This window comes from Lactuca saligna, chromosome 4 (assembly GCF_052625555.1).
Source record: "Lactuca saligna cultivar CGN05327 chromosome 4, ASM5262555v1, whole genome shotgun sequence".
In the NCBI taxonomy this organism is placed as follows: Eukaryota; Viridiplantae; Streptophyta; class Magnoliopsida; order Asterales; family Asteraceae; genus Lactuca; species Lactuca saligna.
In genome coordinates, this window is record NC_136420.1 from 84,239,677 (window position 1) to 84,311,765 (window position 72,089).

Consider the following 72,089-nt stretch of genomic DNA (forward strand, 5'->3'; position numbering starts at 1 on the left):
CAGGAAACCGGAGCAAGAGGACGCCGTAACTTGGGGTAAGTAAATGCAAGAAATAACAACATATTGTACTTTCATTTATTAGTGTATTATATAGATATAGCATCTTACTTTTATTTGTTTCTATTATTTATAGCATACATTACAATTACGATAAGTAGATTGGTAATTTTTGATAAAATAAAATGTAAATGTGTGTGTGACTGACAGCACAAAGACACGGAGTCAGAGGGTTGAAATGCTACTTCACCACATGCTGAGCGCGGAGCTCCATGAAGGATTACCGACTTCGGATCCATAAGTGTGTCAGGTAATTTACACATTTCTCCCTTTCCTCACTTCCACTTCCCCTTTTCCCTTGAGAGTTCAACTTCCATATATATAAGCAAGCATATCTTCTATATGTATATATTTAGAAAATAAATATATTAGATATTCATGTTGTTTGTGATATTTGATTACAGTTACAGATGGATGGAGATGACAGGAAGTTAGGATTTCCTTATATATATATTTTTACTTGAGAGGTGTGACAAGTTGTATTAGTGTGTATAATTATATTATATGAACGAACATATCAAATTACTTCGTGAAGTCAACAGCATCAGCATTCAGCAGACGCCCATCAGGATAGATGATTAATTATTTTTGGTTAAATTCATAGTATTTGACTATTAGTATGTGGATTGACTTTTAGTAAACTTGTAAAAATAAGCAAAATCCCCTGTCAGGTGTTGTATTTATTATAGTCAGTCATAATGTTTTAGCTAATAACTATATCTATTTTTATCTACGGAAAATTTTATGTTTTTTGTACGTGGGTAATCAGTTGTTTTTGGTTTCATTTTTTTTTTTCAATCTATGCTTAGGGTTGTAATTGACCCGAGTTGATCACACTGCCAAGCTCGAAACTCGATTCCAACTTAATCTCAAGCTCGATGAAGTAATTGACAGTTTCTAGCTCAGGTTGACTTGACTTGATTAACAACTAAGGAAATAAAACTACATTAAAATTTACAATAGAAATGTGATTAAGCTTGTGTGCTCGACTTGGTTCGACTCTATAATATATAAATATGAATTAAACAAAGGGTAAATGTGTAAATAACAATGCTCGATTAAGCTCACCAGTCGAGTATTCAAATGCTCAAGCACGACTCGATAATGTACTCAAGTAGCTCAAGCTCGACTCAACTTGAGCCAAGTTGGTTTCAAGTATCTCGTGAGTTAACTAGACTCGGTGCAACAAAACAAAACAAAGCGGATTTTATAGAAAATATATAACCAAGTTTCATGTTAGGACCAAAAGAAGCAAGCAATGACTATGTTTCTCACCCGTAGCTTGGTTTGTATAAATTGGAAAATGTTGAATATTGTTGTATAAGTTGGTAAACAAAAAAGGGTGAAACGTTGTTGCATTGTATTTATGGAATCAAAGATATTTTGGTCAACGTGGGTGGCTCCATGTTTCATCTAAAATATCCGTTTCCGTTGTTGCATACAATAGGAAAAACCTTTGAATTGTTGCACTAAGTAGTACTTGTAGCACGATTATAAAATTATGAGCATCTTGTTTTTGACGTACTCGGCTTGCGTAAATGAGCATCCTTATGTTCAACTTTGGGATTAGTTTTAAATGTTGATGATTGTGTAGGATCCCAATACACTTTTTCAGGCGTAGAAAATAGATGGGATTAGTTTTAAATGTTGATGATTATGTGGTGGGCAAATACTTTTATGACAAATCATATACTATTAGTTTTTTGAGTTGGTCCACGTATATTAGAGATATATAATATAATATATGATGGTTGAGTGGTCATTGGAATTAGGAAGCAAGCAAAGAAACAAAGGAGTAGTTATTGGGTTAAAAAACAGGAGATTTGAGAGACATATTTACTGTGTGTCATCATCTAGTAGTAGGGTTTAGAGATAGGCAGAGATATAAGTAAGTAAGTGTGATCTAAAAATGTAAAAAGTTATTTATATGAGATGACATCTCATTCCGAAAAGAGCAGCTAATATAATAATAATATTGTTTCCCCAGGAAAGAGTCTGAATCAAAGAGGAGGAGGTAGTGGTAGGTACTGGTCACAACCGGTGGCCCCATATCTAGTGAAATTCGAAACAAGACCATTCAACATTTTAGCAACCGCTGTCTTGAAGGACTTTGATCCTCCTTCACCTATCAAACCACCCCCACCCCCACCCCCACCCACCGGAACACCTTCCATATACCCTCTGCACGCCGACAAGATAGCATGTGCCCGCGTGCGGAAATGACCCGCAACAAGCTCCTCAAAGTGCTGCAAAAATAACCAACTTATTACATTCATGGAAATACCCTACCATATATATGTGCATATCATATGCATAGAATAGAATACCTTTGGGGGTCTTCTGAGTGTATACATCATTGTTTTCAGTGATAAAATGAAGATTTCTTCATTATAGGTCCTGGATTTCTTCTCTCCTTCAGCTCCGGTATACATGTTATCATACCCAGGCTCATTGAAAAAAGGGTTTGCATTCAGAATGAGTGCTTGTATAGACACCAACACCTGCAGCATTGTTGACTTTTTTGGCATCCACTTCTCGTTCCCTTTCCCAGTCCATGTGTTGAGGAGGCTCAGACACACTTTCCCACAATCATACAGGTTTGGATTCAGCCGCAGCCCACCAGAGTAGTAATAAACCATCTGTCAAACTCAAAACCATCACTTACTTACTTCATTCTCAGGGGAGGGGTATTTTCGTCTTTTTTTTTTTTTTATTTGCACCAACAACAAATGTACCTACCGGGGGTATGTCTGGATAGTTGGGAGGAAAATGAACATCAAAGACAAAGAGACCATCATGGTAGGGTGTGCCTGCGGGTCCTATCATCACAGCCCTTAAAAGATCCATCCTTGTTTCATATGCCCGAACAAATATACTATCTATATTAAAAAAAAAAAAAAAAAAAAAAAAAAAAAACTATACATTATTTACACTTATAACCAATGAGATTTTATGCATATAATAAAACATCACTATTTACAAAACAAATACAACTATAATAAAACCACTACACTCACCAGGTAAGTCTTTCTCTAGTATTTTCCATTCGTCCTGGATTTTCTTTGTCCAACTCTTGGGAGGCTACCACAAAGATCAACATCATTTCAAAAAAAAAAAAAAAAAAATCAAAATTATAAATGTTAATATTTGTGTATTATTTCCATTTCCATTATTATCAAAGTGTAAAGGATAAATGTAAAATTACACAGCTTGGGTACATAGTTACTATTTAAAGGTTTGCTTTATTTTACTGAAACAAGTTAAAAGCATTATTATTATTTTATTATAAACCCCCATAACTATTTAGTTAATCAAATAACAAACTTATACATGTTAATATTTGAATTAGTATTATAAAATTATAAATGATTAAGATAGGTATAATAAAAGTAAACAAAAATGCAAGTCATAGCAACGTATGTTCATCTATTTATGTATTATAGCATCCTACATCCAATTCTTTCTATTACAACATTGTAATTTCAACTTTTTTTTTCTTCTCAAGACAATGTACTTCGAAAAATCAAACCAATTATCGCATTCTACTTCAATTTTTTTCTCTTATTAGGACATTGTACATTGAAAAATCAACCAAAATATAGCAGTGAAAATTGCTTTGTATTTGGAATATATATAGCTATAATTGGGTAGAGTTTTCAAAGCACAATGCTATAATAAGAACAAATGAAGCTACACTGCTATAATATAATAAACAAAAAACAAAGTTGATAATGAATTGCAATTGCATTGATGGAGATTGATTACCTGTTGTCCTTGAAAGCCAGCAGAATTGAAGTGATGATCAGAGAAATCATTAACAATGTCAAACAATTTAAATTCTTCAAACTTTTTCATGGATTCCACTTCCACCACTTCTTCCTTCTTCTCCACAGATCCTGAAACAGCTTCTTGAACAACAGCTGAACTGCTACTAGCAACATCCTTACCTTTGCTGATGCTAATTTCTTGTATTTTTTGAGGATCCATGGCGGCTGTATAGCTCGCACCACCTGTCACACTTGTGCTAGGGGCAGGATCCTTCAACCAGGAGAAAGATGCTTCAACGCCAGGTGGCAAATCAACATTATCAAATTGAGCTTGCATGCTCAAATAATGAGCCTCTTCATCTTCTTCTTCCTCTTCTATGTTTTCAAACATATAATCCCCATCATCATCATAATCAAAGGCATCATCTTCTTCTTCTTCTTCTTCATCAACCATGTCATCTCCCTCATTGTCATCATCATGGTATGATGTGTCTGAATTGATGTTTCCTGAGCTTAGTGATACAGATGATCCACCTTCACTAGTAGGATTCAAGACTTCCTGTTAAAGAATAACAAAGTTTTATCTAGAATTTCCGAAATAACATAATTTAAACCCTTTTTTGTATATTACAGCATCATACTTTCACATCTTTCTGTTTATATTGTATTTCTTATTTAGTTTCTTGTTTCTTGTTATTTGTTAAGGTGTTGTATTTTGAAAAATCTACCCAATACCAGTGAAAATTGCTTTGTATATTTCAATGACATTGCTAGAATTGATTAGATTCTCAAAGTATAGTGTTGTAATAGGAATAAAAAGAAGTAGGGTGTTATTATAAACAAAATTAATGAAATAAAATGATGTCTTCCATTAAAAATAGGTTACATTGCAATTTTTCATTCCATCCTATAAAAGATTACAGAATCAAAAATCGGTTATATTACAATTTTTCATTCCATCCTATAATGGAATGAAAATTAATAGCCCATTCTGAGAATGAAACAGACATTTTTTTTCCAATAGAATGAAACATTCAAGTCCTTCCCAAATTCATCATACAAAGCACTACATTGAAGTTCAATCATACATTTTATCTTAGTTTGAACAAAAGAATATCGCTGTGATGATCAATAAAAGTATCAAATCCTTATGATTACACTACAGTTTACTCACAAAAGTAAACTGCAAAGAAACTGTAATAATAAGTAAATATAGGCTTATACTGAACAGATAGTGATGTATTACCTCCTAACTCTACGATCTATGATGTTTAAAAGCTTAAAACATTCATCTCCAATCTCTATGTTTCTTTATCATCTTACCTTGCTCACTACATAAAGCCCCAATGTATAACTACCAAAAGTTTCACCTTGTTCACATAATGCAATAGTAGTGCTCAACAGCCAAATGCCAAAGAAATAGGCTGATTTTCCCTAAGACTAATCTCTATACAGACATAACAGATGCCTCATACCTGTATTAAAAGGTATGATTTGACATTATACCCAAAGAAACCACGATCTTTTCTCTCTCTTTAACGGGTCTTCATTGTAGCAATTCAAAATAGAAAAGGGGAATAAAGAACCAAAAGCAATTCAAAATAGATCAAAATCTCAAAACTTTTTTCACAGATCCTAGTTACAGTCGGAAACAGATTCTATTCTCACATGAACATATTTGCATAAAATTTAAATTAAAAAATAATAATTGTCCCCTCAGGTTCATGATCCACCGCACACACACACACACAAAATAGAAAGAAACCTAAGCCAACGATTAGCGAGTAAGCGAGATGAACACAAAAAATTAAGGCAAACAAGATAAAATTCAACAAATCATGCAGATGAAACATGATCATCGAAGGGGAAAAACTTAGCCACGAACAATCGGTGCATGAATAAAAAATATAATAGAAACTAAAATTCAATTTAACGGAAACAATACCTCATCATGTTTAACTTTCTTCAGAATAGAAACATCAGAATCCAAACCCTCGATTGCAACTTCCATCTCCGCACTTAGTGATCAAATCGAATCAAAACCCTAGAATATGTAAATACCAAAACGAAACAAAACAAAAAACAGGCCAATTTTACGCAAAATTGAATTAGATCATATCAAACTCCAATTGTTGAGAGAAAGACAGAGAGAAAAACAGGGCAAAAGGATCAAAGACTTGTAGTTGGAGAGAGAAAGTAGAAGTGAAGTGTGTGTGTGCGCGCTTGATGGTTCTTCTATTCGCGCGTTCAAGGGGAAGACCACTAACTTACGCAGGAAGTGAAAGGATTGTGAAATTGTTAAGTAATTACTCAACTCTGTATGCTCGGTTACCATAAATTAATATTAATATTAATCCTAATTCTAATAAATAAGTAGAACTTTGCCACGTGTCAATCTATAAGACCTCCAAAATAGAGTTTTCCAGCTATTTTATTCATCTATATTTACGTAAATGCCATACAATCCAAATTCAATAATTCCGGAAAAATCTGCAAACAAATATGTTAATCAATCTTCAGATTCGAAAAACACGCATTAATTTTGAAAGTTTGTTTATTTTGATTGCAAATTAAATCCCTAAAAATCTGCAATATTTATCTTTTTCAAACGTAATCTTCTTAATTCTTATTCTTATTTATTCAAACGTAAATAGCATTCATACGGTTATTTTCTTTTTACCTTTCTGCTCCAGACTAATTCTGCTCCATAGTAATATTTGCAAACGTATTCTTCTTCATTCTTCTTGATTCTGCAATACTTCAAAAATTATAATATCATGTTAGTGTATTAAAATATCAGCATTACTAATATTTCTAACCTCTTAATTGTTTGATTTACCAGTTTCTATCATTTTTCATTTTATTAGTGATGTTCTTCTTCTTCCTTTTGCTAATTCTTCTTAATCATGTTCTTCTTCTACCTTTTCAGTTTAAAAGACGTAAATGTTAATGAAAATGATTACAAAATACGAAATTAGTAATAAAAATGAAAACTTTATTTTCTTTAAAAAAAACTGTTCTTCAAAGCTTTAACTATTAGAATATGTTTTTTTTTGTTTTGCTGTTTCATTTACTTTGATTTGCTGTTAATTTAAAAGGTTGCTAATTTTCGCCCCAATTCCAAAATCAAATAATAGATCCTTCGTATGATTCATTTAATAACCAACGCTTCTTTTACTTCAAAATGACCATATTGCCCCTAACTTGATAAGTATTTCATATATCGCAATTAACAATTAAGACAAATCAATCAATCAATCAATTTGTATAATAAAAATGCGAAATTCTTAGCTTTCTTCCCCAATTCGCATTCTACTGTAAAATTCACATTCTTCATTCACCCTCTTTCTTCGCATGTTCCAGTCATTTTTTTTTAGTTCATTCGCATTTGAGTTGTTTGTCTCACCAAATACGAAATGAATATTAACCATAATCACCTTCACATCTTTAACCCCAATCCATACAACCTCATATGCGAAACCCAATTTTGATTTGTATTACCAAATGCGAACATTTTTGCTTTTACACGTGAACTGCATTTGACTCCAATATGCGAACATCTTTAACCCCAATCCATACAACCTCAAAGCTTTAACTATTACAATATGTTTTTTTTTGTTTTGCTGTTTCATTTACTTTGATTTGCTGTTAATTTAATAACCAAGGCTTCTTTTACTTCAAAATGACCATATTGCCCCTAACTTGATAAGTATTTCATATATCGCAATTAACAATTAAGACAAATCAATCAATTTGTATAATAAAAATGCGAAATTCTTAGCTTTCTTCCCCAATTCGCATTCTACTGTAAAATTCACATTCTTCATTCACCCTCTTTCTTCGCATGTTCCAGTCATTTTTTTTTTTTTAGTTCATTCGCATTTGAGTTGTTTGTCTCACCAAATACGAAATGAATATTAACCATAATCACCTTCGCATCTTTAACCCCAATCCATACAACCTCATATGTGAAACCCAATTTTGATTTGTATTACCAAATGCGAACATTTTTGCTTTTACACGTGAATTGCATTTGACTCCAATATGCGAACATCTTTAACCCCAATCCATACAACCTCAAAGCTTTAACTATTACAATATGTTTTTTTTTTGTTTTGCTGTTTCATTTACTTTGATTTGCTGTTAATTTAAAAGGTTGCTAATTTTCCTTACAATTCTATAATGATTAAATTTATTGCAGAAAATGGAAATAGGAAATAAGGTTTACCTAAATAACATTGACCAGATAGATGAAAAATCGCATATCAAGGTTCGGGTGCTTAAAATTTGGAACTTTGTCAGAAATAATAAAGTTTGTTCCATTGAAATGATCATCATGGATGAGGAGGTATGTTGTATTTGATATATTTTTTATTCATCATTCAATATTAGACATATTTCATGAACATAATAATTTTTAATTTTTTTTTTAAACAGGGTACACAATACCAAGCTCGTGTCTTCAATCAGAATTTCTCCAGATTTCGTCATCTTTTAAAGGAAGATGAAAGTTATATAGTTATAAAACCCAATATGGCTGCTGTTACTAATGGTTTTAGTTATACAGGTCATAAACAGACCTTAACTTTGGATTGGAAAAGCATCCTAAAAAAATGTGATGATTTCTCGGGTCCGGTCAATGGATTTATGTTTGTTGACTTTAATTATATCATAGAACAAACATGCCCAAAAGATACATTCTTTGGTTAGTCATAAAATATTAATAAAATCATTTTTTATCATTTGTTTTTTTGGTTATACATTTTATTATTTAAATATTACGAATTTAATCCTAAACTTTTATTTTTTTGTGGTATCTGTTGTGTAGATGTTATTGGACATATCGTGTCATTTAGGCCTCTTGAAACTTCAAATCCAGTACCATCCAAGCATTATATAAAAGTCACTCTTAGCAACCTAGAGTGAGATTATATTGTATTATTTATTTATTATTTATTATCTTTAATTAATCACAAATTAATATTAATATACTATTTTATGGTTTATTTAGTTCTGTACATCTGAAGGTTACTATTTTTGGAAGTCAAGCATATCAAATTTCAGAATACCTAAAAAATAACCCGACTGTTAATTTTGTTGTTATCGTGATGCAGTTTTTGAAGCTAAACATTTGGAATGGTTTGTATTCAGTCTTTATATATAGATGTTTATAATTACTGTTTTTATATAAATTTTAATAATTGGATATACATTTTTTACAGGTCTTGATGAAGCTAAAAGTCATTTTGAAGTAACGAAATTGTTCATAAATTCTGACATTTATGAAATAAATGAGTTTAAAAATAAGTTAGTTTCCAATTGTTTTTTATTTTTTTATATTGTATTTTAACTTAAAAAAAACACAAAACCTAATATTCATGAATCTAAATTAAACATTACAGGTTGAAATGTCATGACAATTTCGGTATAACTGAAAAAAGCATAACTCCACTTCAAAGCTACTCTTCTTCATATACAGATGACTTTAAGGGCAATTTTCCATTAAAAACAATCTGTGAGATCACCGAACCAATTAAGGTATATTGCATTATTTTATATGTTTTACATTTTATTTTTGCATAATTTATTTTAATAATTTTTACATTTTATATGATACAGGAAATGAAGTTTTTATTAGTTGCTTCCATTGTTAATATAAGGCAGAATCTACCATGGTATTATGAAGCATGCAAAAAATGTGGAAAAAAAGTTATCCCTGTTCCCAAAACCAATCATTCGTATACCAACCCTGAGGGAATTTCCGAAACTATGGTTGTCGAGTGTACAAATGCACAATGCAAAAAATCTGAATTTCAGTTAGTTATAAAGTATAGACATATTTATTTCTATTAATTTTGACAATCTTAAAACAACACTAACAATGACATAATTATTTTTTGTTTTAGGTATATAATTCCAATTAACGTACAAGATTGTACTGGAACCATTGGATTGACTCTTTTTGATAGGGAAGCAAGGAGGTTGTTAAATATAAGTGCCTACGAGTTGAAAAAGATACATGATGCGGTATATTATTCATACCTTTAAAATCAGAAAACATTTACTTAATTTTTTTAATTTATTAAAATATATCTTACAGGCCGGAGACAGTGATGCCCTATTTCCAATGCAACTTAATGTGTTGAAAAACCGCAAGTTTGGTTTTGTTGTAGATATTACAGAATACAATGTCAACAACTATAATAACATCTACACAGTTCTTAGAGTTACAGAAGATATGTCCATTGTTTGTGAATTGGAAAGTAAAATAGAACTTATGGTATGTAATTTTTTATTGTTGAAAATTTACAATTCTTTAATGTTAAAGTACATAACGATTAACATATTTCCATTTTATTTTTTAGAGTAATCAATCTGTCGCCTTAAATAAAGTTGCTTTGGAATCCGATGATGTTGTACAGCCTGTTCAAAAGGTTTTTCATTTTATTTTATAAACTTTTAATTATATTAGTTATTTTTTTTAGGAATCAAACATTTTTTTTTAAAAAAATTAGGATGTGATCTCACAAACAGACGAAAGTTTTACACCCTCAACAGTTGATAAGTCAACCGCAACAAGTCCTTGCAAAATATCAGGTGATTTGAAGCGCAACCTCCAAGAAATTTATGATATTGATTCTGGATATGATTTAAGTTCAACTAAGGCTAAAAGAAAGTCAACCGCAGAGGAAACTCCACTCTTGATTCCAAAAATTGAAAAGTGAGTGTCTATCGGTTATAAGACACATTTAATATATTTTGATCATTTGTTTTGGTTATAAAGATATTTTAATTGCTTGGTATGATTTTTATTTTGGGGTATTTAGGATGTCAAATATTATTGGTTTTGAATATTTTTGGATACTTTTATTGTTTTAAATTGGACAAGTTAGTTGATTTTGGTTATAACTCAAATAAAATATATTGCCCCTAACTTGATAAGTATTTCATATATCGCAATTAACAATTAAGACAAATCAATCAATCAATCAATTTGTATAATAAAAATACGAAATTCTTAGCTTTCTTCCCCAATTCGCATTCTACTGTAAAATTCACATTCTTCATTCACCCTCTTTCTTCGCATGTTTCAGTCATTTTTTTTTAATTCATTCGCATTTGAGTTGTTTGTCTCACCAAATACGAAATGAATATTAACCATAATCACCTTCGTATCTTTAACCCCAATCCATACAACCTCATATGCGAAAACCCAATTTTGATTTGTATTACCAAATGCGAACATTTTTGCTTTTACACGTGAACTGCATTTGACTCCAATATTGAACAAATCACATTTCACAGTCCTTATTGACTTCTCATTTTTCTTCACGAATCGTCCCTCAATCAATAAACCAATTAACCCAATTGCTAATCCAAAATCAAAACTTATCTGTTTTATATGCGAACCCAACTGATTGGCTTTTCAAAATCAAATTCGCAACTCCAAATGGTTCGATTATTCGCCCCAATTCCAAAATCAAATAACAGATCCTTCGTATGATTCATTTAATAACCAAGGCTTCTTTTACTTCAAAATGACCATATTGCCCCTAACTTGATAAGTATTTCATATATCGCAATTAACAATTAAGACAAATCAATCAATCAATCAATTTGTATAATAAAAATGCGAAATTCTTAGCTTTCTTCCCCAATTCGCATTCTACTGTAAAATTCACATTCTTCATTCACCCTCTTTCTTCGCATGTTCTAGTCATTTTTTTTTAGTTCATTCGCATTTGAGTTGTTTGTCTCACCAAATACGAAATGAATATTAATCATAATCACCTTCGCATCTTTAACCCCAATCCATACAACCTCATATGCGAAACCCAATTTTGACTTGTATTACCAAATGCGAACATTTTTGCTTTTACACGTGAACTGCATTTGACTCCAATAATGAATACTAACCATAATCACCTTCGCATCTTTATGTTGATTATTTTAAACATGGAACATTTATGTCTATTATTTAGAATAACTATTATTTTTGTCACGATAAATATGTTATTTTTAATAAATAATCAATAACCAATTGTAAACAAAATTTATATCTTTGACCAAATGCGAACATTTTTGCTTTTACACGTGAACTGCATTTGACTCCAATATTGAACAAATCACATTTCACAGTCCTTCTTGACTTCGCATTTTTCTTCACGAATCGTCCCTCAATCAATAACCCAATTAACCCAATTGCTAATCGAAAATCAAAACTTATCTGTTTTCATATGCGAACCCAACTGATTGGCTTTTCAAAATCAAATTCGCAACTCCAAATCGTTCGATTATTCGCCCCAATTCCAAAATCAAATAACAGATCCTTCGTATGATTCATTTAATAACCAAGGCTTTTATTACTTCAAAATGACCATATTGCCCCTAACTTGATAAGTATTTCATATATCGCAATTAACAATTAAGACAAATCAATCATTCAATCAATTTGTATAATAAAAATGCGAAATTCTTACCTTTCTTCCCCAATTTGTATAATAAAAATGCGAAATTCTTACCTTTCTTCCCCAATTCGCATTCTACTGTAAAATTCACATTCTTCATTCACCCTCTTTCTTCGCATGTTCCAGTCATTTTTTTTTAGTTCATTCGCATTTGATTTGTTTGTCTCACCAAATACGAAATGAATATTAACCATAATCACCTTCGTATCTTTAACCCCAATCCATACAACCTCATATGCGAAAACCCAATTTTGATTTGTATTACCAAATGCGAACATTTTTGCTTTTACACGTGAACTGCATTTGACTCCAATATTGAACAAATCACATTTCACAGTCCTTCTTGACTTCGCATTTTTCTTCACGAATCGTCCCTCAATCAATAAACCAATTAACCCAATTGCTAATCCAAAATCAAAACTTATCTGTTTTATATGCGAACCCAACTGATTGGCTTTTCAAAATCAAATTCGCAACTCCAAATGGTTCGATTATTCGCCCCAATTCCAAAATCAAATAACAGATCCTTCGTATGATTCATTTAATAACCAAGGCTTCTTTTACTTCAAAATGACCATATTGCCCCTAACTTGATAAGTATTTCATATATCGCAATTAACAATTAAGACAAATCAATCAATCAATCAATTTGTATAATAAAAATGCGAAATTCTTAGCTTTCTTCCCCAATTCGCATTCTACTGTAAAATTCACATTCTTCATTCACCCTCTTTCTTCGCATGTTCCAGTCATTTTTTTTTAGTTCATTCGCATTTGAGTTGTTTGTCTCACCAAATACGAAATGAATATTAACCATAATCACCTTCGCATCTTTAACCCCAATCCATACAACCTCATATGCGAAACCCAATTTTGACTTGTATTACCAAATGCGAACATTTTTGCTTTTACACGTGAACTGCATTTGACTCCAATAATAAATATTAACCATAACCACCTTTGCATCTTTATGTTGATTATTTTAAACATGGAACATTTATGTCTATTATTTAGAATAACTATTATTTTTGTCACGATAAATATGTTATTTTTAATAAATAATCAATAACCAATTGTAAACAAAATTTATATCTTTGATTCTCTAAAATTAATTCATACATTTTTCTAATGGTTGCAGCATATTTACTTATCTTCTGTAAATAACCTATATTCAACCAACTATTTCCTAATATTTTATACTCCTTTTTTAGATGAAATTTGAATATTAAACTAATTTTTAGTTGTAATCTTTTAAATTCCAAAAAATCAGGAAGAAAATTATATCTAATAAAGATCCAACAACAATAAAATCATATAATCGTAATCTTTTTCCAATATTCAAGCATATAACTTTAACTCAAAACGTGAAATCCAAAATTTTGAAACACCTCATTCGTCTTCTTAATGTTCAATTGTTTCTGCGATTTTTTTTTCATTAAGCTTACATCAAACTGCTTCGTTAAAGTTGTAATCCTCATTCCAGTTCTACCTGCAAGATTTCCATATCCATATGTCAGGTTAGTATTATCAGTTTAGATCACTTTGTTTTCTCTATGAATTTATGGTTGAAATTTACATCAATAATCAATATGCTGGAATAGATGTTTTTCTAATTGTAAAAATATAATCTTGAATAGATACATAAGATCAATAACCAATTTATAATCATCACGATTATCGTGTATCACACAATTTTACCTTCATTGATTCCATGGAGATCTAGGGTTTTAACCCCTGATATCATCCGAACCCACGATTGGTTGAAATTGGGGAAACAGTAGATTTAAATCGAATAAACCCTAGGTTGGAAATGAGGATGATGAGTCATGATGCTAACATTTTAATAAACAAATTAATAAAGGTAACTTTTTAAATACATTTACTTTATTATCATTATTTATTTAATTCTAACTAACTTCAATTGTATTATATAAACATATTATGTACATAATTTCACATTTCATTTCCTAACCTATGTCTTCTTATGCAGAAAACAACAGTAACATGTACCACATGCAGGCCAAAGAGAAAAGAAGACAAAGAAAAATATATTTGGAAAATAAAAGATCAAAGAAAATAAAAACAATACCAAACGTTCCAAGTATATCATTACAACATCTCTTCAAAAAAACCATTAACTATAACCGTATTAGTATTTTATATTCCATCTTTTACTGTTATATAGTTGAATACATATATTTACAAGTTTTATAAGTTATTTCTATTTGCAGATCAATCAACCAACATTGTTCGTCAAACTCAAAATGTCAATTCATTTACAACACCTGCAAAGCATAACACAACCATACAATACTATCCTTCCTTTACAGATGTTAGAACTCCATTTTCTAACATTACAAATGTTATAAATCCGTTATCTAACATTACGAATGGTAATTATTTATGGTTTTTAAAATATAATATTATCCATTATGTAAATATTTATTTATTTAGTTAACTATTTTATTTTTATTTTATTCAGATAACATTGGTTTCGATAAATATATCACTTCCAAGTTAGCAAAGAAAAGACAGTACCATGTACTTTCAAATGATATGACATCAAAAAATGCATCTACAGTAACAACTTCTTCATCATCAATCAAGTTAAATCCAGGATGTCATAAATTAAAAACGAAGACAAGACATTTATCCCCTATCCCATTGATTGATTTGACAGAAGATGTAGAAAATATACATCAAGTGAACAATGAAAATCGTATAGTTGGTATCTCAAATGGTAATGAAAAAATAAAATCCATTTTACATTTCAGATACTATGTTCTATATAATTATAAAATTCATTGATATTTTATTCAACGCTTTTATTTTACAGAATATTTGGATCATGGTGATCAAGATGTTGTATGTCAAACATGTCGTGCAAAGTTATGGAGAAATGAATCCATTAGAGGTAAAGAAAATGGGAACACGGATTATTCATTATGTTGTGGTTACGGCAAAGTTCAACTTCCAGACTTAAAGAATGCACCCCCTACTTATGAAAGAATGTTTCGAAATATGGATTAAAAAAGCAAACACTTCATGAAAAACATTCGATGTTACAATTCAATGTTTTCTTTCACGTCGATGGGTGGTAAAATTGACTCTTCAATCAATAGAGGAAACGCTCCTTACATTTTCAGATTGGGTGGTCAAAATTATCATAGTATTGGAAGTCTTTTGCCAGCAAAAGGATCGGAACCAAAATTCTCTCAGTTATACATTTATGACACTGACAACGAAATTACAAATAGACAAAGATGTTTTCGGTATTTTCTCAAACTTCTTATTCATAATCTATTATTATATATATATATATATATATATATATATATATATATATATATATATATTATGTATATATTACTAATATTATGTATAAATTTATTTATTTTAGTGGTGACAAAGATCAATCAACATCAACTGATAGTGATATTGTTAAAGATATTAAGGTGATGTTGGATTCAAATAATGTCTTGGTTAGATCTTATAGAATGGTAAGAGATACTTTTCAAAAAAATCCAGAAGTTGATATGAAATTACGACTTATCGGGAGAAGGGAGCAAGATGGAAGAACATATAACCTACCGACTGCTTCTGAGGTTGCTGCTTTAATAATTGGTGACATTTCGGATTCAATCGAAAAGAGGGATATCGTCGTTCAAACAAAAAATGGTTGTCTACAACGTATCAGTGAATTGCATCCTTCGTACCTTCCTCTCCAATATCCATTGCTATTTCCATATGGGGATGATGGTTATAGTGTTGACATTCTTCATAGAGGTGTGTCATTTACGACCAATAGCAAGCGTGCGAAATGTACAATGAGAGAATATTTCGCTTATAGGATTCAAGACAGAGATCATTCGTTCTCTCTCATACTTAATTCAAGAAGGTTGTTTCAACAATTTCTGGTAGATGCCTATACTATGATGGAAACGGAGAGAATGTACTACATACGTAGGCAACAACATGTTCTTAGATGTGATTCTTATGAAAATTTACGTAACCAAAAAGCTCAAGGAATGACTGATATCTCGAATGTCGGCCAACGTGTCATATTACCTTCATCCTTTACCGGAGGTGCACGCTATATGCTGCAAAACTATTTGGATGCCATGTCACTATGTAAATGGTTTGGATATCCTGATTTCTTCATAACCTTTACGTGTAATCCCAAATGGCCTGAGATTAAAAGGTTTCTTAAGGATACTTCACTTCAACCAGAAGACAGACCTGATATACTATGTAGGTTGTTTAAGATCAAGCTTGATGCATCCATTAAAGACTTAAGGGAGAATCAAATTTTCGGCAAAGTTCAAGCATGTAATTAAAACTATATTTTTAATTTTTTTATAAAACATTGATCTTATTATTATATTTTAAATATGTTTTGATATCTAATCACATTCTCTTTTATTTTTTGTCAAATTCTTTTACAGATGTTTATACCATTGAATTTCAAAAAAGAGGTTTGCCGCATAGTCATATATGTCTATTCATGCATTCTGACAACAAGCTACCAACTGTTGAACTTATCGATCCAAAAATTTCAGCAGAGATACCAGACAGAATTGAAGATCCTGAATTGTATTCACTTGTAAATGAGTTTATGATTCATGGTCCATGTGGAGCTGAAAATATGAATTGTCCATGCATGGTGGATAAAAAGTGCTCTAAAAACTTTCCAAAACAATTCATTAATCATTCGTCTGTTGATCAGAATGGTTTTCCGTTATATAGGCGAAGAAACGATGGTCATTTTGTAGAAAAATCAGGTGTAAGGTTGGATAATAGAAATGTTGTTCCATACAACAAATATCTATTGAAAAGATATCAGGCACATATTAATATTGAATGGTGCAATCAGGGATCTTCTATAAAGTATTTGTTTAAATACATAAATAAGGGTCCTGATAGAGCTACAGTTGCTGTTGTACCAACCAACAATGAATGTGAAAATAATGATGCGGTCGATGAAATAGCTGAATATTACGATTGTAGATATTTATCAGCATGTGAAGCATCATGGCGAATTTTTAGATATGATGTTCATTGCAGATATCCTTCTGTTGTTAGACTACCTTTTCATCTTCCTAATCAACAACAGATTGTATATGGCGAAGATGATGATATTGATGATGTTCTTGACAAACCTTCTGTTGCCGCTTCAAAGTTCACAGCTTGGATGGAGTTTAATGCAATCGACAGTGAAGCACGAAAACTCACATATGTTGAATTCCCTACAAAGTTTGTTTGGATATTAAATGGTCGGTTTTGGAAGCGAAGGAAAGTAGGAAAAGCCATCGGTAGAATTCATTCAGTTTCACCTAAACTAGGTGAAGCATATTTCTTAAGGATTCTTTTAAATAAAGTAAAAGGACCAACATCATTTGATGAAATTCGCACGGTAAATGGAGAAACACATTCTTCTTTTAGAGATGCATGTTATGCACTCGGGCTATTAGATGATGACAAGGAATACATTGATGCAATTAAAGAAGCAAGTCATTCTGGATCTGGTTTTTATCTACGCTTTTTATTTGCTACATTGTTGATGTGTAATAGTATGTCTAAACCAGAGATCGTTTGGGAAAATACATGGGAATATTTGGCAGATGGAATTCTATATAGCCAACGACGAAGATTTAAGTCAGCAGGTATTACATTTTTTCTTATTTTTTTAAAATTAATTTATTTTTATTTTTCAACACCCATTAAATAATCAGTAATGAAATTATTAAATATCAACCACGTATTTTATTAATTATTTAATATTTTCGTGCAGAATTGTCTCTCGGAGTAGATGAACTTAAGAACTTAACTTTGTTCGAAATACAACAAATTTTACTTCGAAACAACTCTACTCTCAAAAACTTCAAAAACATGCCATACCCAGATGTTGAATCCGTTTCTTCTTCAAACAATCGACTTATCACCGAGGAACTAGATTACGACATTCCCGTGATAAAGAATGACTATGATCGTATGTTTCTTGCATTAACAAATGAGCAACGGAACATTTTCCTAAACATCAAGAGTGCTATTCAACAAAATAAAGGAGGTGTCTTCTTTGTTTACGGGTATGGTGGAACGGGTAAAACTTTTTTATGGAAAACAATATCTGCAGCAATTAGATCTGAAGGAAATATTGTATTAAATGTTGCTTCAAGTGGTATTGCTTCCTTATTATTGCCCGGTGGTAGAACAGCACACTCTCGATTTATAATTTCATTTGAGCTTACAGAGGATCTTTTTGTAACATAAATCCAGACGGTGAGTTGGCAAGCTTAATAAGGAAAACCTCTTTGATAATTTGGGATGAAGCACCTATGGTCCATAAGCATGCATTTGAAGCTTTAGATCGAACTTTGAAGGATTTATTAAGGTGCGTAAATTCAACCATCTCAAATATTCCATTTGGAGGCAAAGTTATTGTCTTTGGAGGAGATTTTAGACAAATTCTACCTGTTGTGCCGGGTGGCAGTAGACAGAACATTATAAATGCTTCTTTGAGTTCTTCATATTTATGGGAACATTGCAAAGTCCATAGATTAACAAAAAACATGAGGCTAACTGTTGGAAGGGATCAATCAGATATAGGAAAAATAAGAGATTTTGCAAATTGGTTGTTGGATATAGGAGAAGGAAAACTTGGTGGTCCGAACGACGGTGAAACGATTATCGATATTCCGGATGATATTCTCATTAATGATTCACATGATCCTATAGGTTCCTTAATTGAGTTTGTATATCCTTCAATTTTAGAGTACTATAGCGATATAAATTATTTCCAAGAAAGAGCGATACTTGCTCCAAAAAATGAAGTTGTCCAGGAAATAAACGACCGTTTACTGAAGAAGTTTCCAGGAGATCAAGTTGAATATTTAAGTTCAGACTGCATATGTGAATCCGAATTTCTCCATGATCAATTTGATGCAAATCTATACTCTCCTGATGTATTAAATGGACTCAAAGTATCCGGTTTACCAAATCATAAATTAGTTTTAAAAATTGGTGTTCCAGTAATGTTACTGAGAAATATTGATCAGAAAAACGGCTTATGTAATGGCACAAGACTACAGGTGTTATCATTGGGCAAACGTGTTATTGAGGCACGTATAATAACTGGAACTAATATTGGAAATCGGACTTTTATTCCAAGAATGTCTTTAACTCCATCAGAAAAAAAGATTCCCTTCAAATTCACAAGAAGACAATTTCCTTTGGCTGTATGTTTTGCAATGACTATTAACAAAAGTCAAGGACAATCGTTGTCAAAGGTTGGTCTGTTTCTGAAAGATTCAGTTTTTTCACATGGACAATTGTATGTTGCCTTATCTAGAGTTCAGAGTAGAGAGGGATTAAAATTATTAATTTTAGATAAAGATGGCAAACTCACAAATAAAACTTCCAATGTTGTTTATAAGGAAGTTTTTCGAAATTTGTAGCCAACTTTTTTGTAACGTCGTTTTATTCAATTTTAGGAAATCACACTTAATCCATCATATTACTGTATTTTGTTATAATTACGTATTGTTGTATTTTATGTTAATTTCATTACACACATTGGTATTGTATCATCTGCATATGTCCAATTAGAATGATGAATAAAAAAAAATAGTTTTCAAAAATCTTCATTCCTAATTAAATACTTCCTATTTAGTTAGTAATTAAATAATTACCAATAAAAAAATTTATTTAAATATTCAATATTACAATTTATAAGTTATCAGAATTATTGATATAATATTTTATTAAATAATTAATTTTTAAATTCAATTCAAAAACAGCACCCGTGGGTTCCACGGGTTTTAACCTAGTATTAATATAATAATAATAATGAAAAACAAAAAGATAACGACGTGTCGCTCACCCAGCTACGGAACACATAAAATAAAAGATATATGTACGGAATATTTTACATAAAAATCGAATAGGTAGTTATAAAATTTTCTTTTTTGATATATCATTTAAGTTTATTCAAATAAATATTTAAATACGATGACAACAATTCTAATTGATCCTTCGACCAAAATAGTCGGTTCTCCCCCATTAGGGTTCGAACTACCACCAAATGACGTTGCATACATACCACATCTCAAACCGGTCTTCCGGTTAATGATCAAACGAACACAAATTTATTCCGGATCTCAAATGGAAACCTTGAAAACGTCCCTTTTATAGCCACCTCTAATATCAGAATCCCATGTAGATGCAAAAACAATAATTATGTCCACTTATGACACCAATTCTTCATCTAGAAACAAATGAACTACCACACACCGCGCATAATTCCTGGAACACAATCCATCACGAGCATTATCCATAGATATAAGAAGCATCATTCTTTTAGTCAGAATACATCAGAGCATCAGAGACAACATAAGTTGCTCTTACTGATTCACTTCCCTTGGTTCCTGAAACAATCAACTAGCACCTGACCTAACTAATCTTAAGAAAGCAGACCCCTGATGTCATTTCAAAGCAACCACATCGCAAAAATTCTTTTATGCATTCTTACAGTGCTATACCCGTCGACAAGAAAACCATAATCTTTTAGACTCATGTGGGGACTACATCCTATCCCTGAAAATCACATGACCACTCTCTCTTTCCTCCGATCGCGAAAAGCTAGAAGTATATAACCACTATCGATGATAGTGACATCCCAATCCATCTGCCAACCACTTAATCTTCGGCTGCAATCCTCGATCCATTCATCACACTCGCTTCCTTCTTGAGTCCCACGACTTAACTGTCACTACTTGAGCAAGGCCCTCCAAACCTCGAAATCAACTAACTTCCACATTTTTGTACCATTGAAACCTAACAGGCATGGCCACTGAGGGCCGAACAATCCTCTGACCCATCCTTAACCTGTACGATTATACCCGATAAAGGCGGAAATACACCGCAACGAATAAGGGTGCCAAAACGTGCCACGTTCCTTAACCAGTTCCTTATAATCCCCCAAAATTTCCTCGAGTCGAGTATGGATCATGTGCTTCCAGTAGTACGGGCCCAATACTACCTTCCACACTTACCCATACTTTCCTCAAGAATCATCTCGGGTCCTCTAAGTAACAACTCAAGTCGCATCCATCCTATCCATTCTTATACACCCGTTCTCAAATAAATACCATTGTGTAACATCCCAACTCCCAGGTATAATATTTAATTAATTTGCATTCATGTTGTCAAAGCAACTCGACGAGTTGGAAGCCCCAACTCACCGAGTAGAGGATTCAATGGCCATGTGATTTTTAGAGTCTACTCGACGAGTTGGAGGACCCCAACTCAATGAGTAGGAGATTAGTGTGAAAACACTAATTTTCAGGGTTTGTATCCTATTTAAAGGACCTTAAGCCTTCATTTCCGCCTCCCTTATCACTTTAACACCCTGAGAGAAACCCTAAACGAGCCGATATCATCTGATATATATATAGAAAGAGAGAGAGAGAGAGAGAGAGAGAGAGAGAGAGAGAGACTAAAAGTGTGTGATTTGGTGCATTCTTGGAAGGAGATAGAAGAGTACAAGGCTTGGAACGAGAAGAAGCCTATGGATCCGGTGTTCTTTCAGTGCTAGCTGCTTTTTGGAGGTAAAAAGTATCACCTTGATCATTGTTTGGTTAGATCTCTTCTTTCGGGAATTTGTGGCCATTTCTATCTTCCTTTTTAGCCTTTGAGTTGTTGAGTTGGCCATGGAGTTGAGACTTCAGATCTGGATAGTGTGAGCGCCTAAAGATTTAAGCTTTATCAAGCTATTAGCCAGCTTTCATGCATAAAATCCTCTATAGAGCTTGTTTTGGCATTTTGAGCCCTAGATGCCAAGGATGGACGTAAAGCTTGCAGCTTTACGTGATATTTTAGTTTTAGAAGGCTACATCTAGAGTATGAGGCTTTATTTCTACTTAAAAATGTCTGAATGAGAGAATGGAATAATGGACTCGACGAGTGGATGAGCCAAATCGACGAGTTGGCTAGGGTTTTCCCCGATAGTCTGGATGTGTTACAACTCAGCGAGTTGGTGAGACAACTCGATGATTTGAGTTGGATTTTCCCAATACTTCAGAGAAAACGAAGGAACTCGATGAGTCGCATAGATGCACTCGACGAGTTGGGTCAACATTGACTGTTGACTCGAGCGTTGACTTTCGTTGACTTCTAGGGTTTGGTCAAGACATGAGTTAAGGAGACCATGGAGGGGTAAAATAGTATTTCACGCTTTCCGAGAACAAGGAAAGGGGTTAGCCTAACTTTTTAGATCCCTAGATGCCAAGCATGGACGTAAAGCTTGCAACTTTATGTGATATTTTAGCTTTAGAAGGCTACATCTAGAGTATGAGGCTTTATTTCTACTTAAAAATGTCTGAATGAGAGAATGGACTAAATGGACTCGATAAGTGGATGAGCCAAATCGACGAGTTGGCTAGGGTTTTCCCTGATAGTTTGGACGCGTTACAACTCAGCGAGTTGGTGAGACAACTCGATGAGTTGAGTTGGATTTTCCCAATACTTCAGAGAAAACGAAGGAACTCGATGAGTCGTATAGATGCACTTGACGAGTTGGGTCAACATGGACTGTTGAATCGAGCGTTGACTTCCGTTGACTTTTAGGGTTTGGTCAAGACATGAGTTAAGGAGACCATGGAGGGGTAAAATAGTCTTTCACCCTTTCCGAGAACAAGGAAAGGGGTAAGCCTAACTTTTTAGAGTTATGATTGTAAAGTGCAAATTAGAGATGATTATATTATATAGGTGAAGTCTAGAGTGTTCGTGGGGTACTATATCTACTTGCTTACTTACGAGGTGAGTCTTCTCACTATACTTATCTGAGCGGTAATACTGTGTGACTGCAGGGTCTTATTTGAGTTATTGACCGAAGGGTCCTATGTGCTTATACTAAGTTATGTGATATTATGCATGTTGTCTTTGTGATATATGCTATATTATTTTGTGCCTTGTTGAGTTAGGACCGGAGGGTTCAAATCGAGTTGTGAGACCGGAGGGTCTTTATTGAGATACAAGACTGGAGGTTCCAACCCAACCTGTGAGACCGGAGGGTCTTCACTGAGACACATGATCGGAGGGTCCACACTGAGCTGTGAGACTAGAGGGTCCTCATCGAGACGCATGACCAGAGGGTCCATACCAAGCTATAACCATGAGAGCCTTATTATTTGTGTATGTGGTATTTTGGTGAACTCACTAAGCTTCATGTTTAACGTGTTGTGTGATATGTGTTTCAGGTACCTCTCAGGATCACGGGAAGGCACCGACTTGATTGTATACACCTATTCGAGATTATGTTTGAGGATTCTGGGATATCATTAGTCATTTTGTTGATTTGTGTTTTTGACAACTGATCCATTTGTGGTTTTTTTTGAGACATGTGATATTAAGTTTTATGTGGTTTAAAAATGAAAATTTTGTTTGAAAATTAGAGTGTTACAAGTTGGTCATAGCCTTGGTTTGAGGGATTCAGATGTACTCTCGGGTATGTCTGGACTCAAAATGAGGATTTGAGAAAATTTTCTAAAAAGAAATGATTTTTCTAAAACGAGTAAGAGTTTTAAAGAGAAAACGAGATGGAGCAGTGTGCACAATCAGCCAGAGCCCGAACGGTGATTTCCCAAAATACCATTACTTGTTTATATTATGAGATACTTATGAGATATTAGAGCTGCATGCTAGAGGATAGGCTAGGTATTTCCAAAATTAGGGCTAGAGTTTCCTGATTCGTGATGCCTTAGCCTAGGGGATGCTATTGATTGATATTATTTGCTATTTGCTCTATGTATGTGTTGAGTAGGAGTACTTAGCAGGAACCTCTTAGATAAAGAGTCTTGAATAGAGAAGTAATCTAGGAGAGATACCAAGATGAGCATTTAAGTAGTCTACTGAGATAGTAGTTTATATCCGTGAGGGATAGAGTACTTGTGAATTAGGATCCTAGGAGGACTTGGGACGACTACATGATGGTGTGGAAGGTAGTATTAGTTATGTACTACTAAAGAACTGGATCTGTATGTGACCCAAGTAAGATTCTTAGGATGCTAATGAGAATGTAGGGGTGGGTAATCGTGTGTGTGTGTGTGTATTTGAGCTAGTCTCTGATGATTTTGTGTTTGTGTTTCAAAGACACTATGGTGATTACTCGTAACAACCTTAGGGGCAGTGGTACTAGTGATGAGGAGATCCACAGGATCATTCATGAGGAGGTGGCCGAAGCTATCAGAGAGGCCATACCAGAGATGTTTAGGTCTATTAAGACCACGATGATCGAGATGTTTGATGAGCGATACGTTGTTGTCACAGAGGTTGTTGTTGCCACAGCCACCGTGGCCATAGCTGTTGCTAGGCCATAGGGAGGTGACCCATTGTTGTTCCGGGAGTTCAAAAACACGAAGCCACCAGAGTTTGATGGGACACAGGACCCTATCGCTGCCATGAGATGGATCTACGACATTGAGGGGCTTTTTTATACGTGTTCATGTCTGGAGCATCTGAGAGACCGGTTTGCGATGAACTAGCTTCTCTTGGGATCGAAGGACTGGTGGAAGTTTGTGATGACTGATTTTACCCCTGCAAATCATGCTGCAGTGACTTGGGAGAGGTCCACCATGCTATTTAGAGATGAGTATTGTGACATCCCCATTTTCACGGCCAGAAAAGATCAATTTGTTTATGCTTTATTTTAAAAATCAGAGTATCCTTTTAAAGAATAGTGATGCATAATTTATTCCCAGAAAAATATGATAAATATGTTATCAAAGCATTTCCGAAGAAATGTATTTTGTTTATATTAAAACTTTGGGATGTCATTGTCAATACGAAAACATAAGCATAAACATACCTTACTTTCATTTACACTAGTGATATACATCCCTTTTAATCTTTCAGTATAATGTAGCTTCATATCGATACCTGTGATACAAATAAATTGAGTGGGTCAGGTTGGGAAACCTGGTGAGTACATAGGGTTTTCAACACACAATAATAAAGTTATTATTTTTTTTATCATCAAACAATTAACTCAATTACCCATCCCCGTTATCTTCTTTATTTCTTGATGATCTACCCTAAGAATCACCTATCACTCATTCCAAAGGATTCTTCCTAAGGAATAGGCACGAAGTCCATTGTCGCCAGGGTTTATACAGCATACACTAAATCCATAGTTTATAGGGTTCATTCAACGGGCGCTAAATCCATAGCTACAAAGGTTTATCTCATTTATTGACAGTATTATATTCGAGAGTCCACTCGCAATACATGTCAATGAGTTTTTAGAGTATACCGGGTGAGCATATCGTTCACAACACCTACAAGTTGCTAGCCTGCTAGTGTTCCACCGGACTGTCTAGAATAGTCCATGGTTGTCATCCATACTCTGCTAGATGACGGGGCCATCACTTGGGTCATCGCTTGGTACATCGCTTGGCTCATCACTTCTCAACATATTTTACCACTCATATATCATCGCTCATCATTTATCTCATCTTTAATCTACCCATCTTTTACCCATCATAATTATATGTATAAAATACATATACAATTTAAGACAAATAAAACATGTATATTTTTGTTCATCCAACGCAGATATCAAGAACACAGATAATATGCATACATAGCACCTAATTTATATTAAATAGTTCATATCTATGTGTAAGATGAAAGTAACTATGCACTTACTTGATAAGGTGGTGATTCGGATATTAATTTGCTTCTTAAAATAATCTTATTTGATGAAAACGGGAAGTTTGCTTGAAAACTGGGCTCTGCGCGGGAAAAGTTTCAAACCAAAAAACTATTTTTCTTGGAGCCTTCGGGTGCTCCGGGGATTTCTCGTAGTGCTAGGGAGGTTCCCTAGGATTCAGGGTGGTTTAGGGTGGCTAGAGAGAGAGAAAGAGAGAGTAGAGAGAGAAAGAAAAGTGTAAAGAATGAAATGGTTGAATTTGCTATTTATCGACAGTTTTGGGCTCTCTCACGTCGTGAGCCTCACATGCTTATAAGATATCTGAAATTTATATAATGACATAAAAGGGCATTTAAAAAATATGTTTTCTTAATTAATTAAGGGGTATATTTGGAAATTAAAAAAAAAAAAAAAACTTTTAAAAATCTAGTCAAGGTAGTTTTTTAAAACGCAAGCTTATAAGCTATTTTTTGGTTTGTCAAACATGACAACTTAAAAAATATCAAAAAATAAATTAGTTTATCAGTTAGTTTTGGCGCGCCAAACATAGCCTTAATCATTAAGACTTTGATTATTATTATTATTATTATTTTGTGTGTGTAGAAATGACAAAAAATTGTTATGTAACCTTTCAATTGAAACCGTGATTGTGGTGAATGGGCGATTAAAATAAGAAGATGAAATGATGAATCCATCTAACTATATACTAATATAAATTGTAAAAAAGTTAGATGGAATGATAAAAATATTAAAAATAGGGACCTAATGTGGACAAAATTCAAAACCTTATTACGCCTATTTAGATAGTTATAAAAACCATGTTTGTATAATATGTACAAAAAAAAACATTATGACCTAATGTGGACAAAATTAAAACCTTATTACATTTTTTAAACGGTTATATACAACAATATTAGTATAATATGAAAAAAAAAACATAAGGACTTAATGTGAAAGACCCCAACTTTCGTATTTATGAAAGACCCAAACTTTCATACTATTTCAACATTATTCCTTAAGCTACTTCCTCATAAATATGCTACATGCATATTTATAAAACAATATTTTATATTGATAAAGTGATTAAAAAAGATTGTATACAAATCGACTAAGTTTTATTACATTTCATGTCTACCCAAGAATCTACTATTCATATACACACATGAACGTTAAAATACAGAGAAATACTATTAACTATTCTAAATCTTTCAGCAGTATAAAACTATATTGGATACTCATCACCTGCAATTGTTAAATATTGAGAGGGATAAACGATAACGTTAGTGAATTCAATAAATAGATACAATATAATCTTATGCCTTATATATACCAGTATGACAGAAGCAAAGGGAACAAGAACAACAATAGCATATGTGTATCATATGTCAGGCTTTCAATATCAACTCAAGATTTGATTCAAAGATTTACGATCAATAAGACATAACGATTTCAATACCTGATATGCATTAATAAAGCTTTGGCCCAAATGGCACAGAAGACATATAATTTTTGATTAATATTTTGGTAGATTTCAGGCTTATAGCCCTGTCTAACCAGTTGCCAATACCATAGAATAGAGTTCATTCTCTTACGGAGTCATGCTCTACATGATCAGAGGCTACATACCATTTCTATCTAACCTTCTGCCAATGCCATAGAATAAAAATCATTCTCTTACGAGACATGTTCTACATGGCCAGAGGCTACATACCAGTACCAGCATGAATCTAAGTCTTTTCACTGATCACATGGTCAAAGGTATAACTTTGCTATTAAAAATAGCGAATAAAAATAACACGGGAAAATAACTCAGAATAATAACACTGAAAAGCACATAGCACATATAACACATAACATACAATTGCTCCTATATATTGAACTCACGTTAAATTAACCGGGGGTTAAAATAGTAATTTGGACAGCACTTCGGCTTTAAATATGACTTTCTATGTTGAAAACCGGGGGCTTAATTGAAAATCGGGCTCTGCGAAGGTAGAGCTTCAAAAACAAAAAGATAAAATTTTCGGGCTACTCGGGGGTCTCGGGGCGTGTTTTGGGTGCTAAAATTGATATCGGCGCTTCGGGGAAAGTCAAAATGAAGAAAATATGGAAAAATGGGCCAAAAATGGCAATTTTATAAAATTACCCGGGAAGACTTGCAGGCCTCCTATTTATAGGCGAGAGGGATCGGATCTGGAGCAATCAGAAGCAAGCACGTGGCTCGCTTGCGAGCTTCCAGTTGGCTCGCTTCGCAGGTCAACACGAGAAAGGCAGGTGGCGGTCTCGGATTAGCCGAGCCTTCGGTGCGAGGGCGTTGCGACACGCATTGCGAGATGCTTGGATGATTAAGCTGCTTCGGACAAAAGGCGGACACGGGGCGAGATCTGGATGAGGGTGACGTGGCCGAACACCAACCATGCGAAATTCTCGGAAATTGAACCCAAAACTTCTAAAATCGATAACTTTCGCATACGAGCTCCGTTTTTGACGTTCTTTATATGCACGCGTAGCTAAAACTATGCTCTACAACTTTCGTTTGGACTTCTTTAGCTAATTTTGACTTTAATTTTAATATTATTATTTTTAACAGACCGGGATAGGAAAATCCGTTAAAAATTCATAACTTCTTCATCCGACATCCGTTTTCATCAGACTTTTTACCGTTGTACTACTAATGACGTGACCTTCAATTCTCGTTCAGGTTGTGTTGGCTAAAAATCACTCAATCTAAAATTCAAGTTTTTAGCTGTCTACTACTAAGCTGAAACTTCGAAAAATCATAACTTCTTCATACGAAGTCAGATTTTGGCGTTCTTTTTATCGAACTTCTCGGTTTAAAGAATACTAAGACTTTCATTTAGATTACTAAGGCTAAAAAGTAGTTTATCAAAAACTCACTTTTTACGTTATTCGATGCCGTGTCGGTTTTATCGCGGATCTTCGATTGGTCATAACTTCTTCGTTATAACTCGGATTTCGATGAGGTTTTCGCCTACAAGTTTCTAACGAGATTCTCTACAATATCAAATAATAAAATTTTACATATTTCAAATTTTATATTTTTGCTAAATTTTCATTATTTGGCTATTAATTGGAATCTCATAAGACTTCCAATATTTTATGAGTGATTCTAAACATAGTTTTACTTCATTTATAGTAAAAACTAGCTGTTAGAACTCAACACTCAATTTTATTCACTTTTAATAATAACAATACACAATTTCAAAACGTGTATGTTACAAATACCTCCTCCTTTTTAGGATTTCGTCCCCGAAATCATAACGATTAAAACAATTAGGGATACTTCACTCTTATTTCATTCTTATTTTTCCCAAGTATAATTTGAGCCTCAATGGTGTTTCCACTTGAGAAGCACCAACTTCACTTCTTTATTAAGTAGATTAGTCGTTCTTTCATTTACGATCTCTTCTACTTAACTTATTATCCAGTTTCACCTCGGATAATAGAACCATTTCATCATATATGCTTAATCTTTACACAGATAGCTCACATGAAACACTTCATGAATATCTGTCAAATCTTCAGTCAATTCCAAGTAGTAAGCTTGCTTACTAACTGTTCTTTCTTCCAAAGTAGAATAACGCCTTTTCATGAAATACCTTCAGTATTACTAAATCATCCACCCGGAATTCTATGGGTCGTCTCCTCTTTTCTGCATAGGACATTTGTCGATCCTGGTCGCTTTCATTCTTTCTCGGCAAAATTTATATCTTGTCAGTGATGCATTGAATCATTTCGGATCCTCCAAAGATCTTCTGTCCTACGTCACGCCAACATATTTGAGTATGGTATTTATGCTCATATAGTACTTTATATACCTTCGGCCTATGAATTTTCCCTTTCTACCATTCGGCCTAAAACACAACTCAAGGGTTAAATCTGTTAACCAACATTACCTCCTTCCACAAGGACTAAGCTTGGTTCCTTAAGGCCCAAATCTTTACACAATCGACTTCCCACCATTGCCCATAAATGGTAGGAAACAGGATGTTAAATTTGATCCGTGTCTTTCACATATTAGTAACATACTATGAACACTATGTATACAAAAATTCCTATGAACAAACTAATTCATAAGAAAAGAAAACTAATCTTTAAGATTGTTATTGTAAACAACCTTGAATCCTTCTTCAAATCTTTTGGCAGCTAGCACTACAAGTGTCGTGTCTCTGATGGTTCACACCCAAGACTAGCAACCAAGGATTATGTAGAGGGAGGAGGAGAATTTCGGCCAAACCTCTTCTAGGGTTAGGAGTACCAAATTTGTGAAGGGTAAGGCCCTTTATATAGGCGAGGTAGCTTAGAGCCAAAGCTAGGGTTTATGGAGGAAACCCTAACCCCTTTGCTTGGTGACCAAGCAACTTATGAGCCTCCATCTAATAGCATTTGGATGAAAATTCAAGACCCTTCCTAGAAGTTTTCGTCCAACCTCATACAAGGAGGTTCTAGAGCCATTTTCCTCAACTATCAATAAATAGCCAAACAGCTCATACACTTTTAATTAATCTAATTAATCACCAAATTAATTCTAATTAATTTTTGATTAATTATTAATTAAATATCATAATTTCTAATTAATATATTATTCTCATAATATATTAACAAATTATATATATATATATATATATATATATATATATATATATATATATATATATATATATATATCAATGTATTAATCAAATAATAAATCATATTCTCTGTCCAAAATAATGTTGTCCAATTGCTAGGTTGAGGGCAACCCAAACGGACTGTGCTACCATCAATTCAAGTTATACCAATTATAGCTATGGTCTTAGACACCTAATCCAACAAGATGATCATTCTAATTACATTAGCTTGATTCTTAACTGTTTATGATTATTAAATTGTAAGAACCAGAGATATACCCAATCCTAGGGCTTGGTAATATAAATTATTAACTTTAATTGTATTAGAGAATTATAGTTATCCATGATATGCTTAATTTATTGTCGTGGCTATTGATAAGAATTGTTAGATCATATCGTTCATAATTGAATTTAATTATATGGTTTTGTGTGATGGTTTTTATAGGTTATAAATCTTTGCATGAGGTAGAAAATAACTTAACTCTTAAGTTTACATGCAACCGAATTGGATCTATGTTTTTTCTATTGATATCAATAAACTATAAAATCAAGAACGCTAAGTAAACTCTATAATAATCAAAATTTACACAGAGTTAGGGTTTACAAACGTTTTGATTATCATAGTAAATAACCAAACAAAATTCCTTCTTGAAAGCCTTATAAAGCAAGCACCAAAAATATGATGTCTCTAATGGATCGCACCTAAAACCTTAGAAACCCTAGAATGAAGAGGAGAGAGAGAAGAGAGGAAGAAATATGCGTTCCTAAATGAGAACTTGGAGGAAGAAGTATATGTTTCACAACCCAAAAGATAAAATAAAGAGGGAGAAATCGAAAAAGTCTATAGGTTGTCAAAGTTGCTATATGAGCTAAAGCAAGCACCAAGGGCCTAGAATGCATGCTTAGATAAGTACTTGAAAAGTTTGGCTTTTCATGAGATGTGCACTGGAATACTCTGTATACACGAAGAAAGACAATAGTAACACTCTAATTGTTGGGGTATATGTGGATGACTTGTTGGTGACATGTAGCTATGATCGAAGTGTTTAGAACTACAAGAAAGACATGAATGCCAAATTTGAGATGGGCGATATAGGTCTCTTGACTTACTACTTGGGTATTGAGGTAAATAAACAAGATACATGCATCATATTGAAGTAGGAAGCATATGCAAAGAACACTCTTGCCAAGACTCGAATGTTAGACTGAAATCCCACCAAAATCCCGATGGAAGACAAATTGAAGCTAATAAAAGATGAAGAAGAAGTAGAAATGGTAAATCCCACGGAATACAAGAGCTTAGTTGGAGGACTAGGGTATTTGACACATACCCATCCTGACATTGCATTTGCAGTTGGCGTGGTCACTTGGTTCATGGAAAAACCAACAATGAAGCATCTTCAAGCCGTGAAAACTATACTAAGGTGTGTAAAAGGAACCTTAGACTGTGGTTTAGAATACACAAAAGGAGAAAAAGAAATCAAAATCACTAGGTACACAGACTGTGATTTTGCAAAGGATGTAAATGATAGAAGAAGCATAGCTGGTATGGCGTTTTATGTGAATGGGAATTTGGTGACTTGTATATCTAAAAAATAGAGGTGTGTAGCTTTGTCTTCATGTGAGGTAGAGTTTATGACAACTACCATCGTAGCTTGTCAAGGGATATGACTGAGACGACTTCTCAATGATATAACTGGTCAAAACATAACACCTGCGATCATGTATGTTGATAATAGGTCAGCTCTTGACCTCATGAAAAACCTTGTGTTCCATGGTAGGAGTAAACATATCGACATAAGATTTCATTTTATCATAGAATGTGTGGAAAATGGAGAAATAACTGTGACTTGTGTATGTGGAAAAGAGCAGAAAGTAGGCTTGCTCACAAAACCATTGGCAAGTGTGAAACATGAAGAGATACGAAATCTGATTGGAGTAAAGAAGAATGGAAACTCTGAATTAAGGGGGAAAATGCTAAAATAATTCAAATTCTTTGATTATTATGCTCGTTTTATTTGAAGTAGAATAATTCAAACCCATTTGAATACTTGCTCCTGGTCTTTATATAGCAGTAGAAGTAATTCCTATTTTCATGCAAGTTTTATGTTATATAACTTGGCATATTGTACGAGGTGTGTATCTTTTCCTCTTTTAGTTTATGAATAAACAAGTACAATTTTGCCTACTGTGTACTTTGTTTTTCTATCCCTTGCTCCTGTTATCAATAAGAAAAGTCTCTATTCCCTGTGAGAAATCTAACAAAGTGGTTGTTATGCTACTTGAAAGGAACCTTACACGTTTTTATACTTGTAGAGGGAAAAAGGTCGTCCTTGAATGCTTTGTGATGCTAACTTGGGGCTTATTTGTACAGGTTATATGTTTACAATTACAAGAACATCAATCGGTTGGATTTCAAGACAACAGAAGAGTGTTTCTCTTTCAGCCACCGAAGCTAAGTGCATGGCTATAGAAAAAGCTGGCAAGGAGCTTATTTGGTTGAAGGACTTCCTTTCGAAGTTGGGTTTGGATTAAGAAGATTGTGTCCTACATTGTGATAACTATAACGTGGTTCACCTAGCAAAGAATCTAGTGTTTCATGGAAGAACGAAACACATCAAGATGATGTATCACTTTATCCGAGAATTGATAAGTGATGGTACCTTAAACTTGAATAAGATCCTCGATACGAAGAATTCAATGAATATGTTTAACAAGGCCATAATAACTAAGATGTTGAAGTTATGGTACATTGCTTGGATGTCAGTAAAGGTTCGATGGGAGATTGTTGGGATGTGAGTTTGATCTAAGACAGAAACAAAGTTGTTACGACTTCAAATAATATGGTTGTAGTTCAGAGAACATATGTTGCGTTGTTCAAAGAACAAGAGGTTGCATGTAGTAGAAAAGTGAGGAAAATTTTTGGTAGAAGCGAAATCTTTTTTCACTTATTTCTTGGAGACCAAGTTTTATTATGCACAATTTCAATGATCGATCTATGTTGTTGATATCATAGACCCATAAGTTCAATCCAAAACAACTAAGTCAGCGACACTATAAATAATCTAATTTATTGTAACCTAGGATATACAGGAAGTTTATCAATAAAATCTCTCTCTAGTCAAAGCATGACTAGTTTGATCAAGTGAACTTAAATTCTTGTGTTATTGTTTCGCGTTTTGTATTTGTCGAGTTGCTTCTTAACCCCAAACAATTTATACATGTAGATTTGAAGCTATGATCAACTTACAAAAAGTTTGAATCCACATCCTACAAACGCATTACAAGATACGAAGCAAAGTTCATATATGTGGTTCCATTATATGACCAACAACTTACAACAAAAAAAAAAAAAAAAAAAAAAAAAAAAAAAAAAATCAAACCCACATCTAGCGACAAAAGTTTATTAATGTGGATTCAAACCTATTACCAACAAGTTCCAGAAAAAGCTTAAAACCCACATCTTGAAAATGCATTACCACCAAGAAATAAAGCCCATACTTGTGGTTCGATCGTGTGACCACAACTGGGTTTGTGCAAAAATACCGAAACCAAATTAAAATCATAATCAGAAAAACAATTCATTCTAAGATTTGACGAGATGGTTTCCTATTTTCTAAATAAAACCAAAATTTTATTTTTATTTTATCAAATAAAAACCAACCCATACCATACCTTAATATGATGTCATTTTTATACCAAATATAAGTTCTTCATTTGATCATTTATATAGTATCTTTCTAGTTTCCATTCATTGCAAATATAAACGGATAACATATTTTTTGTTATTATATACTACAAAATTCACAAACTTACAAAAATAGTTTTGAACCCATATCATGCAAAAACCCTTTACAACTTAAAAATATTGTATTTCAACCTAGGAGATGAATCACATAACGTTCACAATTTGCATTTTCATAAAACTAACTATATATAAAACATGGGAACAACATGGCTTACACAAAAAACCAAACACCATCATCATCCCCTATAATCAACCAAAACCTCAAACCCCCACAAAACAAATCAAATTATTTCGATCAATAAGACAATAAATAATCAACCCGTTTTTCATCACTAATGACTACAAAGTTGTTTCAAGTTTTGAGACTCAATCCTCCCATGAACTTTTGCCAACTCACACGTATGTTTTGTTATAATCTCATAAGTTGAAGCTCTCTTCCATGGCACTATTCCAAAATCATCATTATAATCCTCCATTCCTTCCACAAAGTATTGCCAAGCAAAAGATCCTCCACCTGCCCCCTTTTTCTTTGCAGATTCATAAATGACGTCATATACAGTTTTGTAGAATTGGTCTCTTTGTGAAGGGTTAAAGCCTTTGTTTAAATCTGATAAACCGAATTCTGTAAACATCACGGGTTTCTTCAACACTTGGTCCCCATCTTCAATGTGGGAACGCATCCATTTAGCAACAAATTTTAGTTTTCCTTCAAGACTCTTCTTTTTAAACCTACGGAAATGAAAACAACAAAACACGTTCAATTTTAACCTTTTCTATAACTTATGATTTCAAACTCCAGCGCCAAATGAACAACATGATACGAAAATTCAGGAAATAAATATAATAAAGATGATGAAAAGTTACCAATGGTCAGGATATATATGAACAGACGCAAAATCAATGGTGGAGGGTGCAGAATTACGAATAAAATCAGCTCCAAGATCAGCAGCCCAAAATTCGGGATTGACTGAATCTTTCTTTGGGCTTTTTGGCCCATAAAACCCTTCAAGCCCAATAGTCAACATATGTTTTCTGTCGATTGATTTTATAAAGGACGACATTTCTTCTATCCAGTCCTGCATTTATTTTCCACACATTTGGAATGTAATTTCAGTTAGGGTTTATTATTTTTCACTGCTATAATAAAGCGGTTTTTTTTTTCTTTTTTTTAAAGCAAATTAAATTACTTGTAGGGTGTCACCAGAAGCATCAGTGATGCAACGAGGCTCATTAATTAACTCCCACCCAAAGATAGTGGGATCATCCCTGTACACAACTCCTGTGATGGAGTTCTTCCTTGTCAAGATGGTCTGCAATAAAAATAAAAAATTTGATTTATGAAACTGTTACATTTAATTTATATTTTTCCTATTATAACATTTCATAGTATAAAGGATTCAAGTAGTACCTTGACATAATTCTTAAAATAAAGGCGAATTGATGGATCAAAGAAGAAGGAATCATTAGAGGCACTCAAACCAACGCCTTCATCCCATGCCCATTTTACATACTGAGTCTTGCCACCATATGCTTGGAGGTTATTAACCAGGCTAAACAAAAGTCGTATTCCAACTTGTCTTGATTCTGCAATCACATAATCCAATGCCTGCAATAATCCCCATTTTTTCAATCGATTAAGTGATAAACATTAAAAAAAAAAAAAAAAATGTATAGCGGAAAATTTATATACAAAATGATCCATAATAATGTAGCTCAGAAGTCGGTTATTTGGATTAAGAATGCGAAGCATGGATATTTAGCATCAAATTTGAATTGTATCAACCAATCGGAATTCAGAAATGAAAATACCCAAAAGGGACCAAGTATATGAAAATATAAAACACATAGACAAAGAAAGGATAGACAAATTGCACACGTAACCACCTGCGCTATAAATTTAATCTTTATAATCAAATCGTATCAAGAATGCTACTATGAATGAATGAATGAAAAAAATTTTTTTTTACACAAAACAAGAAGTTTGTACCTTGAATGCGACACTATGAATGAAAAATACAAAATTATATCCAAAACAACACCTTGAATAAGACACTATAGATGAAAAATACAAGTTCCCCAAAAAAAATAAAAAATTATACACAAGAGAACAAGTTTTTACCTTGAATACGACATTATGAATGAAACGTATATGAGAATTTATGTACAAAAGAACAAGGTTTTACCTTGAATACCCTTTCATCAAATTGTCCAGGGGCAATCTGAAGGGCATTATAGTCACCATCGTTAAAAGCCCAAGTTCTACACACTGTCAACCCCATTTTAGCTGCAGCTTGAAGCATTTCTCTGATTCTTGGACGACTATAATCATGAACAGCATGATCCATAAACCAATACGAATTCCAACCATTGATGTAAAAAAGTTTACCATCGACGATGAAATTCGTTCCATTCCTCTCCACAAAACTCAATTTGGGGTCGGTTTTGTAATTTACAGATAAGAAATCCCCAAAAGATAGGTAAAGAAAAACAATACAAGATGCAAATCCAAGTATTGGATAAAGCAAATTATTGCTACCCATTATTGATTTAACCATAAATACCAGGATTTAGAAAGGGTTTTCTTGAAAAAGATTTGATCTTTCTGAAATCAAATAATCCACGCAGATGACCCAGAATCGATTTTTAATTGGATCTTCAGGTTTTTGAGCTTTTCCCCCAAAATCTTTGGAACCCCAGATGTAAAACAAGGTATTTTAGCACACCCAGATCCCGTTTTCAAGATTCTACTCAAAACTTAACGAGAAAGAGAAACTGAAGTCCAATAGAACCTAAATCAAATGAGATGCATCACAAGAACACACTGCTGAGAGTGCATTACGCGTCTATTCTGTGTGTGTGTGTGTGTGAGAGAGAGAGAGAGAGAGAGAGAGTAGGTGAAATTTAATGGAGTGTTGTCCAGAACAAGACTTTAAACGATGGAAATGGACGTAGGGTATGAAAAAAAGGTAAATAAGAGAGGAAAAACACACCTAACATGTATCGACTGCAGATTTTGTCGAAAGAAAAAGAATCAGTGAGAAAATTTTAATTAAAGGTGGAAGGAGGGGATGGTGGTGTGTGGTGGTGGTCATTTTGTCATCGGTTTTAAGGAGTGATCAGATCTGAAGTCTTGTTTATCCAGCAACTTTTTTGGCTTTTTGTAAGACAATTTGTGTGTCTTAAATATTTAACAACAGATGAACAATGTTTTTGGTTTTGAAACATTTTTATTTAACTTTCTTATTTTGTTATGGACAACTAATTAAAAACAATAGCAAGTTAGTGTAGATAGAAACTGTTTGCTGTTTTATGAATATAGGAAATGTATATTAGGTTATATGCATAATAATAGCAAATTATTTATAATAATGTACTCATATTATCCATTCGATAATAACATTATGTATTTTATAGCAATACATTTATATTTATTTATACATAGTTACATTATACTTATAATCTGTCGTACTACTACGTTGAAGAATATAAATACTACGTTGAAGAATATAAATACTAGTTGTGAGACTCATTTATTATATGAGTTAATTAAAAAGAATTAAATATAAAAATTAAAATATTTGAGAACATTAAATTTATAAAAAATAATAAATTATTATAATAAAAATGTTTTTTTATCTTTTCAATTTAAACAAATAATTTAAATAAATAAATAAAACTAATAAACTTTAATTTTAAGAATTTAATAAATAAAAAAAACTCATATAAATACAAGTGGAAAAAAAATTAATTTAAAGTAATCATAAAATAAAATTTGGTAAATTGATTGAAAATGTAACAAATGATAATTTTTTTTATTTATTAGAGATGATAAGGGTAAATTACTTAGATTGTCCCTGTGGTTTGGGGTAACTTGCACTTTTGGTCCCTAACAAAATTTTTTAACTCGGACAATCCATTTGTTTTGGTTTTATTGTGTCGTTGGTCCTTAAATTACATAAAAAAACTATTATGCTCTTACATATTTCCTTTTTAATTTTCTATTAGTTTTTTTTATCGTTTTTAAATAAAAAAGAATATATATATATATATATATGAGTTAGATTTATATATAAACCTTAATTATTGTATGAGTGTGTGAACCAATGAGAATTTAAAAAAAATAAATAAATGATTAATTAGTTAAATAAGGTTTCCCTTATCTACCCAAATTAAAATAGTGATATATATAGAAGAAATTCAATAGATGTTTCAAATTGATATTCTTTAAATTGTTCTTAAATAATGTCTGATACACACTTGTCATTCATGTCTTACTCTTCAAGATAAGTTAGTTTTAAACTTGTAATTCATGTTATATATTCTTCAAGAATTTTAGTTATAAACTTGTAATTCATGTTTGATTCTTGAAAAATAAATTCTAATTCTTCAAGAATATTATATAGTTATATTTACCAGATATTTGATGATCATAACAACATTCTTTCACATAAATTCTTAAAGAATTTCCTACATTCATCATTTTGTGATGTATTACTTCTATATAAATGGATGAAAAAAATTAACAACCATTCTCAAAAATTATTATTAAAACCATCGTTATACCTATATATTTGAAAACCATTATTTTTTAAATCAACTATTAGAAAAAAGAAACGTTATACATTCTTAAAGTAATGTATGCGCTTTAAAAAAACATAATATATTCTTAAAGAATTTACTACATTAAAAGAATTTATTCAAATCCTGAAATACATTTTTCATCGTATACTAATGTTTACTTAGTTTTCATTGAGATTTTGGTTTATTATTGGTAACTAATGTGTGTTTTGGAATAATCACAATTGTTAACTCCTAAATTCTCTATACTTTAATGCGTATTAATCAAATTGTCCATTATAATTACTATTTTTTATTTTTTTATTAAAAAGAAATGTTTATATGTATTGTGTTCCATGGTAACTATTGTATGCCATCTAATCTTAGTCATATAAAAAATCTAATCTAATGGTCCAAAACTTGTCATACACTCACACAATATATATCGTTCACATTTAATCCTAACCCAAATTAATGTGAGCATTTTAGACACATCTCACATAAGTAGATCAATCAGTATAATGACATAGAATTACTGAGAAATCTTATTTGTTGGTTCATAATAACGACTTATGACTCTAAATATAAGTTACACTGAAACGACTAGAGTGTACCTTAACTTACAGAGGTTCTTCCTGACAAAAAGTTAGGAAATTGAACTGACAACGCTTCTACTCGCTAGCTACTACTTCTTTAGGGATCGTAGGGCTTAACCGAATGCTAAAACTAAGGGAAAATAGGCTAGAACTAAAATAAATTGAGAGAGATAGAGTGTGTGTATGTGTTTGGGAAGTTTTGGGAGAAAGCATGAAGCTTGGCCTCCTATTTATAGCCGATTTTGGGGTGCACAACGTGCAAAAGGGGTGCACGTCGTGCATTTTAAGGTGACGTCTCCCCAACCATTTTGTGTCACGTGCTAGGCTCTTTGTGGTCCACGTTATCACCTTCTAGAAGTGTGTGTCACAGACCTAGCACGCACCGCGTGCAACGCAAAATGTAGATTTTGTAAATTCCATAACTTCTTCATACATACTCTGTTTTTGATGTTTTTTTTTCACGCTTAGCTCTCAATGAGTACTACAACTTTCCTTTAGGATCCAATGGCTAATTCTAACTTTATTTTTAACCCTTATTTTTATATGATTTAATGATTTTGCAAAAATTATAACTCTCTCCTACGGACTACGATTTTGGTGTTCCCTTTACTAAAATTTATATCTTAAAGAGTAATACGACTTCCATTTTGGTGGCTTTACCCAAAAGTCATCTATTCTCTATGTACCTTTTGATGTTAATAATTTTTAATTACGCGACTGATTTTTATATCTTATAAAATTTATATCTCCTTCATATGAACACGGATTTCTACGAAGTTTATATTTTTGGAATCACGTCGACGTATACCATAAAAATAACACACACACACACACACACACACACATATATATATATATATATATATAGTCTGCAGCACGTACGACTATAGATTATCCTATCCCCGAATTTTAATTCTAATAATTATTACTTATTATGTAGCCTGAATTTGAGGGCATTACAACCTAACTCATATAACGGGCCCCACTCAAACATGCTTACGGACCCAACCCAACTCATATAATAGGCCCCGACCAATCCCGGTCAAACTCACATAATGAGCCCCACCCAAACATACATAACGGGCCATGTCCAAGGAGTAAACGGGCCCAAACCAAACTCCATTTCCATGAGCTAGATCCTGGTCTTCCGTATAATGCCAATTCAGTCATAAACTTTATCAAAACCGATTTCAAGCCCCTCATCAAAGTAATCCTCAACCATTTCCTAAACCTTCAAAAAGCCCACCTGCATATCAACCTAACATCCTAAATCACTGATGTGTGTGAAACAAACTAGTTTTAATCCTACTAACTTAGACACAAAAATAAACACACGAAAGGCAGTGTACCTATCGATTAGTAATATAGTTCAAGCAAGTAGGGTATCGAACACAGGGAACGGTAAACAATTAAAATAAATGCTAATATTATCTAAATAAAACAAGTAAAAAAAAAAGAGTTTTCTCTAGTTTTGCAAGACTAGAAACTTAAATACTTTACTAACACGCAAACTAAGCAACTAATAGCTAAGAAAACAAAGATCAACTAAATTCAATGATTAAAAAGGCCTTCTGTTTAGGTTCGAATCATTTGTTCCCATAGATGATTTTATGGTAAATATATCGGATTAATTCTTCATTGGTTATCGAATAAAGTGATTAGATTCACATTCGCTATAGCTAATCCTTAGAAAATATATTAATTCAAGCAATGGCCAGTTGTCTAAATTAATGAATTTCCTAGTTTGTTGATTCGGGTTTAGAAAGACTTGTAATTAGCTAATCAAATTGGTGATTCAATTAACCTCTTGTTGATGGTGTATCACACAAGCTCACACATTAACTTACCTATCTTCAAGTTAATTCTAGTTTCACATTCGTTATTCCTAGACATACAACTATGTGGTCACGTAAATCATATGAAATTAGCAACTAAGAGATGTTCATACAACTTAATTATTGATTTATTAACAGAAGAATAGTTATTGTTAACACATAAGGTTCTTTAACAAGCTTAATAAAACATAATCACCAATTAAAATTAATCCTAATCAAATAATCAATCCATGCTCACAAATTCATCAACCTAAACAGAAGTTATGAGTTTTTAGCTCATGATTACAGCAGAAACAAGCTCAAAAACGAAATCAATTGGTAAAAACATAGTTCAAACAAGAGATTAGGTAAAAGTAAACTTGATTTTGACTTGATTCTCCTTAAAATTGAATGTAGGGTTGATTCCCTTGCTTCCCACGCTCCATCAGCACCTTTAGTCGACAATTGGCCTCCAAGGGTTCATCTATATCCTAGGGTATCGATCTGAAAGTCCCTTTATATAGATTTTTACAAAATAGGGGCTACTTGGCGAGTCCAGTGACCTACTCGGCGAGTCCATCACTTAAAACCCGTATACGGCAAGTCAGCGCGTCCAGAATCGCGAAACTTCTGACCAACTCTGAGAGTAATCGACCCTACTCGCCGAGTACGTTTCGAATCAACATTTTCTCTAAACACGAAAGTCGTCCGAAATTGTGTCTACTTTTCATAACATTTTGAATCTCGTCAATCGGAGTTACGGTTCATGAGATATGGCCAAAACACTGATGAGGGGTCAAGCTGTCCAGCAACATCCTTCTTTCTTCACAATCCAAGATCCAAGCTTCCAATAGCTAGTTCCGCTTCATTTTCCTTTCGAGCATGTCTTTGTTGCTGAAAATGAAATATTTAATCTAATTAAGCACCTTTTGTTCATTAAATGAGACAAAATCAACATAAAGTATTAAGATCATGCATGAATTTTATAACTAAATATGCCCATATCAATCACTCCTCCGAATCCTAAGAAATTATGATATTTGTCAAACCCAAGAATATTTGTCATATATGTGGTCTCGGTAACCACATTGCAAAAGATTGTTTTGCTAAAACCTCTCAAAAACTGAAGGTAAAAGATTTTGCATACTATGCTCACAGAGCCCAAGAGCTGGCAGAAAGTGGAAAAGCTTTTGTTACCACATTATCAAGAAATGTTGATGGGTACTGGTCTTCTGGAGATGAGGATGAAGTGAGATCTGGAAGGAACATGTGTCTTATGGCAAGAAAATCAATCGAGTATGATGAAGGCTACTGGTCTTCAGGTTCAGAAGAAGACGATAACGATCCTGAGCCAAACTTTTGCTACATGGCAATAAACGATCCACCCGACAGAAGCATCTAATCAAATATGATAGTTATTCATAGAGCATATTAGTCGGCCATAGTAGTTAGTGAGAAGTTGGATATTGAACTGACCCGTCTTAGATTGATCTTTGTGGACTATCTACTATAGAAGGTCTGCATCAGAAAAAGTACATTCTTGTGATTGTTGACGACTACAAAAGGTTCACCCGAGTCTTCTTCCTTAGGCTAAAATCTAAAACAACCTCTGAACTTATTAACTTCATTAAAGGAATTAAAGTTCTTGTAAGAATCCGAAGTGACAATGGCTCTGAATTCACCAATGTCACCATTGATAAATTCCTCTTTGATAAAGGCATCGACCACAATTTCTCTTCTTACTAAACTCCTCAACAAAACGGTGTAGTTGAAAGAAGAAACCAAACTCTTGTTGAAGTCGCTCGATCGATGCTGAACTTTGCAAACCTTCCTCTCTATCTTTGGGATGAAGCTATGTCTACTACCTGCTTCACTCAAAACTGAAGCATCATTAATCGCCATCTGAACATGACACCGTATGAAGCTATGAATGGTCGTAAGCCGAGTATCTCGTTCTTACATGTTTTTGGTTGCAGATGCTTTATAAAAAATGGTGATCAAATCACCAAGTTTCAACTCAAAGCTGATGAAGCAATCTTTTTAGGATACTCAGCCAAATCCAAAGCCTACATAGTTCTGAATCGTCGAACTTGTGTACTTACAGAAAGCTTTGATGTCACTTTTAATGATAATTTTGCTCGGAACTCAAGTCCAACTCATGTTATAACTCACATCATGGAGTTCGATGCTCCACCTCTTGGGTCTCTGAATTGCCAAATCATCCATGAAGTCGACTTTGAAAGCCTGTTTGGACCATTAGAAACTGCTCTTGACTCGTAATATCGATCATGACCGTCCTCATCACCAGAAGCTTCGATTTCTCAAAATGTCCCTGTTCTGACGCCAACCTTTCCTCCATTTGATTCCGATCCATTTCAACCTTCTCAAGTTGAGGGGGAGAATAGTCATCCAACTCTTGAATCAAATGTTGATGGATTTCAAGATGCAGCGGATTAATTTGCTGAATTTGATCCAATTTCGAACAACAACGAAGACGATGCTAACTTCTTTGACTTTCCGAACGATGACGATGGCGACATATCTGGTTCAGAAGTTCAGGGGAGCATTATCCTGAAATTCAAACTGTTCAGGGGGAGCAACGCAACCTCATTGTTGATATCGGATCATCCGCTACACAAGAACTTCCAAGATTACACATACGGGTAAAGGATCATCCTTCAAATCAAGTCATAAAAAATCTCAACATTGGCGTTCAAACTCGTTCTGCTACCAACATCCAAAATTAGTGTCACTTTTCGGCATTCATATTAATGGTTGAACCAAAATCCATTAAGGAAGCTTTAGAACATGTTGATTGGATTAAAGCCATGCAAGGAGAGTTAGCAGAATTTAACAGAAATCAAGTGTGGACTCTTGTCCCTCCTCCTCATAATCACCCTATTGTTGGCATAATATGGGTCTTCCAAAACAAGCTCGACGATGCCAAAGTTATAATTAGAAATAAAGAGAGATTGATGGCCAAAGGAATTACTCAGATCGAATGACTCGATTACGATGAGACTTTTGCTCATGTTTCTCGTCTTGAAGTCATACGAATCTTTCTCGCTTATACAGCTCACAAAGGTTTTAAAGCTTACCAAATGGGCGTTAAAAGTGCCTTTATCAAAGGTGAACTAGATACCGAAGTGTATCTTCACCAACCCCTGGTTTTGTAAATCTTTCATATCCAAACTATTGTTATAAACTTCAAAAATATGTTTATGGCCTCAAGAAAGCTCCATGCACCTGGTATGAGACTCATTGGTTTTCTGAAGTGTTCCTGGTTTTAAATATGAATTATTAATCCTAAATTATTCCGAAGATCAAATGGAAACCATCTCATGTTAGTCCAAATATATGTTGACGACATCATCTTTGGATCCATGGATTCAACGATGGTTGTTGATTTTGCAAAGTTAATGGTTAGTCGATTCCAAACGAGCATGAATCATGAATTAAGTTTTTTCCTCGGACTCCAAGTCAAGAAAACCAACAGTTGAATCTTTATTCATCAAGAGAAATACATTTCCGAACTTCTGAAAAAAAAAATATTCAATGGACATCTATGCCTCTGTAAATTTTCCAATGGGTTTCGGTCACAAGATCTTCTCTGATCCATTAGGTGTTACTGTTGATCAGAAGAAGTATTGGGGAATGATTGGATTGCTACTCTACCTTACTGCAAGTCATCTGAAAATCATGTTTTCTACATGCCATTGTGCTAGATTTCAGGTTAATCCGAATATGTCTCAGTTTCTGGCTGTCAAGCAAATATTCCAACATCTCTAAGGAACAAAGAACCTCAGATTTTTGTATCCGACAAATGAAATTTTCCTTCTTCAGGAATATTTCGACTCAAACTATGGAGGTCTTCAGCTGGATAGAAAAGCACTTTCGGAGGTTGTCAATTTTTAGGTGGAAGATTGGTTAGCTGGTCATCCAAGAAATAGAAATGTATTGCTCTCTCAACAGCTGAAGCAGAATACATCGCTGCTGCAAGCTACACCTCACAAGTTCTTCGGATGACATCTCAACTTCTGGACTATGGTTATCGATTTCAATGGATTCCAATCTTTTATGACTCTCAAAGTGCAATTGTGATTTCACACAATCCAATTCAGCACTCCATGACCAAGAACATCAATATTCGATACCATTTCATTAAATATCGTGTTTTAAAAGGAAACATCGAACTCATTTTTATTCCTTCTGATGATGAAATTGCTGATGTCTTTACTAAGGCATTAGACGAAACCAAATTTAATGGGTTTCTGAACAAAATGGGAGTGATGATGCCTGATCCATAATTCTTCCTAGAGGCTTGTACTCTCTAATGGAAACATTAGAAAGTAAAATAATTCTAAAGTGAAATTCAGTTCTCCTCGGAATCATTTCCTCTCGGAAAATATATGATCATCATATGTGTATTTTTGTCTAACCTCTTCTTCTAGTTTTTAAGTTGTTCAACATTCCTCATCTCTTGAAGCTTCTGACCGATATAGTTACATTGGTTTACTTGCAATTATCTCATCTTGGATTTTATGTCAAAATCAAGTGTGTTATGAAGTTCATCTTGCAATTCAAATCCAAAACGGTAATGTGAGTTCATCTCTTATCCTCTTCCGAACTTTGTTTCTTCAATTCTTATAATCACAATCTTTTGAAACTGGTCCTCTAAGATTTTCATGTACTTGCAATCATCTCCTCTCAGAGTTTATGTCAAAATCAAGTGTGTTATGAAGTTCATCTCGCAATTCAAATCCAAAATGGTAATGTGAGTTCATCTCTTATCCTCTTCCGAGCTTTGTTCCTTGAATTCTCAGAATCTCAATCTTTTGAAACTGATCCTCTAAGATCTTCATGCACTTTTACCTATAACATTCAGTTTGATACTGTGCCATCTTGAACTCTATATTATGTAGTAATGATGTGCTCATATTCTTTCCGAAGTATCTTATGAAATCTCATCTTGGAATCTAATTATTCTGAGATCCTTAGATGTAAAAGAATTTTAAGGTTTTAATTAAAGTTTTTAATCCAAAATGTTTACTCATATATATATATATATATATATATATATATATGTTGGATAAGGTGTCTAAGTCTATAACTATTTCTGGTATGTACTTGACCCGACCCGGCATGGTCCATTTGGGTTGCATGGCACCATGCAATTGGATAAACTAAATGAGAGAAATAACGCTTGGAGATTATTAATATATTATAAGTTCTAATATATTAATAATATTATTTGATTAGTTTGATCAAGAATTAATTTAGAATTAATTAAGTGATCAAAAGATAACTAATTAAATATATGGGTTGATTAAGTAAATCATCCATATCTTGTATAGTGGGCTAAAAGGCTCCATGGATCATCAAGTTGGGTTCCACCCATAGGATGCTCCATGGATGCTCCATGGGAGTTACAAACCCATGGGTCATGGAAATGAAGAGTCATGACACATTAGGGTTTAACCCTAGATGTGTCAACACTATATAAGGAATATGATCTCCTCCCAAATAGGTTACACTAAGTAATAAGAGGGCTTGGCCGATTTTGAAGAGTGTGTATTCTCTCATAAGTTCTTCCAAGAGCATTTGGTGTTGTGTGAAGCATTTGAGGCATCACCACTTGAGGTGCTAGGCTCACAAGGTTTCAAGGAACACAAGCAACAACAAGGTAAGTTATTCTATCTATACTTTATGTTAAAATTGTTCCCCATGTATGCTAGATAGGAATATAACCTTGGAAATCAACTTTGCATGACAAATTAGACAAACATAGATCCAAGGTTATTAGGGTTGCATGTACACTTAGGAAGTGTTAGAATGCTCAAAACCCATCAGTGGTATCAGAGCCTAGGCTTGTTTGTTCTTATTTGTTCTTAAAAGTTGAAAACAGAATCGAAAATTTGCTGTCTGCGATCGGACTCGCCGAGTCCATAGGGGGGACTCGCCGAGTCCATGTGTATCTTCAACCAACTCGGCGAGTCATGTTCATGCACTCGGCGAGTAGGGTCGAATGAGTGCAGAATTTCGATTCAGTTGCTGGAAAATGAATTAGAAACATTACCCTAAACTGTTTTGGTAATTGTAAACTTGTTTTTGGTGGTGTAATGTTTTTGCTAATTCATTTACAACAACTAGTTATCAAAAATTACAAAGTTTTATGTAATTTTTGATTATGTTCATATTCATGTTCTTGTTCTTATGATGTTTTAGATGATCATAGGAATTATTTGTAACCTATTTGGTAGTTTAATTCTTGATCATAATGTGTTTTAATGGAGTCCATAACTTATCCTTAAGTTATGGAAAACCAAGAGTCACACTTGAGTTAAAACCATTAAGAAAAACACAAGAGTTATAAAAATGAAGAGTCTTCATTTTATGACTCTATTAAACTCATAAGTTACAAGAAATGAAAAGTTTTGAAAGTTACAAAACTTGCCCTCAAGTTTTGGAACAAGTAAAGTTAAGTTAAAACTTTAGTTCCAACCCCTAGAATTTTAAAAGTTAAAATTCAACCCTTATACTTATATTATGATAATTTAATAATTATATATATATATATGTATAAGAACAAGTCGTCTTACCGCTAGTACGCCTCATTCACGAAGCCGGTCTATAAGGTGGGTATAAGGTTGTTGCCTATAAAATGGTGACTTAATGGGTGTATATTCTCACCCACCGCTTGCTTGACTGGTGGAGGGTCGTTAGCCGAACGGGTAAGACAAGGACTTATAAATTCTCATTCAAAGTATGATGAATATATAAAGTAACTAAACGTTTTATTAAATTCCCAATCTTAGTTACTTTAGGAAAAATGTGAATAAGGTGCTAATCCATGAAATTACACTTTACACTTTGTCTGAGTCGTTGGTGGAGCGTGTGTGGTTAACCGGCACACTAACTTGGACTTAACAAGGTAGGTAAAGGGTGACTTAAGGTTTATTATAGTATCGGTGGAGCGTGTGTGGTTTACCGGCACATCGATTGAGTGATAAACTTTAAGGGTACCAAGTGATTTGCATGGTTACCTCACACCTCGTTTTGTGATCCTCGGCATCCCAGTCACAAAACCTGGAGGGCACTCCCGAGATCGAAACATGCCTTTGAAAAGTTCATTGGATCTCAAAGAATCTAGGAATTTCTAAAACCAATAAAAAACTAAATATTTAGTATTTCGGTTTTCGTGGTGGAAATTGGTGAATCGTCATTCACCTACCTTTCAAATACGGTATAGCTTAGATTACGGCATACCTCTTCTAAGTTATATTATATTGTGATTGGATCCTAGCCTTAATATTACATTTGGGTGTTTTATTAAGGACTCTCTTAAATCTAAACTAAACTTGTTCTTCTTTTTCAGATGTCTTCAACTAATGCTTCTGGCTCGAATCCTAATGGCTCCTTTACTCTTATGAGTCTGTGTGGGAAAGTCACCTTTGATGGATCCAACTTCAATAAGTGGATCAGAAACATCAGGATGATTACCCGCTACGAGGACAAAGAATATGTCCTTGACAAGGAGCTTAAGGAAATTGACGAGTCCACTGCAACTCCCCAGGAGATCGCTGACTTTCATACTCATGAAAGAGATGCAACCAAGGTGGCTTGCATCATGTTAGCCACCATGATAGCTGAACTCCAAAAGTCTTACGAAGACTTCTACCCTTATGAAATGCACCAAGATTTGATGGAAAGATACCATCAAAGTGCACGACAAGAGAGGTACGAAGTCATCTGCTCCATGATAACAACCATGATGAAGGACGGAGAGTCCGTCACGAGCCACATGCAGAAAATGCAAAGGTATGTGGATCGGTTGCTGAAGCTCAATGTGAACTTCCCTGAGGAGCTTGCAATAGATATCATTTTGCACTCCTTACCATCGTGCTATGATCAATTCCGCATGACATATCACATGAACAAGGAAGAGGTCACCCTCAGCAAACTTCAGGGACTTCTCAAGACCGCAGAAATAGGTCTTAAGGGGAAGTCGGTTGCTATCACTCCTACTCCAGAAACAACTCCGGTCTTGGCAATCGGGCAAAGTCGAGGGAGGAAGAGAAAGAGATCTTCAAAGGGCACCAAGGCTCGGACCCTTGATGGCTCTTCTTCAAGTGGAACCAAGAAAGGTTTCATTACTCCTTCTTCTGACCCAAAAGAGGCTGAATGCTTCTATTGCCACGAAAAAGCTCATTGGAAGCGGAACTGCCCAAAGTACCAGCAAGATGTAAAGGATGGGAAAGTCAAACCCAACCATGCAGGTATTTACACTATCATTTCTAATAACTCACCCCATTCGAAATCTTGGGTCCTTGATACAGGTTGCGGAATTCATATTTGTTGTGACTTGCAGGGACTAGGAAGAAGTGAGAATGTGGAGCAAGGAAGAATAAACTTAATCATGGGGAATAGGAAAGTTACACCTGTTACCAAGATTGGAGTTTATACTTTATCGCTAAGTAGTGGGTTAAATTTAGATTTGAATAAATGTTGTTATTCGCCAGAAATGGCAAGAAATATTATTTCCTTTCATGCATTGTACAAACAAGGTTTCACCTTTTCGTTTGATAATGAAGTTGGTTCGATTAATGCTTTCTTTAATAATGTACTTTATTTTAAAGCATTACCTTGTGATGGTGTGTATGAAGCTGTATCTATTGTAGATAACTTAGGAAATAATGTTTTGTGTATTGATTCTACTAATAATAATAACTTGGATAAAGCATCGTTATGGCATTGTCGTCTTGGACATATAAGCAAGAAACGCATAGGCCAACTCCAAAAGGATGGAGTCTTGGAGTCGTTTGACCTAAAGTCAAATGATAGTTGCGAATCATGCTTACTTGGAAAAATGACAAAGTCACCCTTCACAGGCTCATGTGAAAGGGGTGAAGGTTTGTTGGACCTTATACACACGGATGTGTGTGGACCATTCAAACATGCCACAAGGGATGCTAATCGTTATTATTTGACTTTTACCGATGATTACAGTAGATATGGATATGTCTACTTAATCAAGCATAAGTCAGAGACTTTCGAGAAGTTTAAGGAATTTAAACAGGAAGTCGAGAATCAATTGGGCAGGAACATTAAGATGCTTCGATCCGATCGAGGTGGTGAGTATCTTAGTTCAGAGTTCCTCGACTATCTAAAGGAATGTGGGATTGTCTCACAATTGACACCTCCCAGGACACCGCAATTGAATGGTGTAGCTGAGAGGCGTAATCGAACCTTGCTGGACATGGTTCGTTCCATGATGAGTCGAGCTTCGCTACCAATATCATTCTGGGGGTATGCCTTAGAGACTGCCGCCCATATCCTTAATCTAGTCCCTACAAAGAAAGTTGCCAAAACTCCTCACGAGATGTGGACTGGTAAAGTACCTAAACTAGACCACATCAAGATTTGGGGCTGCGAGGCTTTCGTGAGACGCGAGACTCATGATAAGCTCGAACCCCGAAGCGAGAGGTGTATTTTCATCAGCTACCCACAGCAATCCTTTGGTTACCTCTTCTACAGACCTAGTGACAATGTGGTCTTTGTAGCAAGAAGAGGAGTCTTTCGAGAGAGAGAGTTTATAAGCCAAGGAGACAGTGGGAGGCAAGTTGATCTTGAAGAAATTCAAGAGTCAAGTGGTGAAGGAACTTCAAACTCTAGCCCTCAACTTGAGGAGGAAACTCCTGTTGAGCCAATTGACGAATATGTACCTCTGAGGCGTTCCACGAGAGTTAGGAGTGCACCTGAGCATTACTATGGATTCCATATTACTGCAGAAGGTGAGACACTTATTAGTGATGAGACACTAGTAAGTCATGATGACCCTAACAGCTACGAGGAAGCCATGGCGGGCCCCGAGTCTGCCAAATGGAAAGAGGCTATGGATAGCGAGATACAATCCATGTATGACAATCAAGTTTGGAACTTGGTTGAGAATGTACCAGGTCGAAGGACTGTAGGGTGCAAATGGGTCTTCAAGAAGAAGACCGACATGGATGGTAAAGTACACACTTATAAGGCTAGGCTGGTTGCAAAGGGCTTCTCTCAAATTCCTGGAGTGGACTATGATGAGACCTTTTCTCCGGTAGCCAAGATTAAGTCTATTCGGGTTCTGTTAGCCATAGCCGCATTTCATGACTATGAAATTTGGCAAATGGATGTCAAAACCGCTTTCCTTAATGGGAAATTGGCTGAAGATGTTTACATGAGTCAGCCAGAGGGTTTTTTCAGTAACGAGTACCCTAATAGAGTGTGTAAGCTTGAGAAATCCATTTATGGATTAAAGCAAGCACCTCGCAGATGGAATCTTTGCTTTGATGAAAAGGTCAAGGAATTTGGCTTTTCTAGGAGTGAAGATGAATCTTGTGTATATGTCAAGGCTAGTGGGAGTATAGTTAGCTTTTTGGTATTGTATGTGGATGACATACTACTCATAGGAAACGACATTCCAACCTTGCAGGAAGTAAAGTCCTGGCTTGGAAAGTGTTTCGCTATGAAGGACCTTGGCGTAGCTGCCTATATTCTGGGGATAAGGATTTTGAGAGATCGAAGTAAAAGACTAATTGGACTTAGTCAAAGTACCTACTTGGAGAAGATTCTGAAGAGATTCAGAATGCAAAACTCCAAGAAAGGAGAGTTGCCCATCCAGAGTAGCGCCAAGCTGAGTAAGACACAAAGCCCTAGCACCGAGGCTGAGATAGCAAAAATGAGTCGATTACCTTATGCTTCGGCTGTAGGTTCGATCATGTATGCTATGACGTGTACTCGACCTGATGTAGCCTTTGCCTTGAGCATGGTTAGCAGGTTTCAGGGGAACCCTGGCAAGGCACACTGGATTGCGGTAAAGAATATTCTCAAGTACCTACGAAGGACTAAGGACTGGGTCCTTACCCTCGGTGGGAGTGATGACTTGAGAGTTGTAGGGTATAGTGATGCTAGCTTCCAGACTGATAGGGATAACTTCCGCTCTCAGTCGGGCTGGGTCTTTACCCTAAATGGAGGAGCAATTTCTTGGAAGAGTTCCAAGCAAGAGACAGTGGCAGATTCTACTTGTGAATCAGAGTATATTACAGCTAGCGAAGCAGCAAAGGAGGCGTTATGGCTGAGGAACTTCATTGGAGACCTTGGAGTTGTACCAGCTATTAAAGAGCCGATGGAAATTTTCTGTGATAGTGAAAGTGCTGTTGCCTTAGCCAAGGAACCAAGGGATCACGGGAGATCCATACACATCGACAGAAAATACCATTTCATCAGACATCGGATCGAAGAAGGACTCCTCGTGGCAAAGAGGGTATCATCGGATGAGAACCCAGCAGATCCCCTCACGAAGGGACTGACTCGGGTTAAGCATCTCCAGCATGCTCGGAGCATAGGGCTGAAGGATGATATTAGATTTAGTAGTTAGATAATCTCGAAATTTGTAAAGTGTAATTGACATTTGATGATGAATAAAAGTGTTTTATTTATGAGTAAAGTGTTGCTATCTCTTGTCGATCGTTTACTATATTTCTTTTGCATGTTTTGACTTCCAGAATAATTTTGTTTGGTATAACATATTATTCAAACCTCCACAGTCGGTCATATGTCGGAAGTAGGTATGAATCAAGACTGTCATGTTTGATTGTAGAGGTCTGGGACAAGGCTACAACAATCATGAGTGCTCATAAGTTCTGAGCATTGGACTCAACCCACGCTCACTGGAATCACTTCATGGAATTCTATCTCGAGTGATCGTGAGACGGTAATATCATATAAGTCTTTAAACCTAGAGATATGATTTGTTACTTACGAGTTGGTTATGCATTGATTGTACGAAAAACGCATTGGTAACTCGATGTTATAAAATCGTGCTCTTATGTGTAATTCAATGAGTAGTAGAACAAACATATGAGTCGAAGTTTATCTGTTCCTTCTTGGATTAGAAGCTGATATCTGGGCCCCTCGATGATTTTGTTTTGACCTATGTACCGGGCCCGGTCAGAACTAGATTGATGTGTTCAATAAAGTTCTTTGTCAAACAAATCGGAAATCGGGAAACAAATGTTGGACAATAAGTAAGACATTGTTCCATGTATTTGTCCGACTGATATCTAGAACAGAGGATTATATGATCACTTATCTTAAATGGCGTACCATCATCTTCTCAAGTTTCGAGAAACCTTGTAAAGAGCTACGATTGCCGATCGGTTCCTGAAGTCATACTTGCAGTAATAGTTATTAGACTTATCCAAGTGGGAGACTGTTGGATAAGGTGTCTAAGTCCATAACTATTTCTGGTATGTACTTGACCCGACCCGGCATGGTCCATTTGGGTTGCATGGCACCATGCAATTGGATAAACTAAATGAGAGAAATAACGCTTGGAGATTATTAATATATTATAAGTTCTAATATATTTATAATATTATTTGATTAGTTTGATCAAGAATTAATTAAGTGATCAAAAGATAACTAATTAAATATATGGGTTGATTAAGTAAATCATCCATATCTTGTATAGTGGGCTAAAAGGCTCCATGGATCATCAAGTTGGGTTCCACCCATAGGATGCTCCATGGATGCTCCATGGGAGTTACAAACCCATGGGTCATGGAAATGAAGAGTCATGACACATTAGGGTTTAACCCTAGATGTGTCAACACTATATAAGGAATATGATCTCCTCCCAAATAGGTTACACTAAGTAATAAGAGGGCTTGGCCGATTTTGAAGAGTGTGTATTCTCTCATAAGTTCTTCCAAGAGCATTTGGTGTTGTGTGAAGCATTTGAGGCATCACCACTTGAGGTGCTAGGCTCACAAGGTTTCAAGGAACACAAGCAACACCAAGGTAAATTATTCTATCTATACTTTATGTTAAAATTGTTCCCCATGTATGCTAGATAGGAATATAACCTTGGAAATCAACTTTGCATGACAAATTAGACAAACATAGATCCAAGGTTATTAGGGTTGCATGTACACTTAGGAAGTGTTAGAATGCTCAAAACCCATCAATATATATATATATATATATATATATATATATATATATTAATGGTAATTTATCTTGATGATTATCCTTTAATTCTCGATAAACGTGATTTGGCATACATTCCAATAAAGTGCATTGCAAATCAGAACTAAAATGATGAGTTTATCTTTTGAAACAAAAGGACGTACCATCTTTTGTGTGCTATAGTTGTTTAGGATGTCATTTTCAGGAATGAATTAAATGCAACCCATTTCGTGTTCGGGCATCATCATTACTTTCTTTGACCTGACCCGGTATACCCAACCTATAAAAAGGATTTTGAATCCTAATTTTTCCCATTTTTCACATTTGATATCGTCTTCCTAAAGCATTTCTCTATGTATTCTGTTCTTCGAGCTCTCAAAAATTCATCAACAACGTCTTCCCAAAATATTCCTCAAGTTTCCAAACCTACATCAAAGAAGAAATCTTCAAAGGGTTCTGCTTCATCTTCATCCACCGAGTTTATCCTTAAGGAAACCACTCAAATATTCTCACTAGATCCCATGGATAATGATGAATCCATCCGCATCATGATCGAGTTCATCTCCCATCAACATATATCAGTTCCTCTCACCAAAATCCCCAACCCTAAACTTCCTCTTCACTTTCTTCACAAAGCCTTTGAATGGATCAAGATCAATCAAGACGTATTGGAAGTGAAAATCACCAACGACAAAATCGTTCCTCTCCATAATAATACCTTCCTCAAGGAAATCGAAATTCTAGAAAACCTAAGGGTTTTCGTGTTCAAGAATCCACGACTGAAGAGTTTCAGACATTTCTCAATCAAATCGAGTATACTGGGGAATTCAAAGCAAATGAGTTCAAGAAGTTTGTTGTTCCTAGCCTTTGGATTGTTCTAATGCACCTAACCCTTCGAGGATTGTCTCGCAAGCATGGTGGTACTGACACCATGAGGATGGACGAGTTATACATTATGTATAGTATCTATTTTAGAAGGAACAATGCTATTGATCTGACCGAGATGCTCCGACAGGACTTTCAAAAGTTTGCCGTCAAAAGGAATCCTAACGAGATTTCAAGTCCAAGATTCTGGGCTCTGGCGCTTCAACAACTATACGATGAAAATTAGAAGCCATCCCTCTCCATTCCGACCTCAAAGAGGTATACTGTTCCTTTAAGGCTATAAAAACTTATAGGTTACCAAACCAATATGCTTTCAAACCTGTCCGTTGTTTTCCAGAACATATGTTGGATGTAGTTCCCTCTGATTCACTATATCTCAAACACCATCTTGAGACTTCAGTTGTGTATGACCCCACACAATCTACCCCAGTCTCGGATGATCAGCCTTCGGATGTGAACAAACTAGGATGTGAACAAACTAGTTTCTACTCGTGGTCGTAAGAAGAAAATGGATAAATGAAAGGGATCTCCGTTAAAAGTTAGAACCAAAAAGGGAACCAAAGCCACTGGATCCTCTCAACAGGATTCACAGATTAGCATTCAATCTGACTATTGATCCATTCCTACCCCTCCCATTTACTCTTCTGAAGTACCTTTCACTATTTCAATATCACATGTACACACTCATGGGGATTCACCACATAATATACCCCCATTTTCCTAAACATACGGTGATGGTATTGAAAATAGTCCCTTGAACCCCCTGGGACACACCCACGAGTCTTTTTGGAAATGCCATTTGATTCTACACATGCACAATCAGGGGCCCGACCTCTGATTCTAAGCTTTCCAAAGCTAGAGCAGTCCCTCCTACTTCGAACGCCCTAACCGGTCTGATACCTACTACAGGTAAAGGATGATTGGGTATTTTTGACAAAGACTTGTTTGATTTTGTTGACAGGGCTCACTCTAGACATTTAGATCTAACTATAGCACAAGTGGAGTATACACTTATTTCAATGAGTCAATGAGCTCATCAAAGTCATCTTCCATTCACTTTTCCATCTGATAAAGACATCAACCAAGTGTTCCATCCTTCCGAAAAGCTCACCAAACCACTACAGGAGATGTTCTTGATCCCCCCATTGTTTCGGATGATCCTCCTATGACATTCACAAGTGATGAAACTCCGAAGCCTCCCTCCGATGAAGATCATTCAGATGATGTAATATTTGACAATGACAACACATCTGTTGGTCCATTCCAATACTTACATCTTTCAAAATGTTACAGAAGCCTTCCTCCTCTAAACCATCATATAAGTTGGTCTTTTCGCCTCCTCGAAAAAATCCAAAGAAGAAGAAGAAGTCCATGTTGATGCCAACACGCAAGGCAATCAAGGTACCAAAGATTAAGCCAATCCAGCTGATAATACCAATCCTTCTGAACCTCAAGATGATGCTAATAATGATGATGATGATAAAAAGTATTAGAGTTCTACCTTGCAAACATGATCTTCGGATGAAAACATTGCAGATCCTTTTGCCTTGTTAGAACTTCGAGACAATATTGCATCAGTTGTTTCCAAAGTTGACTCTCTCGACAAGACTGTTGCATAACTTGATTCCAAGATTGATCATAAGGTTACAAGTCTCTACTCGAAGCTTGAACTCATTCTCAAATTTCTCTCCGAGATTATAGATGCTGCTCCCTCCGAATTCGATCGATCAAATCAACTCAATCAACTCATTTCCCTCCGTTTCAAGCACACTTTGGAAGAAGTCGAACAGAAGTATATCGATAGCCTTGATCATCACATCTCCACCACCACCACTATGCTCATGATTCATGACGGCATGATTAGTTCTAGCAACTAACTCATCAAGAAGACTCATGTGCGTTATGAGAAACAAACTCAAAGGCTGGAAAAAAAGATTCGAAAAAAGGAGGAAATGAATCTGATTATGCAACAGGTTCTCATTAAGTTGACCCGAGCCACCTGGAATATCGTTGATGTTTCAAATTATAAATTCTATGAGATGCTCATCATTATTGATGAAACATTTTCCCATCTTAAAGCTCAATCTCCCACAGCCGAAGCTTACAATGCCCTCTCCAAACAGATCAATATGAGCTTTTAAAGAGTGTTCGAGAGATTGAGTGAACTTCAACAACAAAACAGACTTACATTGGATGCAGGGCCTTCTAATACAGGAGGGGGAGAAGGAGCTAGTGAAAGAGAAAAATGGATTTAATGGAAACTTGTCTTGAAATTTGTGCTTTGAGATGAGTCGTCCGACGAAGAAGTACTCGAGGTTGAAGCTCTTGAATCTCTTGAGTCTGCTGATGAAGAAGATGGAGACGTGGTTGTAAATGAGATTTTAGGACTTCAAGCTAACAGGGAACAGCCCGTGAAGGTCCTTTCAGATGCGGATAAGCTGAAATGGTCCTCAGTTATGTGGCCATCAACATTAGAAGAAACATTCAGACAAAGTCGAGATATGGCAAAATTAAGGCAAATCTAACCATAGACGCATTCCGAGGTACTCAATCTATGCTTCCACCAATCTCTGCTCCGAGGATCGCTCAAATCGATGAAAGTTCTCGAACCCAAAAAACCTGATGATCCCCTAAAGAGCCTCTGGTTCCTCCTCCACAAGAATTCCTCATCACCGAATTCAGTCAACAAATCATCTCTGACTTGAATGTACCTCCACAAGACAAAGGCAAGAAGATTAATTTCTACTGAATCAGAAAGACGTTGAAAAAGTCCGAGGGCTGGTCTCAAGAACAAATCGATCAAGCTGTGGAAGAAAGCATCATGATTCATGCGCTGAAAGAAAATCTGAATCTGATGTTGGGCATATCTCCTCTTTTCTGAGAAGGAGTTATTCATGATATACACTTTGTGCCCTTCATCTATTATGATCTTCCAACATAGGATGCTAACTAACTTGAGCTTCCAATCTCTCCTCACGGTCCCTTCTACATTAAGTACGCTCCTCTCATCCAAATGATGATCCTCAAATAATCATCAGGACAGAGCGTGAGAGATTGAAAACCTTATACTCCGTCAACGTACATCCCCAAAAAGAAGTGTGGTCTTGGAAGAGGATTACTAAGATCGTTGGATACGGTAACAAGGTTTAAAGCAAGTTTGATCTCAACTATATGTTGTTCAGATATATGTCTCTCGGAATAAAGAATCAACCACCACTCTCATTGATGTTGACTTTCCTTCAATCAACCTAAATGACATTCTCACCATTGTTGATCACTTCCGAGATCGCCAATCAAATAACTCGAGCTTCAGAGCTTACAGTGATGTAATCAATTTCTTGAAGGACTATGTTGTGGAGTTCTGTAGGCCCGACATTGAATTTGCCCCCTATTCAGAACCGAGTACGTTTTGGCAAAAATCACTTTCGAAATGCCTGAAGCACAGATCTTGGTAGAATCCCCCATCGAAGAACTGAAACTTGACTATATGCATCTCAAAAGAAGACTAACCGAAAAGAACTATTTAGAGTTCTTGAAAACATCTTGTTCCGACAAAGATCCTTTAGAAGTTCATTTCCAATGCTGCGAAAGTGATTCTCCCGAGCATGTAAAAAAGAAGTTCATCGAACATCTCAAATGGTATTTGGAAGTCTGAAACTAGCTACACCATCCCTATATCTTTGTGTTTGATGAAGCCAATTGAATAGTTGATTAATTTCTAAGTTCACTTACGGGGAGATTGTTGATAGATAAAAGTGAACCTCTAGCAATCCGAACCCAAACCAGAACCGAAGTTCCGTGCATTCTTTGATGTAAAGAGTTCCAAAGTCAAGCTTCTTCCAAGATGAAGACTTATCCTAAACATTCCTAGTTTTTGATGGTGTAGAGTCCATACAAGCATTTAATGCTCCTTGTCACTTTTATTGATAGTACAGTTCATGTGACAAAATTGAGTAAATCATGTGTGTCAACTTTTTTGACTTATCAGATTTACATTCTCTATGCAAGTCATGTATTTTATCTTATTATCTCTTCTTTCTGTAGAGACCCATTTTTCTAACGAACGGTGAATGCAGAAGAAAGATATCTCGAGATTAATCGTGTTTTTGGAAGTATGAACACGAAGAACATAATATGAGTTAATAATAAAAAAGACTAAGAACAAGAGAGATAAAATATATTGCATGAAGAACATGGTGGGAGAGAAACTCTCCCTGGGTGGTGAGAACCCACCACTTTCTCTATCTAGAATTATATTTTTGAGAAGTGTAACTCTAACTTAGAAAAAGAAATGAGCTTCAGTGGTATAGAAGGCTTTTTGAAAACTCAGAGTTCTGATTTTCAAAAGGCAACCACTGTGGCTCTGATACCAATTGTTAAGAGAAACTTTGAGACACACTTGAACAAAATGTTAGAACAAGTAAATAGCAGAATAGTTAATCTCTGAGGATCTGTTAGCTGAACAATAATATTAAGAATTAGAAGTTAGTGAGTTAGATGCGGAAATGTAAAGAAACGTAAATGACAACAATTGTTATATCAAGCATTCACAAAAGCAGATTCATAACATGGAATGCATTCAAACCAAGTTAGTAAGTGAGATCTAGCATAGTGATTAAGTCACAAGTGACTTGCTCTACGAAGAGAGATGATAATAGAAGAAGCTTTGATAAGTAAGATAGAATGAGAACAAGAAGATGTGTATTAGAAATTGATAAGAGATTCACACATCAGTACTGAATACATTAGAAAAGATCTCTATTTATAGAGAAGTTTATAACTCTAAGAGTAGCCATGCAAGGCATACTGGACATTAGAGTGTATTACAGAAAGACAAAATAAACTAAGTAAAGATATAGACTGCGGTGCTTGAAGACTTCAGATATCACTAGTTAAAGAGGCTGCTTGACTGCGGTGGCTTGGGCGCTGCGGTAACAAAGGTTTGAAGAGGGTCACTTTTTTGATTCAACACTTTCCTATTTAAGGATATGATTTATCCATGAATTGTAACCTTGAAGAAGCAATATTCTCTTCACATCAAATACACAATTTCTTGAAAGTCAAATCTATTTCTCCATCATTCTTCTTGCTCTTTGGTCATCTTTACGTTGCTCATACTCACTTTATTTTACTTAAATATTATGTTGATCTTTATATTCAAGACAAAATTGTTTACCAGACTTGACTAGACCAAAATATTAACAACATATATTGATCTTAAGTTAATTCAAGGTTTGAGTTTTCAAAACTTGTCCGCGCACTAAGTCTTGCACTTTCAAGGAACTGAAAATGTTTAATCCACTACTGTAAGCATAAATATTAGTGAGTTCCCTAGTATACCATATATTCCACCATAGAAACAATGGATGCACATAGAATCCTCAACTCTAGTGTTAAGCAACTAAAACTCCTATCGAGATACATATATCATACATAGGGTCCAACCTAAGAGTTCACAGGCCCAACCCAACTCATATAACAGGCCCCACCCAAACATATATAGTGGGCCCAACCTAAGAGTTCACGGGCCCAACCCAACTTATGATGGGTTTTGAGTCTTATAACATCCCTATGGTGCACATGCAACCCTAATGCTTTGGATCTAAGTTTTCTCTAGTTATACATGCCATTTTCATTTTTCCAAATCATAAAGCCGAACTAGCATACAATTTGATATTTGAACCATAAAAACTAGTTAGAAGAATACCTTTTGTTGTAGCTTGTTGAATTTGGCCTTTCAAGAGCTTAGCATCTCAAGTGTGATGCCTCAAATGTTTCACAAAACACCACCACCAATTGGAGGAAAATGAGAGAGGTTAAGGAGACACCAAAATCGGCTAGCTTGCTTTTAGAATCCTTGGGTGTCCGATTTTTAGGGCTTAGGGGTTACATATATAGTGTAGAATTCCAAGAGTCACTTGTAAACCCTAATTCTTACACTTAGGCTTATGATCTAATAATTCATTTTGGACTAACACTTCATGGACTTTCATATAAGCTTAGTCCATCACAAATTAATCATGGATCATTAGCCCAAACTATATGTATCGCTGATTTACATAATCAGCCCCTGTTTATTTAATCAGTCTCTTTTGATCACTAAACTAATTCCAAATTAATTCTTGATCAATACCAATTAAATAATATGATTTCTCAATTAATATATTATACTTATAATATATTAATAAATCACAAATAACCTCTTTCTCAATTATCCATCCTATTAGATTGTTCTAGTGAATGCAACCCAAATGGACCATGCTACTATCGGGTCAAGTACATACCAATTATAGTTATGAGCTTAGACATCTAATCCAACAGTCTCCCACTTGGATAAGTCTAATAACTATAACTGCCAATGCAACTTTAAAATCCAATTAGCAATTGTAGCTCTCAAAAAGCCGTTGTTGAACTCTGACACGTCCTTTCGATAAGAGATCATATAATCCTCTGTTCTTCAAGATATCATGCGGACAAATATATGGAACATAGTTATACTTATTAGCTAGCAGTTTGTTTCCCAATTTCTGATTTGTTTGACATAGAACTTAATTGAACACATCAATTGAGTCCTGACCAGGCCCGACACACGAAATCATCGAAGGGCCAATATATTGCTTTTAATCCTCTTAGGATAAAAGGAACAGATAAACTTCGACTTATATGCCTGTACTAATTACTTGTTAAATCATACACAACAACACGTTTTATAACATCAAGTTACTGATGCGTTTTTGCACTATCAATGTACAACCAACTCATAATCAACAACTCATATATCTAGGTTTGAAGACTATATGATATTATCGTCTCACAATCACTCGTGATAAATTCCATGAAGTGATTCATGTAAGCATGGGTTTAATCTAATGCTCAAATCTTATTTGAGGGGCACTCATGAATGTTGTAGCAAACTTTTGCTATGTCTAAACACTTTAGCCAATCTACAAGCCAGTTCATGACAGCCTTGCCTCAATACCTACTTCCAACGTATGATTAATTGTGGATAGTTTGAATAATCTTATTATTCTGGAAGTTAAAACATGCAAAATGAACCAATAGTAAACAATTGACACAAGATAGTAACTTTACTCATAAATAAAACACATTTTATTTAATCATCAAATGTCAATACATTTTATCTATTACAAGTTTCTAAATAGATATCTAATCACTAAAACTAATATCGTTCTTCAGCCTAATACTCCTAGCATGCTGCAAGTGCTTAACCCGACTCAGTCCCTTCGTAAGGGGATCTGCTGGGTTCTCCTCTGACGACACCCTTTTTACTACTAGGAATCCTTCTTCTACTTGGTGTCTTATGAAGTGATATTCTCTGTCGATGTGCCTGGATCTGCCATGATCCCTCGGTTCCTTGGCTAAGGCGACTGAACTCTCGTTGTCATAGAAAATCTGCATAGGCTCCTTTACAGCTGGTACAACTCCAAGATCTCTGATGAAGTTTTTCAGCTATATCGCCTCCTTCGACACTTCACTTGCTGCTATGTACTCTCATTCGCACGTTGAATCAGCTACAGTCTCCTGTTTGGAACTTTTTCAAGTTACTGCATGTCCATTTAGGGTAAACAGCTAGCCTAATTGAGAGTTGAAATTATCTTTGTCGGTCTAAAAACTAGCATCACTATACCCTGTCACTCGCAAGTAATCACTCCCACCGACGATAAGGACCCAGTCCTTAGTCCTCTGAAGGTACTTTAGAATGCTCTTAACCACAGTCCACTGAGCTTTACCAAGATTCCCTTGATATCTGCTGACCATGCTTAAAGCAAAGGCCACATCAGGGCGAGTTCATGTCATAGCATACATGATCGAGCTAACTGCGGAAGCATATGGTACTTGACTTATCTTTTCCATCTCAGCATCAGTACTCGGACACCGAGTCTTACTCAGTTTGGTATTGCTCTGGATAGGCAATTCACCTTTCTTGGAATTCTGCATGTTGAAACGTTTCAACACCTTATCGAAGTTGGTACTTTGACTAAGTCCTATTAGTCTTTTACTCCTGTTTCTTAATATCCTTATCCCTAGAATGTAAGCAGCTTCCCCGAGGTCCTTCATAGCGAAACATTTCCTAATCCAGGACTTAATCTCCTGCAAGGTTGGAATGCCATTTCCTATGAGAAGTATGTCATCTATGTACAACACTAGAAAGTTAACTATACTCCTATTATCTTTGACTTATACACATGACTCATCCTCGCTTCTCGAAAAACCAAACTCTTTGACTTTCTCATCGAAACAAAGATTCCATCTGCGAGATGCTTGTTTCAATCCATAAATGGATTTCTCAAGCTTACACACTCTATTAGGGTACTTTGCACTCACAAAACCCTTTGGCTGACTCATGTAAACATCTTCAGCCAACTTCCCATTAAGGAAAGCGGTTTTGACATCCATTTGCCATATTTCATAATCATGAAATACAACTATAGCTAGCATAACCCTTTTAGATTTAATCTTCGCTATTGGTGAGAAGGTCTCATCATAGTTAACTCCACGAGTTTGAGTAAATCCCTTCGCAACCAATCGCGCCTTATATGTGTGTACTTTCCCATCCATGTCAGTCTTCTTCTTGAAGATCCATTTGCACCTAACCGTTTTATGACTTGGTACATTGTCAACCTAGTTCCAAACTTGATTGTCATACATGGACTAAATCTTGCTATCCATAGCCTCTTTCCATTTTGCAGACTCGGGGCCTGCATGGCTTCCTTGTAGTTGTTAGGTTCATCCAAATTTACCAGTGTACTATCACTGATAAATGTATCACCATCTGTAGTAATATGGAAACCATAAAACTCAGGTGCTATTCTAACTCTATTGGAATGCCTCAGAGGTAAGGACTCTTCAATTGGTTCAATAGGAGTTTCCTCGTCGGGTTGAGCGATAGTGTTTGAGGTTCATTCATCACTTGACTAGGAGTTTACGACCTGGTACATTATCAACCAAGTTCCAAACTTGATTGTCATACATGGACTGAATCTCGCTGTCCGTAGCCTCTTTCCATTTTGCAGACTCGGGGCCTGCCATGGCTTCCTTGTAGTTGTTAGGTTCATCCAAATTTACCAGTGTACTATCACTGATAAATGTATCACCATCTATAGTAATATGGAAACCATAAAACTCAGGTGCCATTCTAACTTTATTGGAATGCCTTAGAGGTAAGGACTCATCAATTGGTTCAATATGAGTTTCCTCCTCGAGTTGAGTGCTAGTGTTTGAGGTTCCTTCATCGCTTAACTCTTGAAGCTCTTCAAGGTCCATTTGCTTCCCACTGTCCTCTTGGCATATGAGTTCTCTTTTGCGGAAAACTCCTCTCCTCGCAATAAAGACAACATTGTCACTCAGTCTGTAGAAGACATATCCAAAGGATTTCTGTGGGTAGCCGATGAAAATATAACGCTCACTACGAGGTTCGAGCTTGTCGTGAGTCTCTCGTCTTACGAAAGCATCGCAACCCCAAACCTTGATGTGTGCTAACGAGGGAACCTTTCCTTTCCACATCTCGTGAGGTGTTTTGGCAACCTTCTTATTTGGGACTAGATTAAGGATATGGGTGACAGTCTCTAAGACATACCCCTACAATGAGATAGGTAACGAAGCTCAACTCATCATGGAACGAACCATGTCCAACAAGGTTCGATTGCACCTCTCAGCTACACCATTAAGCTGTGGTGTCCTAGGTAGCGTCAATTGTGACACAATTCCATATTCCTTAAGATATTCGTGGAACTCGATACTAAGTGTGACAACCCGTTATTTTCAAATTTATAAAAGTCAACAAAAGTCAACCAAAGTCAAAACATGTCAAATTTATTGATTTGTTAATTTATTAAAGTTAAATAATTGATTTTGATATGAATAAACCTTTATTAAAAAGTGTTGCAAAAATTAAAGACAAAAAAGCCAAAAATTCGAGAAGTTTCGCATGGGAAACACCCTACCGAAAAACCTCGGACTAACCACTTGCCTTGCACTGAGAACCATTTTTGACCACGAATCTTCAGACCAGAAATGTGTCTTCGGCCGCAAACGCATTGGCCGCCTTCTGACCGCAACCACCTTTCGGACCGCAAACATGCGAGACTGAAAACCCTTCACTGAAATCCTTCTTCTCGGATTGTGTTCTCGGCTGAATACTCCTAATTCCTATCCTTTAGCACACATTTCAAAGTTGTTTTGTACATTTCAATGCACATGTCACGTTAAATATCCATCCATATATAAGTACAAAACTGAAAACACACCACACAAATCACATTTTTACATCCAAAGATCTTTCACCATTTTTCTCTCAAAACATACATGTGAAATCTTCAAACTACCAACAAAAATCAACATCCAATCTTCTTAATTCCATCCGAAAACACCCAATCTCCGTAGTTTCACCAAAAACACGAAGAACACAAAGAACACTGAGAACACCAAGAACACCTACAAACTATTTTAAGTCTTATTGTAAGTTTTCTTACAATAATTAAATGTTGTTTAACACATTAAATTAGTATTTAAATTATCCTTATTTGATTTAAATACGATATCGTGTGTAAAAAGTATTAGGATACAACTATAATCACGTATTCTATCCCGAGGATTATTCGTAACCAATTCGTATCTAAACAAGAACACGCACACAAAATGAGTTCATACCCCTACATTTTTACTATTTTTCAATGTTTCAGGGGGGGGGGGGGGGGGGATACAAGTATAACACAAGAATTATTGTGTTAACAATTTATATGATTTTAAACTATTTCAACTTTTGTCAAACCCATTTAACTATTTAAAACTCCTTTTAAACTAATATTTTTACCCAAATCATATATATATATATATATATATATATATATATATATATATATATATATATATATATATATATATATATATATATAGGGCTTAGGGCTAATAATTTCACTTTATTTCCTTTCCCTTGTTTTGATGTGGACTTAGGGTAGAGTTATTTGTCCGACTTCCGTTTCAATTTTAATTATATATATATATATATATATATATATATATATATATATATATATATATATAAAATAAATTATTTCAATCAATTTAACACCCTTTTGTAATATGCCGAGAAAATGGGTACTTTCATGAATATTCATATCAAATAGAACACACATATAAATTATAATAGTTATAATTTATGGAACAAAGATACTATTTTACAAAGTTCAGGTTACAACACGAAAACAAACTTATAAACTATAGAGGCATATAGTTTATGGAACAAAGATACTATTTTACAAAGTTCTGGTACAACACAAATACAAACTTATAAACTATAGAGGTGTATAGCTTATGGAACAAATGAACTATTTTACAAAGTACAGGTTAACATATAGACAAAAAGGGTTTTCAGTTACTACTCGTAAACAAGTTGAAGAAAGTTGTGAGATGCTTTCGTGTACGTATCTAAGTACGGGTAAAATTCCTGATTTATAACCAGAATCACTTGTAGGGAGAGCGAGATATTTGTGTATATAGATCTATTTGGGACTGACAATTTCACATTCGGACTGTTAGCTACAGTCAGGCTGGCAGGTCTGAGGTGACAAATGTCGTTAACATTTTGATGCCTAAAAAATGTTGCGATCAGGCCGACTGGGTTAGTATGGTTATAAGAACTCACAATGAGAAAACAATGACATATTTATGAATAATATAATATCAACAAATCTTATTTGATTATAAACTGTACATTTAGATTTTAGGACAAATATACTTTCAATGTATTATTTAAATAATAAAGCAATATTACATTATTTGCTAGTACAAAATTTACGGATTTATATATAGTCACATGGAAAGTAAAACATCGTATTATTCATTAATATGGTACAAACAAGAGGTCCAGTAAACATATATCGAGTTTCCACTTTATTGAAGTCTATGATTACTTAATGTATACGTTAGGATTATATATTATAAAGATTTGATAGGCAACGAAATGTGTGACTTCCATCTTTTTTCATGTGTGACTTCCACCTTTCTTCATGTTCCTTGTTTGGTTGTGGGCTTAGGGCAGAATCACCCAATCGACTGTCTGTTTGATTTTAATCATATATAATTAGTATACATTAAGCAATCATAGAAGGTAACAATACAAGTTATTTCAAATACATGAATCAGAATCGTTGAGTCATAAGAGTCTTAAACATAAGAAATTGATACTTTTTAGTCTCAAAGTACTAAGACTATGATTTATTTACTAAAAAAATTTCGAATTTTCTGGAAGAACATATTAACATTTTCATTAACAAAGAACATATATTTTTCAACAACATACTTATGAACTCACCAACTTAAATATTGACACTTTTTCAAACCACTTGTATTCCCAGTAAAGTCAGTAATAAGTACTCTCACGGATGTTTCGAAGACGGAGCATATTAGCATTTCGTCTTATCTTTTGCTATAGTATCAATGTTAAACAAGTAATGTTTTAAATACAATGTAAATACTATGTTATCAATACAATGGTTGTTGTTGCTTTGATTATTATTATACAACTGTTGTGATACTTAAACATGACGTCCTCTACCCCCGAACGTTTCTGTCATTCTGGTTTACAGTTGTGACACTAAGATACTCACCACCTCGATCAGAGGGGAGCATCTTTATCTTCCTGCCCAACTGATTCTCCACTTGTTGTTTGAACTTTTTGAACTTTTAAAAGGTTTATGACTTATGATTGATTAAGTAGATATAACCATATTTGCTGTAATCATCGGTAAAAATCACATAGAAGCGGTTAGCATCCCTTGTGGCGGATCTGAAGGGTCCACACACATCGGTGTGTATGAGATCCAACAAACCCTCACCTCTTTCACAAGAACCAGTGAAGGGTGGCTTGGTTATCTTCCCAAGCAATCAAGATTCACATATGTCATCCGAATTTAAGTCAAATGACTCTAACACTCCATCCTTTTGGAGTTGGGCTATACGCTTCTTGTTGACATGTCCAAGACGACAATGCCATAAGCATGCCTTGTCCAAACCATTGGACAAATCAATATGCAATACATTATTTCCTAAGTTGTCTACAACCATCCCAGTTTCATATATACCCTTACAAGGTAATGCTTCAAAATAAAATTTACCATTATAAAAAGCATTAATAGAACCAATTTCATTATTAAATGAAAATCTAAAACATTGTTTATACAAACCATGAAAAGAAATAATGTTTCTTGCCATATCCGACGAGTAGCAACAATTATTCAAATCTAATTCTAACCCAATCTTAAGCAATAAAGAATAAATGTCAATCTTGGTGATAGGCGACACTTTCCTATTCCCCATGATCAAGTTCATCTTCCCGTGCTCCACATCCCTACTTCTTTTTAGACCCTACAAATCAGAACAAATGTGAAAACCACATCCTGTATCAAGGACCCAAGATTTAGAATGCAATGAGTTATTTGACAGAATAGTGTAAATACCTGCATGGGTGGGCTTTATCTTCCCATCCCTGATGTCCTGCAAGTATTTGGGGTAGCTTCGCTTCCAGTGACCTTTATCATGACAGTAAAAGCACTCTGCTTCTTTTGGATTGGTAGAGGGAGTAGTAAAGCCACTTTTGGTTCCACTAGAAGAGGATCCATCATAGGACTTTCGGTTGTGGCTCTTAGAAGGAGCCTTCCTCTTCTTCCCTTTCCTATGTCTGATTTCCAGAACAGGGCAATGATAGTAGGAGTAGGAAAAACATACTTTCCTTTTAAAATACTTTCAATAGTTCTTAGAAGGCCTTGAATCTTTCTTAGAGTGACCTCCTCCTTGTTCATATGATAGGTCATATGAAACCGATCATAACAAGAAGGCAAAGAGTGTAGGATAATGTCAATGACCAACTTTTCATCGAAGGTGACATCCAACTTCATCAAGCGGTCCACAATCCTTTGCATCTTTTGCAAGTTGGCCATGATGGACTCTCCATCCTTCATTTTTTTGTTATGATGGAGGCAATGATTTCATACCTTTCCTGTCAAGCACTTTGATGGTACCTTTCCATCAAGTCTTGGTGCATCTCGAAAGGATAGTAGTCCTTATAGGACTTTTGAAGTTCACCTGTCATAGTGGGTAGCATGATACACGAAACTTTTATCGCGTCCTTCTCATGAGCCCTATATTCAACAATTTCTTCAGGAGTAGCAGTTGCTTCATCAACCTCCTTAAGCTCTTTCTTGAGGACATATACCTTGTCCTCGTAACGAGTGACCATCCGAATGTTTCGAATTCAATCATTAAAATTTGACCCATCAAAAATGACCCTCCCACATAAGTTCATTAGGGAGAAAGAGCTAGAAGCAGTGTTGGAAGACATCTGAAAAGAAATAAAAAGTTTAGATTAGATAAGAATCCTTAATATAACACCCAAATGAAATATTCAAGCTAGGTCCCAGCACAATATTTCACAATTCGGAAGAGGGATGCCGTAATCCAATTGCAAAATATTGGAAGGTAGGTAAATGATAATTTATCAATTTCCACCATGAAAAATGAAAATTAAGATTAAGTTTTAAGTGAATTGAAATTCCTAGATTCTTTTGAGATTCATTAAACTTTTCAATGGCATGTTTAAATCTCGATTATGCCCTTCAAGTTTGTGACTAGGATACCGACGATCACAAACAAGGTGTGAGTAACCATGCAAAATTGCTTGGTACTCTCGATGTTATTTATCACCTAATCAATGTGCTGCTAAACCACACACGCTCCTTTGATCTATGATAAACATCGAGCTATCCTTTGCCACCCTTACTAGTCCAAATTAGTGTGTCGGTTAACCACACACGCTCTACTAATGACTTGGCAATGTGCAAAGTGCAATTTCATGAAATAACATCATTTTCACATTTTTCCTAAAGTAACTAATGTTGGGAATTTATAAAAACATTTAGTTACTTTATAATTATCATTATACTTTATAATGAGATTTAATGTCCTATCCTACCCGTCCGACTAACGACCCTCCACTAGTCAAGAGTGTGGTGGGTAAGAGAAGATACCCAATGACGGTCATTTTATACACTGCTTCCTTAAACACCCCTTATAGACCAGCTTCGTGAATGAGACCTATTAACGGTAAGACTGACTTGTCTTATACATACATATATATATATATATAAGTATTAAACTTTTAATATTACAATAGCATAAGGGTTGAATTTTAAACTTTTAAAATTCTAGGGTTTGAAATTTAATGTTTTATAAATGAGACTTTTCAAATTCCAAAACTTGATGACAAGTTTTGAAACTCTTCAAAACCTTTTGGATTCCATAACTTATGGAGTTCATATTTCATGAATGAGAATTTTCATATGTCATAACTTGAGGGCAAGCTATGAAACTCTTCAAGAAACATTTAGATCAAATTTAACTAATAAAATTATCATATAATTTATCATTTACCAATTTGACCTAATTTAACTCTTAAAGCAACATAATTTCAAATAATACAAACAATTAGCTTATCATATAAACTAGCAATTATCTTAAAATTTGACAATTATCTTTTAATTGGATGAGGCTAATCACTACCATATAAAAAAAAACAGATTTTATGATACAAAACAGTTTGTAGTAATGATCCTAATCTAATTCAAGCAAAAAAAAACCCCAAAAAACTGCCAACAGACTGTCCAACTCATCGAATCAGACAATGGACTTGTCGAGTTCCTCATAGGACTCGTCGATTTCAGTCTGGCAGAAAACGGTTTTCATTTTGCTTTAACTTTGAATAATTAACCATGCATCAATAGAACATAATACTACCATAGGCTCTGATACCACTGATGGGTTTTGAGCACTATACCATCCCTATGGTGCACATACAACCCTAATGCTTTGGATCGAAGTTTTCTCTAGTTATACATGCAATTTTCATTTTTCCAAAGAATGAATCCTAACTAGCATACAATTTGATATTTGAACCATAAAAACTAGTTAGAAGAATACCTTTTGTTGTAGCTTGTTGAATTTGGCCTTTCAAGAGCTTAGCACCTCAAGTGTGATGCCTCAAATGTTTCAGAAAACACCACTAACAATTAGAGGACAATGAGAGAGGTTAAGGAGACACCAAAATCAGCTAACTTCCTTTTAAAATCCCTGTGTGTCCAATTTTTAGGGCTTAGGGGTTACATATATAGTGTAGAATTCAAAGAGTCACTTGTAAATCCTAATTCTTACACTTAGGCTTATGATCCAATAATTCAATTTGGACTAACACTTCATGGACTTTCACATAAGCCTAGTCCATCACAATTAATCATGGATCATTAGCCTAAACTATATGTATCATTGATTTACATAATCAGCCCCTGTTTATTTAATCAGTCTCTTTTGATCACTAAATTAATTCGAAATTAATTCTTGATCAATACTAATTAAATAATATGATTTCTCAATTAATATAGTATACTTATAATATATTAATATATCACAAGTAATGTTTTCCTTTATGATTCCAACTTTGATTTCAGATTCATGATTTTGAATATAATTTGGAAATCGGAGAAGGTCGGGAGCTTGAATAAGTGATGAAAAAAATTGGTGTATAGACAAGATAAAGTGGAAAGTTCAAACACCATAAGTCTCATATATAAACATACTCTTATATATGATTCCATTTTGATATTTTTTATCCAAGATAAATTGGAAAGTTGAAACACCATAAGTCTCATATATAAACATATTCTTGTATATGATTCCATCTTGTTATTTTTTTAACCTGACATTGAGTTATTACTATATTTTTATTGTTGTAGTTAAAATAAAAAATGAAAAGGTAATCAATAACAACATTTCATTTTCATTTT

General features: G+C 34.6%; 5 protein-coding genes and 1 pseudogene across 5 annotated transcripts in view; 4 read left to right on the forward strand and 2 right to left on the reverse strand.

Annotated features, from left to right (window-relative positions):
- The window catches only part of TPC1 (two-pore channel 1), a 9,175-nt gene extending 8,366 nt beyond the window's left edge, over positions 1-809 (forward strand). The window contains exons 22-24 of the mRNA XM_078990673.1: positions 4-35; positions 208-307; positions 462-809. Coding sequence (XP_078846799.1) covers positions 4-35; positions 208-298 — 123 coding nt within the window. The 3' untranslated portion in view covers positions 299-307; positions 462-809. The remainder of the gene's footprint in view (positions 1-3; positions 36-207; positions 308-461) is intronic.
- A 1,032-nt stretch (positions 810-1,841) lies between these two features.
- On the reverse strand, positions 1,842-6,123 carry LOC145042273 (putative ubiquitin-conjugating enzyme E2 38). The gene is made up of 6 exons (XM_078990674.1): positions 5,770-6,123; positions 3,823-4,383; positions 3,075-3,138; positions 2,797-2,936; positions 2,385-2,696; positions 1,842-2,303 (listed from the first exon to the last, which is right to left on the reverse strand). Exons 1-6 carry the CDS (start codon positions 5,833-5,835, stop codon positions 2,058-2,060), a joined length of 1,389 nt encoding a protein of 462 aa, XP_078846800.1. The 5' UTR covers positions 5,836-6,123; the 3' UTR covers positions 1,842-2,057.
- Positions 6,124-15,382: 9,259 nt separating this feature from the next.
- LOC145039833 (uncharacterized) lies at positions 15,383-18,562 on the forward strand. Its single transcript, XM_078987838.1, has 4 exons — positions 15,383-15,564; positions 15,693-16,621; positions 16,738-17,955; positions 18,084-18,562. Exons 1-4 carry the CDS (start codon positions 15,383-15,385, stop codon positions 18,560-18,562), a joined length of 2,808 nt encoding a protein of 935 aa, XP_078843964.1.
- A 65-nt stretch (positions 18,563-18,627) lies between these two features.
- LOC145039834 (uncharacterized) lies at positions 18,628-24,666 on the forward strand. The gene is made up of 2 exons (XM_078987839.1): positions 18,628-19,582; positions 24,440-24,666. The coding sequence occupies exons 1-2, from the start codon at positions 18,628-18,630 to the stop codon at positions 24,664-24,666; spliced, it is 1,182 nt and encodes a 393-aa protein (XP_078843965.1).
- A 7,189-nt stretch (positions 24,667-31,855) lies between these two features.
- Positions 31,856-33,163, forward strand: LOC145039835 (secreted RxLR effector protein 161 pseudogene; annotated as a pseudogene).
- A 1,380-nt stretch (positions 33,164-34,543) lies between these two features.
- LOC145042274 (mannan endo-1,4-beta-mannosidase 2-like) lies at positions 34,544-37,278 on the reverse strand. The gene is made up of 5 exons (XM_078990675.1): positions 36,560-37,278; positions 35,785-35,982; positions 35,564-35,686; positions 35,241-35,452; positions 34,544-35,105 (listed from the first exon to the last, which is right to left on the reverse strand). The coding sequence occupies exons 1-5, from the start codon at positions 36,929-36,931 to the stop codon at positions 34,709-34,711; spliced, it is 1,302 nt and encodes a 433-aa protein (XP_078846801.1). The 5' UTR covers positions 36,932-37,278; the 3' UTR covers positions 34,544-34,708.
- Positions 37,279-72,089: the final 34,811 nt, after the last annotated feature.

What these genes read in the sequence shown, in the direction of transcription:
- LOC145042273 (XM_078990674.1), bottom strand. Translation starts at nt 5,835, where the DNA reads ATGGAAGTTGCAATCGAGGGTTTGGATTCTGATGTTTCTATTCTGAAG. An exon ending in CTGGCTTTCAAGGACAACAG is followed by an intron (nt 3,139 to 3,822) that starts GTAATCAATCTC and finishes TCTTTGTGGTAG; the next exon opens with CCTCCCAAGAGTTGGACAAA. An exon ending in CACTCAGAAGACCCCCAAAG is followed by an intron (nt 2,304 to 2,384) that starts GTATTCTATTCT and finishes TTATTTTTGCAG; the next exon opens with CACTTTGAGGAGCTTGTTGC.
- LOC145039833 (XM_078987838.1), top strand. Translation starts at nt 15,383, where the DNA reads ATGGGTGGTAAAATTGACTCTTCAATCAATAGAGGAAACGCTCCTTAC. An exon ending in AATAGACAAAGATGTTTTCG is followed by an intron (nt 15,565 to 15,692) that starts GTATTTTCTCAA and finishes TATTTATTTTAG; the next exon opens with TGGTGACAAAGATCAATCAA. An exon ending in ACGAAGATTTAAGTCAGCAG is followed by an intron (nt 17,956 to 18,083) that starts GTATTACATTTT and finishes ATTTTCGTGCAG; the next exon opens with AATTGTCTCTCGGAGTAGAT.
- LOC145042274 (XM_078990675.1), bottom strand. Translation starts at nt 36,931, where the DNA reads ATGGTTAAATCAATAATGGGTAGCAATAATTTGCTTTATCCAATACTT. An exon ending in TTGATGAAAGGGTATTCAAG is followed by an intron (nt 35,983 to 36,559) that starts GTAAAACCTTGT and finishes GGATTATTGCAG; the next exon opens with GCATTGGATTATGTGATTGC. An exon ending in CTTCTGGTGACACCCTACAA is followed by an intron (nt 35,453 to 35,563) that starts GTAATTTAATTT and finishes AAATAAATGCAG; the next exon opens with GACTGGATAGAAGAAATGTC.
- LOC145039834 (XM_078987839.1), top strand. Translation starts at nt 18,628, where the DNA reads ATGGTCCATAAGCATGCATTTGAAGCTTTAGATCGAACTTTGAAGGAT. An exon ending in ACAATCGTTGTCAAAGGTTG is followed by an intron (nt 19,583 to 24,439) that starts GTCTGTTTCTGA and finishes TGTGTTTCAAAG; the next exon opens with ACACTATGGTGATTACTCGT.